The following is a 72089-nucleotide window of genomic DNA, read 5'->3' as shown; positions in this document are numbered from 1 at the left end:
TAAGACATGTGGCTTTCCTCCTGATCGCTGGGTCTGAAAGACAGAAAGGAAAAGAGAAAAATTAGTTTTTTAACTACATTTGCACTGCAGCATTTGCACTTTGTGTGTCACAGACAGAGCACTGTGTTTGTGTGTGTGATTTATTTTTCCAAACAAGGCCACAGAACAGATTTTTTCCATTTAATTTTTCCTTTTCATTTCATTTTCCTTTTTTTCTTCTCTGTCAGTTGCATCTCTCTGGATGAGACCAGACCAAATCAGTAGCTGATTACACTTTCAAATTATGAAGAGCACTTCTTCCACCTTAACTTGCAAAGGGGATGGCCATGACAGACAGCTGCTCTCTGAGAAAACATGTGCAACTCACATTATTTTAGTCACATTTGTCTTGTTGTTTGTTTGAAGACTAACACAGTGATGGACAGTCAACCCCACAGTGAAGTACAGGGAACCCATTCTCTAAAAAAAACACAGAATCCGTGTTGGAAAAGCCCTGAATCGAGAAACACCATCAAAACCACATGAAGTGGGCTGTTGATTTGTCTGCTCAAACTAATTATTAAATTTATTCAGCTAAGTGACTATAGATTTATGGGGAAAATGTGATGGAAGGCAGTTGGCTGCCCCACCATCCTTCTTGTTAAACTCAAACACTGCTGGCCTCATTAGCAGTGTAATGTGAGCATGCTAAAATGATTAGCTGTCACGTTGTAAGCAGTCCCTCCTGGGGGAGACTTGGTGCTTTTCTCAAATTGCTCGAGTGGTTGACAGAAACACTGTATAGTTAAATGTTATTGGTCAAAAAAAAAAAACAACAAAGTCAAAGTCAAAACAAATGCAGCCATCAGTTGTCTAGTCTAACACCATATGACAAATAAAATACTGATTTTTATACAGACAAATAAGCAACTATGTACCTAATATGAACAAGTTGGTAGATTGTGTTAGAATGGTAAAAAGGAGAATGACAAGCAATCGTAAATAACAAGACTACTCAGACGATAATATAAAAACTATAAAAACCCGAGTCCCAAAGCACAAATATACAGCCCAGCCTCACCCCAAATATACGGCCAAGGGAAGATGACTAGATTTACATTTGAGATACACTGAAATACCTCTGTGAGTAAGGTAGGAACATAGCTGATGGCAATTTGGATATTTTCATATGTACATATTAAATGTCTCACATACAAGTGAAAAAAAAAAAACACGGTATAAATTTAGAGTTTCTCATAACGACTCTGTTCACATGACAGAATATATTGTTTTGATTAACCAAAGGAAATGGTACTTGGGGGTATTGCTCCCTGTGGCTACAGTGCAACAAAAACTTCTCTATGCACTTATGTTTGCAGTAAAACTCCACAGCAAGAAGTGCAAGCACGATTTCATTCCAAAATGAATACAAAAATTTTATTATAAACACAACTTCATCTGTTGCTCTCGACCAACAAGTGGACTTGGATGTGACAAAAATCACACTGCGACTGTGTAAGCAACGCTTGCTTGGCCACATTCAGACCAACATTAGAGACATTTGCCCATTAAAACAATGCAAGGGTCTGTATTGGTGGGGGTGTGTTGTTTCATGTACCGGTGAAGCGGCCCACGATCTGTGATGCATTTAAGGTTTGTCATCTTCACAGATATGATTTTACAGCTCTGGAAAGTTACCACGTTGTAGATCACGTTGTAATGTGTTTTACAATGAGACAGTTTATCAGCTGTGGAAACTGGCCCCATTTAATAACCAGTTCATGACAGAGGAGATTATTAGACATTGTTCCCTATAATTGCCCACACACTTCTTACACCTTTCAATATGGCACTCACAGTGCTGGATAGTGGGGATGTTGCATCACGTCACGCCAGTGGTCCTTACACTTAAACTAGATCAATGAGGTTTGAACTGACTCAATAACCTTCTTTGAGATATGCACTCTTACTATCATGCCACCAGTTCTATTAAATGTTGGTCCAAGCGATTAAACCACTGCACAGCAACAAATGCAGGAACCGTACTGACAAACACATATGAAAGCACACTCTTATAGCTGCCTACACATTAATGTGAATCACAGGTTCATTTTAATCATACTTGAACTTCCACTGATGATTGAAGAAAAGACGCCTAATGCTATCGGACAAGGAGAAAATGACACTACTATGGTTTCAACACAAAAGCTTAGCAAAGATATACATCTCAGACATTGTTCTCAAGGGTCTATGGCTAAAATAAAGCCTTGTTTAGCATTGGTCTCTTTTTTCATTTAAAAGAACATTATTTAAAATGTAAATTAGTTATGCATTTAGCAGCTTGTCCGTACTACACTATTTATAATTGGAAAAAGGAATCCACTAGAAAATCTATTAGTGTCAAGTCTAATATTTAAATCAAAACATTCACAATGTTTTGGCAAAATAAACCAAGAAACCTTTATCTATAAACCCATCTAAACAAGACAAACAAGATGCCAAGCCCAACCTTTCTCTGCAACACAATACTGTGATAAATTGAGCATTTAGAAGCAACAAAAAAAAAAAAAAAAAAACAAAACCCACTGACTCCAGGGCTTTGTTCAGCCTGACATTTTAAAACAAAGCCTTGTTTCTCAATACTAAACCTCACTCTGTTACCCCAGACACCATTATTTCCGTAAAGCCTTGAATCCGCCAATAAACCAATCGAGAGCACTACAGAGCACATTATGTTTGTAACACCTAGAAGACTCCAATCTCCGAATTCAGCACTCTTGAATCTTACCATCATCTTATTCTCCCCCAATACAAATATACTGCATCAGCATTTTCAGTGTAAAGCTGCCAATGTAACAGCCGAAGGGGCCGGTCTGAAGCTAAAACCTTAAACCTGCACAAGATTTTAATCCACCAACAGTCCCATTTTCTCTCTTCTGCCTGCAGAAGAAAATAGGTTTCTGCTGGGAGACATGAATGGAAAGGTGCTAACTCCAAGCCCATCCAGTTGACAGTTGTGCAATTGCTTTCACTGCCATTGATTTAATGGATATTTCATTAACACTTTACATTATGTGTCAGTTGTAAGGCATTATGAGACATTAGGAGTAGGATGTAATAATGAGTCTAAAGTGACGAACGTGCAATAGCACACTGCACATTATTCAAATAGTGTGTGGAAATGCTTGGAATTAAATGTACATTTACTCACTCAACTCTCACTACTGTGTTTACTGGACTCCTGCTGGAAAGTACACTAAAGCACGGTGCAGTTACAACCTTGCATATTTTCATCCCTGAAATAGAATTTACAGATAGTACTGGGAAAACACAGCTGCATCCATTTATATGTAAATTGCTCAAGGTATTTTCTGTTTTGCTGTATCATTTTGTAACCTGCTGAATTGTGCTAACCCATTTGTTCCTTTTCTTCTTTTTTCTTCTTTCCATTTGTTTGCATCGTGTATCCTGAAGGTGCATCATGCATCAAATAGTTTCTGTTCTGTGCTGCTGATCAGTTGCAGGTTAACAGCAGAAAACTGAGAGAAGGACGGAGGGAGAGGGAGTTTATATATATATGCATATGAGTGTTGTATTTTAAATTAAGGCTAATTGGTAAATCTGCAGCTTCCAATTATAGCTTCATTTTCAGCAGCCGCTGCTGCACACAGAGACACACAAACACAACACTCCTCTGACTTGCAAGACAACTGACTTTTACAAGTCCGTGTATCACTAAATGTCAGCCAGTTTCGGCTGCTATCGTGGTTAATTTTTAACGTGGTTATAAATATAAACACAGCTGCCTCGTTTGCATCACATTCTCTCAGTGCCTCTTAATGATTATTCTCCTGAAGCAGTGTCAGGGCTGCTGTTTGCACGTGTCATGTGACAAATGTGCTGTAATCGCCAAAGTTAAACCACTGATATGTTCAGCACGGTTTCATTAATTAAGCATTATTCATTATTATCCTTATTGGGAGCAAATGTACTGAGATCAGCATTGGTGCACTTAAGAAATATTCCAAAATGGGAGTAATGAGAGATCAAAATCACAACTGTTCCTGTTTTTTCGCATTAAAATTCATATTCCAGAATCGCTGTGATTAAATAAGGGTAGTGGGCTGTGGACTTTTATTGAATACACAAATCGACAGCAGTGCTTTTAACCAGCTCAATGTGCTGTGCCACTAACCTTTGCTAACAGGCACTGAGACCAAATTTTGCATACAAAACACTGGCTTTTAAAATACTACAATCCAATCCTAAAATTAAATTTGCTGATCAATATTGCCGAACGCTGCTGCATTTTTGTCCCCCCCAAGACTGTTTTAGGGTAGATGAGTATGCACAGCTTTCCAAGTGCTTTTCCTGGGTGAGCGGCTGGCAGTAATGTCAACTTTTTAGCATGACCGACACGTGAATCCATCCACTAAATAGTGTTAAAAGAGAGACGCACCCATTCATGCTGAAGCATTAACGCGTTCTCAGTAAACTCACAAACATACATGTATAATTAGGAGGTCACAGGATGCTTCCATGATAATCTCTTTTACTCGCTGAATATGTGTCCGTGTGTTGACGTATTTGTTCAGCTGAGCGCATCATCTGCTTCACTGTTGAGATCTTTTTTTTTTCTTCCAACCATTTAAAGGGGGGAAGAGGAGTCACACAACAAACGCACAAAAATAAACATGCATTACGTGTGTGTGTGTGTGTGTGTGTGTGTGTGTTGTGTTATCTATTATTCATACTATCATGTTTTCTTTCTTAGGGACCAAAGACACCTCGCAGCACAATACAGCTGGAGCTCAATACACACTGAGCAATCCTTCACATATCCCACTCACTCTTCTCCTTCTCTTTTCCCCTCTGTTCCTTTTCTTCTACATCTCCACCTCCTTCTTTACTGTTGCCCATCATCTTCACATCTCTCCCCATTCTCTTCCTCCTCCATCTTCTTTTAATCCTTGTCTTTTTCCCTTTCTCGTCTACCTCCTCTTATTTATAAAGCTGCTTATCTTGTACACCCTCCCCCCTTTTGGCTCTTCTCTTTAACAGTTCAGTTCAAGAAGCCGTATTGGCATGATAAGATCATAGCCGGGGCATCTGTACATACCAGATGACCATGTCAGCTGAACAAGCTCATAAATGCAAATTTGGAATTATCTCACCGAGCCCTGTCCCTCCTCTCTTTCTTTGTCTCCCTTGTATAATCTATTTTTATCATTTATTCCCCATATTGTCACTTTATTCCTTTCCCCCGCCTCGTCGTACATTTGCATCTGAACCTCTCCCACCTATCCTTCTGCCTGTTTTCTCTCATTCTCCCTGCTTCCTGTCCTCCCTCTGCACTTCCTTTCGCACTTTTATCTTTTCTCCCCTCCATTTTCTCTCTTTCTCTTCTCCCTCTTACCGCAGGCATTGTTCACCTTGTCATGCACTTGTAGGACACTCATCTTACATCACCACAGGTCTGACAACACTAGGGTGCACACACACACACACACATTTATACAGTAGGGAGATGCGCTCTCTCTTTCCAGGCTCCACATGTGTTCTCTCCTTTTCTTCTTTTTGAATCTTCTCTCTCTCACACAGCTGGAGAGTCGTGTGTAATGAGTGCAGGATCCAGCTGTGATGTGTGGGAGAACTCGGGGTGTTTTTTATGACTTACACTTACACATTATTTATATGTAAGTGCACGAGTGCATGTGTGTATCTGGAATACATTCATAGAGACAGTTTTATACAAATGCAGTAATGTGTTCATGGCCATGTCTAGCTACATCACGACCACATCAGCCACCAGAAGTGACACGCAGCTTAAATTGAAGTCGCACCTTGGCCCATCAGCCCACATACAGAGAGCATACACTGCCTCTCCCCTACATTAAGGTGGTAATAAAAGCCACAGTCTATGCGTTCCTCGCTGTGCCGTTTTAGCCTCTGTAAATGAAATAAACCGAATGGTTGCTAGGAGGAGCTCATAAATGCTGCTGCAAAATGGCCACAGATGGAAGCTGTCACATCAAGTGGAACTAGACCATGCTACACTTCACATGCAGTATTTAACTGAAGAGACACGATGCAGTATAAAACTCGTGTCTGGTTCACATCATCCGTTTAATGATTACCAGATCATTCTTTATGCATTTTGGATACTCAAAGACTTTAAAATGTCACTTACGATTTTTTAATCTACAAATCTGCCTGTAGCCGAGCAATATTTAGTAAACATAATCAAAGGAATAGTTAGATATTATAGAGAAATATGCTTCTTAGAGTCGTCACTTTTTATTTGAAACTGGAATATTTGTTCCAATATGGGGAAAAAATTGAATATTTAGACTTTAAGGATGTGTAGGGCAGCACGGTGGTGAGCACTATGGGCTCCCTCCGGGTATTCCAGCTTCCTCCCACTGTCCTAAAACATGCAGAATAGATTATTGTGCATAGGTGCGAATGTGAGGCAAACCTGCCCCCCCATGATCCTTAAGAGGATAAGCGGTATAAAAAATGGATGGATGGGATTATTTTGAATTCAAAATTTACAGCCTATAAGCACAACAGACCGTTGGCAGTAGTTTACCTTATGGTTCGACAGATGGCGCTCTTAAAATCCACTGTCAGCTTGAACTATTGCTGTCCTATTGACCAATCAGTAAACTAAGGTGATAAATAAAAAATGAGCACTCATACTTTTCAGGATACTGACAGTTCTGGATGCAGTGCAGGGACATTAGGCTCTGTGGGTTGCATGAATTACTTGTTTGTTCAACTTTGTTTTAACTTGACTTTTCGAAAAAGTGATAGTCCTAGCTTATTCTCTTCCTCTCTTAAATGAGAAAAAAAATATGCCAGTCTCATATTTGCCAGTTAAATATATAATGCTACAGCCAGGAGCTGGATACTTTAGCTTAGCAAGACAGAGAACAGGGAAACACTTAGCTTGGCAGTGACTTCCTGTGTCTGGCCAAGAAAATAGACCAACACATAACCTCTAGAGAACTCCCAATTGTCGCTGTTAAATTTGTGTTTGAGTATGAATTAAACTAATGACATGTAATGTCTGTGCTGGTGGGATGTTTTGTTACCTTTGGACAGAGCCAGGCGAGCTCTCCCTACCCATATCCTGTTATATGGTACGTTAAGTTAACCAGCTGCTGGCTGTAGCTGCATTTCCCAAAAATGTCAAACTGTTCCTTTAAGTGTTTTCCCTCCAGAGCACATTTTAATTACTGTACATATCGCCTCCTCATGCTGCCATAATTGTAATGATGCAAGGTAGATATAACTCAGTCAAGATAATAAGCTCTTAACATACCTTGATGACCACTACACTTGACCACAGAAAGGGAGGAGGAAAAAGCAGTGAGCAGTGTCAGGGAGGAGTGAACAGCATGTATCATTCATTCATCATCATCATCATTAAGGTGTCTCCGGAGCATGTAGCAAGCTTCACTCACTTTTATGACTGAGAGAAAGACAGTGAAATAACACCAGGGTTTATTTCTGGAGATGACAGAGCAGACTTTACTGTTTTTCCTCAAAGGCATCTTGACGTGAACTTGAGGTATTTTCCCATGTAGCTACATATGATGCAAACAGGATAAATTGCTGTATTAGAGTAACCTGCTCTCATAAGTCAAGGTTTCAGAAGTTTTACGGTGCCAGATGAGTTTAACATTTTAAACTTTCTGAAAAGTTACAGTTAAATGAATGGATTTCTCCTTGACATGACAACCAGATTGACAGGCAGAAAGTAGAATTTTTTTCCCATGTGTTTTCCCACTGCCTCCTACGTCCTCCAACAAAATATATATAAATATCTGCATGGCAAAATCTATATGCACCAGGTAATGAGCTTGACAAATTAAATATGCCGTATATGATCCATCTAAATATTTTTATGCGAGTGAAAATAACAACTGCGCACCAGAGAATCTAATGACTAAGATAAAGATAGAAGATAGACTGGAATACTCCTCTGACTTTTGAGCACAGCAGAGGGCATTTTTGTGATACTGTGCACTTTATGCAGCTATTTTCATATGAGATCTATTTTTGTACCATGCTTTTAGTTTTTGTATTTGTCTTAAGTTGTCTCTCTTGCTCTCTCTGCTTTGTGTGTGTATGTGGGTGTTTGTCCTCTTAGGACACACATAAGTTATACAGTCATAGGTGTATAAAAAGAAATAACTATGATAAAAGTGCCCTTAACAACTGCTCTGGTCCTTGTGACCGTGTGCAGGACCAAGAAGGCTGACTGAGTGATACTTGGCTTTTATTACTGAAAGAACAACAAAAGTGTTTTGTGTAACTTTGTGTATTGAAATGCAAATTAAAACTGGAGACAGTTCTCATTACTGGTGTCACCTGCGACGCTGTGCAGCGATCTTGTAACCATCACTTACCGGGGAAAATAACATCTTTGGTGCACTGTCTAGTCAAAACACAATAGAAATCACGGTGTGTGTGTGTGTGTGTGTGTGTGTTTGTGTGAGGGGTGGGGGGTGTCAGACTGAATCAATTATCTGTGGCGAAACTGAAAGTAAATTAACTTTTTTCTTACAAAAATCGTAATGAGAATAGAAAACGAATCATCAATCAGATTTTGTGTTACAGAGAACCGCTATCGGAGTAAATGATCCATAAATGTGAGTAATGAATGATAATTGTATTTCATGGTAATTATACCAAGGCCTTAAAAGCATATTATACTTTTGTGAATACAGTTATTGCATTAAAATGAACTTTGTAGGAATCCATAATAAACAAGTCATGGAAACAATGCATCTGTTTAAGCTGAGCAGAGAGCACTGGAATTGTTATTTGATTAATTAATATCTGTTGAAACACCATATGTATCAGGGACAGAACATGGCAAGGGACCACTCAAAAGTTTAAATGGACTGCTGTTTGGGTAGAGAATCAGTTCTATTTGATGAGACAAACTTAGGTTTGTGACCATTCAAACCTCTGCAGTGCTGGTTTTTCATTTCCACCTGCTTCCATATAGTGTTTGGACTTACGGAATAGATTTCAGCTATTCTCCATCTGTAGGGAGCTTGGAGCTTGGACTGAAATTTGACTACTTAAAATGCTATTGATTATGTCTGATAAAAGTATAATTTCATTTTGATGGTGAAAGTCTCTTCAGCCTGGGGACTGGATGAGTTAAATTCTGCAGCCTCAGACATTAGTCTCTATCCATGACCAAGGAGATATTGCTGACCCCCCCTCCACCCAACCCCCCTTGTACAGACAGAGTCCATCCCTGAGGCTGTGGTGTTAGCTCATAACCATATCCTCTCCTAGCATATTATATTCTCCACCAGTATTCAATCACTGCCTCAGGCAGGCAGACAGGAAGGGGGAAAAAACAAAAAAAACAAGAGACATCTGATGGATAGAAATAAAAGGGAGTAGGAGAGAGTGAGTCTGGTGACTCAGACACTAAAAGAGCAAGAAACAAACAGGGGTGGGGGGTGTCGGTGCATTTCCTGTCACCCGTTGTGATATTGTCAGTGGAGGGTAGTAACGAAGCAGATCGTTTAGCCAGGGTGGCTCTCTAATTGTCTAGCTGACAGCAATTAGATGGCGCTCGTTAAAGTACTGTCCTCATTAGGTTACACACTACTCACGACAGGAGGAGACACTGCAGAGTGCAAGTGTGTCTTAAACTATGGGGCAGGACCCAAAATTGGTGGATGGCCAAGGTGACTGCCGGTGTGTTACCATATGTCACACTAATTAATGAGCCCGGGTCTTTGGGTGAGAGAACTTCTCATTTGGCTGCTTGTTTGGTTAGGTCAGCGGGCTAATCAGCAGATTACTCACCTGTTTAAGTGGGCCTGGAGAGATGGGAAAGAGGCTGGTAAAGGTCCTCACCGGTCCCATCTAGTGGAAAGCAGCGGATAATGGATCAGACCAGAAGAGTACACGGGTTAGACCAATAGGTAACAGACCTCTCAAGTCTAGTCCAAGTCTAGTGTGCACCAGACTATTACACAGTCTTAATCCATGGTCAGTGTACAACTCCAGGTCAGTCTCCACAGGGTCCAGAATTTTTTAGTTCTGTTCAGGTCAAACCAGTTCAGTTTAGTTCAGGTTTTCCAGAGGTTGTGCTTTTCAGAGTCTTCTGATTGAGAGATAACAGGGTCCAGTCAAGGTTAAGATCCAGCTCCAGTTGAGCCCAGCTAGGATCAGCTCAGCTTAGTTCAGTTTAGCAGAGCAGCAGTGTTCCACATGGATTAATAAAATGGAGCCACTTGGAGCCAGCCGTGTTGAGAGTCCTTAGGTTTAGTTGCAGAAACATTGAGCCATCATTGTATAACGTATGTTCGTATTTGAAACCAGACCCATCCAGACACTTTTCTGTATGATTTTATTCCCTTTCTGTTCGTGCAGTCTATGATATATCCAGGTTGAGCGTGATTATCTATGCATCCCATTTTTGCTGGTTAGCCACTAATTTTCTGTCTGTTTTTACAATCCACTCTGTATCTGTCCGTGCATGTTGAAGCTGCTCCAGGTTTTGAGAAGTCCATTCATATTTTCTGTGTATCTTTTTTTTAGTTGTTGTTGAGACATACCCATATGCCTCTTAATGATATCTTATCTTACTACTGTACTGTATCCATTTCCATGCTGATCCAGAAGTTTCATAGTGGAAAATTCAGCATTTAACAAGCGCAGGTCCATTAAAAGTGATTAAGATGATCACACCGACAGCTGGATCCTGTAGCAACTGGTCAGTCAGCAGCTGAGCAGACACGGTCGGTGGTCCAATCCAGACATGAGAACCAGGATAAGCAGTTTAAAGTAAACCAGACAGTAAGGGTCTATAACCCCATGATATTCATGGAAACAAAGTAATGGGTACGGTAAAAGGGAGATACGGAGAGAGGAGCTATAGGGCCTTTTTTTTTTCTTCAGAGTTTTCACCAGCTTTTCCCTGGTGGTGATGTTCATTCTCCACATCTGCCACTCAGAACAACATCATCAGGGCTCTAGAAAATAGGAAAGCAAGAATGCATGGGTTTGAAAACAGAACAGTAAAAATACTTTATTGGGCTAGAAGGAAAAGGACATTAAGGGCAAGCAAAGGCATTATCTGTGTTCTGAGAGGGAATACTTAAAACGGAAGGGTTAAAAAAAATTAAAAGATCAGGGATCTGGAATAGAACATCAGGTCTTGACAAAAGGATAGAAAAGGTCTAGAAGACACAATTTAGCACCTGTGAGAACTGTGGTACACCTGAGAAGACCGTATTAAGAATATCAGTGATTTAAACATGTTGGGAAGACATGATAAATCTTTAAGGGGCTTTAACTTGTTGTTTAGAACTAGACTTGATCCTACCCACAGGCCTGATTTTTAAAATTCTCTGAGGAGACCGTTTCATTTGTTTTCATAACTCCTGTCTTGACTTAGAAGTTTAAGAAAAACTAATATTCACAGAGAAAACTTTTGTATGTTTTTGTGACTATATTACCTCCTAAGGGAAAACAGAACAAAATTAAACAAGATGAAACTTTAGGAAGTAAAGGTTGAAATGTAATGTTTTTTTCCTCCTTACTTTGTGGTAACATCATACTTGTCTTGGAGCAAAACAAATGAAAGGGATGCAGCTCACAGTAAAGAATATTTCAACTTATTTAGTCAGTTTTTTCTTTTCTTTTTTTTAAAGTTTAAGATGCAATGAAAGGTGGCTGGCTTCATATACAAATGCCATTGAAAGCATTTATCTTTATACAGGATAGTTTTTACATAGCCAAATAGGTTTTCAAATGTCCTTTAGAAAAATTAAAATCCATCTCTTAAGTTTTTTTTTTAACTCTTAGAATTGTTTTTTTTCATTTGTGAGAGCTGTTTCAGAGTGTACCTGCCGAACAGTTGGATGATCCAACAAATGCCTGCATAAGCGAAGGTCTGCTGACAAGGGAAAGTGAAGACATGCAATAGCTCAAAGACAGATGAGGCTGTGCTGGCTGTGGCAGTATATTGTCGCAGCTGTTCTTTGCAACGTGCATGTTTGTCAGGGGGGCATTTCTTAACTGTATTTGTCAGAAGGAATATTTCTTAACTGCATTTATGTACAGCCAGTGCTCATTGTGTCAGTTTAAGAATGAAGCACAGTCTTCTTAATGCCTCGGTCTGTATTCATCCATCACAGCCACTGCACATCTCCACTGACTTCTCCTCCATCATCCTCCACTCCTCTCCCCTCATCTCCTCCATCACTCTTTGTACCATACAAATGGATGAAGAAGATGGGGTGGGGTGGGGAGGCTGGTGCAGAGATGAGAAGCTTGTTTGCAGTGTGAGTGGTGACAAGATGGATAGAAAGGACATAAGAAATAAAAAAACAAATGACAACTAGACAGACAAAGGTGTTGCAAATTGAAAACAGACAGGGGAAGGAGAGATAATACGGTATAGAAATGGTATATGCAAACGTAACATTAGAGAAGAAGGATGTGCCAGCAGTAAAGGAGACAAAGCGAGGGTAGGGAAGAGAGAGGGAAGAGAACGGATATTGAAAAGGAATAAAATTAGGAGAATCAAGAAAAAATGATAAAAAAGATGGGAGAGAACAAGTGAAGCAATATTAGAAGAAAAAGATAAAAAGCACAGGTGTTAAAAAAGAAAACAAGAGAATAACAGAAATAAAAAAAAGAAGGCGGCAGATGAAACTGAATGACTCAGAAATATAGTCAGTTGGGAATCAATGGAGAGAGAAAGAAAGTGACCAGGAGGAAAAAATAATAATAAATAAAAAATAAATAAATAAATAAATATATAATAATAATAATAGTTTCAAAGACAAATGAAACAGACTGCAAACGAGAAAGATCAGTTCATCCACCCACAAAAAAGTTGCTTCCTCTTGTGGTATCTACCATGTCCATAGTTCTGTCATGCAGTGGGCTTAATTGGCCAAGATTTTAACATACTCCTCCCCAAGATCCTTGCCTCGACCCCCAATAAAATAAAGGTGAATGGAATTGCTTGTGTTGCAAATAAAAAAGGGGAAATATCAACAATTTTTTCTTTTTTTTTTCAGAATCAGAAATCTGGATAAAATCTCTGGAGAAAACCTCAGCAGTTTTTTCAGTAGGCAGTAATTTGAGAGACTTGATCAGCGTTGCAACTATTATTGTCATTATCAGCCAATCAGCTGATCATTCAACATTTCTCAGAGCCAAAGGTGACAGAAAAGCAGCAAATCCTCTCATTTGAGATAATGTAACTGGGGATTTGTAGACATTCTTACTTCCAAAATGCCTTAAATGATTAATAATTGAATTGACTAATCAATTAATCAACTAATTGTTGCAGCTCTGGTAATTTTTCTATGCTATGAGCACCACAGATAAGGTTCTATTTTGCTTCATTGTATAAGGGTGGAGACAAGAATCTCAAGGATGGATATCTGGAAACATCAGAACAAAACAAAAAAAAACATTCAAAAACCCCAAAAGACAGGGTCAGATGGCAGCATGCTACACAGGAGTGAGACTGCAGACAGGAAAGACAGGTGACACAGGGTGAAAGAAAGGGAGAAACTGTAGGAGGACTATAGGGATAAAATCCGGGGAGTGCTTAAGTTTGTAGTGCCAGTCATTACTCTTTGTGTGTAGCACTGGCGCAGTCTCTTTGTGAGGCCAAGAGACCTTCAGATCTTAAAGTCTCTCCATTCGACACTACGAGGCCGCCTGTCGTCTGCTGCTGGAGGCGTCCAAGAGATGGATAGAAAGAGAAGAGGGAAATGGAGAAAGAGAGACGTAAAACAGAGCCAGACACAGCAAAAGGGTGAAACAGACATGGAGAGAAACTATAAGAAACAGAGGAAAAACCCTGACACTGATACAGCTGAAACAAGCAGAGAAAAAATGGGGCTGAGAGAGAGGAAGCAAAAGACGTCAGGACAGTCAGAAAGCGGGTAAAGAAGAAAGACGGGAGAAAGTGACAGTGAGAGTTTGAGAAACACAGCGGGAGAAACGAGAGAGGGAGATTCCGAGACACGAATTGAGAAAGGCAGACGGTGGTGAAGAATGAGGCCGGGCATATGGGATGACACTGAAAGGAGTGATGATAGATTAAAATACATGGGGGACAGACAGGCTACAGGGTCATAGATGGGCCATGGGGAGAACACACACTTGCACTTCACACACAACTTGGTGGTATCTCTGACTGTTTTTTTCTATCCTGCCTAACCTTGTGGGAAACATTTGCACTGGCTCAAGGCAGATAAACCTTGTACATAACAACACACAAATGCATGCACAGACCTGCAGGGATTTGCTACCTGACCCTGAGCTCACAGGTGCACACACAGCAATTGTTTTTATTGTTTTTGTCACTTGTGAGGACATTGTATTGTATTGTACATTTATTACCTGGAGGCTTACCCTAAAATTAAGTCTAAAATGTAATGCTTAACCTCTTCACATTCTCCTTGTGGCGACGTATTTTTTTCCCCCCAAAATGTGACTGAGTAGAGATTTTTGTCCCCACAATACAATTAATACGTTGCACAGTCAGTATTCGGCTGGCCTAAAAACAACTTGTTACAACCTTACTTTTGTTGTCAACCCTACTGATTTGAAATCCAACAATCCAATCACACCCTTGGATTCATTTTCACAATCGCACGTCACATACCAGCAAGCTAGCTTGGAAAATGGAAGCATTCCCATTACTCTGATTTTATTGAAAAGACCATCATTGTCAAATGTAAACTGTGTACAGGTACTAAACCTCAAACCTCCTGAAACACCTACTATGACAGCACAACAGTATGAAACTCTTGGAAATACAGCCCACCAAAGTTTTACTGTTGCCTTAACTCCTGTCTCATCACCAGCGATTACCCTGACATTCACACAGAGGTGCACATGAGAAGACCGAATCTGAGAAGAAAGGATGCAATTATTTATTTTGTGGAGTGTAATGGAAGAGTAATATAACTTATAGTGTGAAAAATTACTGCGGGCAGGGAGTAATAAATAAATAGCATGATTTCTCAAAAGAGTGAGTAATAAATTCAATTTTTTGAACAAAGATTCACAGTCTTCTTTCTGTGCAAAAAATGCTAATTTGGTAATATGAGGTTTCTGAAGTCTGAGTAAATCATATCAAGAATTTAGTGTTAAAAAAAAACTAACTTTTTGAAGATACCCACTTCAGATGTGCAATTTAAACATTCAAAAACTCATATGAATGCATTTTTGCAAAGTGAGAAATGTGGATTTTTCCTATTTCTTACATCGGACTAGATCACATTAGAACCAGTAAGTGTTTTAACATGAGCCTCTCGTGAGCATGTCAGTTCTATATTAAAATAGACTTGGTAAAACATATTAACCTATTCATGAATTGAACCAATACTCCAAAAAAAAGAAAACAGTTCAAACTAAAAATTTTTATCGTCGTTTGAACAAAATAAAAAAAATACAAAGTCCAAACTATGTGTCCAGTCAATCCCCACGAAATTTAAAAACACTCTATGAAAAGCAAGCAAACCAAAGGAAAACTATCACCTACAATTTGCCTATTTTTTTCATGTTGGGTCACATTTTTGACAACCGTAGACCTTTAATGGGGTCTCTCTGTGTATCTGTCAGTTGCTCTGTTCCTCAGGCGCTCTGACTCACTGCGGCTCTCTCTCTGATCAGATCAATGTTGCCTTTCTCTGCAATGCAGCAACCAGTGAAACACATCACAGACACAGCTACACCCTGAGAAGCCCCAACAGCCTTTGTGCAAACACACAAGTATTATCCTTCCTTGTAGGTTGCCCTCAAAGTGCCAGTGATCCTGGAATCAAAGTGAGGAAACAAAGAACACAAGGGGCAGCATTATTATTATTATTATTTTTTTTTTTTCGTGGGGAAGTGTTTTCCAGGGTAAAGTGTCAAAACTAAAACTAAGATAACTTCTTTGTTTGTCTGTCGTTTTGTGTTGTCTGGGATGCTCTTTGGAAGCTCCTTTGACTGACACACTTCAGTCAATTAAGGCTGAGATCAGGTTAGAGCTGTTAATTAGGCCTATAGGGGGGATGTTTGAGTTTGTGCATATGGTGACACCTCAGTGCTTCAACAAAGTAAAATTCAAGTAAGTTCTTCATTGTAGTTTGAAAAATTCTACCCTGTTACAGCCTTAATGAGCAATCCCCAGCCCCTCTCTTGTATAACTGCAGTTTGGCCATCAACCTCTCAGAGCACTTGCTGAACTACATCTGTACAAATTTCCCCTCATATAGCTTCAGAGATGAGAAAAACAACTAGAAAACACTTTTTTTTCCTTTTTTTTTTAAGAATGATGTCTTAAGCCAATTATTATGCAAGGTAGCCTGTTAGTTAGTGCAGCACTTGACACTATCAAAAAATCTTTGCAACTCCTCTTTCATACAATAATTAGAAACTGTGATATGCGCGATGTCCAGCGCATTTAATTGTGTTTCTAAATGTCAAACCGGCTACTGATCCTGCAGAGTTCACGAAGGTGAAAACTTTCCCTGAACTTGCTGGCTAAGCTGCTGCGCTCTGCAGAGATCTCCCGACTCCTCCCTGCTATCAACGTGAGGCTCAATGACACCTCATTTCAACCCATTCACAGAGGCCAATTGAATGATATATCAGCCCCTGATAAAGTATTTCGACTCAGCTGTTTAAGCCACTCATGTGAAATGGTGTCTCCATTTATTCGTTCTAATGAAACCCCCATTTCCTAAGTGGATTAGTGTTAAAGGGGAAGTGCACTGGAGTGGGCTTAGTACAGAGAAAATCTGTCCAAAAAGAAAATTCACGTGCTCTTGTGGATTCCTGTTATTATAGCACTATGGAGCACTGCAGGTGATCTTTGTGAGCATGCGCAAGTCACTTCAAAAGTTTGGATCAAGAGAACTGGGGCCTGATTACATAAAAAGCTACTTTCCATCAGTGTCTTGCATGATAAGTAAGAAGTATACTGTAATATTAAAACTGTGCCTTCGCCGTCATGCTTTTTGCACTACTGGAGTGACAGAGTAAATGCACTGTTACATTCCTAAATAAATTATTACAGTTTATTAGAGACAAAAATGGTCTCTCTCTGTTTCTTGCCAACTGTCCACCAGTTTTCCAACAGCCATTTTCTGTCAGTATGCCAGTAACCACCACTGTAGAAACTCAAAATACTTTATTCAAGCTGGCACAAGAGGTTGATCCATGAACAGACAAGAGAGGCAAGAGATCAAGAGACAGTGAATGGAAGCCTAAGGCTCAAGTAGCACTAATAGCTCTGAAGCTGGAAACTAACCAATTTCAGTACAGTAAATATGGTTTTGACTGTGCTCAGCATTAGCTTGTCATTTACACTGACTGGAACATCTTCAGACATGAGTCGTTAGTAAAGAGCACAGACTTGGATTTTCTAATATGTTTGGTGTCAGAGAGGCGAGTTTTCATCACAAGTGTTGGCTGCATGGTCTACTTTCTCACAGATGTTTTCCCGGCGTTCTTTTTCCCACATATTTTAAAGTTTTTAATCGTTCCGAAAGAACTTGCTTGAGCTCTGTTTTAATATTACTGCCTCTGGCTTTTGCTGAGTGCTTGTACTGCTTGCTGTCATTACCCCCAACACACTGCTTTTACTGGTCGTACTCATTTCTCCCTCCGCCACCACACTCTTACCTTCTTACGGATTCCTATACTGTAATGTATACATTAATAATTGTTGAGATTGCATCAGCTGTCTTGTGCATTATGTATAGTAAATGCCATCTAAATTATATGTGTCTATCAGATTCTGTTTTGTTACCCCTGGAGGGGTGCCATTACACTCTGAATCTAAAGCAAGCTGCTTGGATTTACATAGAGTGCACCCTAGGGGGCAAAATCTGGTCTGTGAGTGTATACAGCTGTATAAACATTCATACATATTCTGTAGTAAAGGTTTGAATTTATGAAGAGAGCGCCTGAACAGCTTACAGCAGTGTCAAAATGTGTTGTTGTTAACTTATTCTTATTTAAGTTAAGTGTTTTTTATGGACGCACATCAGAGCATTTAAGCTAATGTGTAATGCATGTTGCCTTTTAAACTGCTCCAGAGGCTTTACATGGTCTTTTACACCATCTAACAAATCTTTGTTGTATCAGGGAATTTTTTAACTTCCTTAAGATGCTGGACATGGGGATGAGGATCTTGGACTTATTTCAACCTGGTGTTGAATTTCAACCAACTTTCAGTAGCCTGTGTACTGAAGTAACTTTCCTTTTTCAACTTTCAAGTGCTCTGGTTGTGTCATACTTAATGGCAAACAAGCTTTCTCAGGGTGCTTAAAGTCTAGTTTTAGCACTCTAATGGGGGACACACAAGAAACGCTAACCTGAATAATGTTAGCTGTGGTGTGATGGGTGATCCCACCTGCATTACCAAATCCCTCTCTCCTCTAACACCAGCCCACAAAGATTTCTTTTTAGCGCTAACACAGACTAACTGTGCATCGGGAAAAGACACACAACGCGCAGTTTCTAGCAGCGAGCCACAGCATCATGCACTTGGGCAAACAAAAATAATCAGTAATTTCTTAAACTTTCTTTGAAACCTTTGAGTTCCATGTAGCATCTTTCATTTATCAGAAATGAAGACTGGTAATTGGCAAGAGCAGAGAACAAAAATCAATGTGCTTGGAGGATGTGAGGCTAGAGGTTAATTCCACTACACTGTAGGGAGGTTAAGATTTTTGTTGTTTCGTGTGAAAAAAACAAAAACAAAATAAGCTTTCTTGTACAGAGTGAAAAAAGCTATGATCCGATTTGCCAACAGTCGCAGAGAAGAGAGTTAACTATAACTTTAGATGCTACTTAAGCTCTACAGACAGAAAGTTGAACGCGTGTCTCGCCCTCTGTCTCTCTTACTATCTTACCAATCCATGAGGTTCGCATCTCTCTTATTCATTCTCTTGTTCACACTCGCTCAGTTTCTCACTGTTCCACTCTCTGTTATTATCTTCCTCAATTTCACACCCTAAATTGCACATTGTCTATTTCTCATCTTCCATCTCTTTCTGATTGACTGTACTTTTTTGTTCTCCCGCTCTCCCTTGCTCTTTCTCTGTCAACTTCGTTTTGTCTTTCTTTCCACCTCTCTGAAATGTTTCCTCCTTGCTGTGCTGCTGGCCTCTTCTATGTCTATCTCTTCCTCACTATCATCCTCTCTACTACCTGCCAGTTCCTTGGGGGAGGTGGGCTCTTTGGCGACAGATGGCGGTCTGCTTTTCATCTCAATGGCAACCCTGGAGGAGAAACGGGCCTTGGTGGGCGAGAGCAACTCCTCATTGGCCAAAGAGTCAGTCCTTGTCATTATGCTCCGTCCACTGCTCTCCTCCTCGACCAGTGCCACAGTGTCTCTCAGGGTGTTGCTAGGCGACATGGCCCTGGACGGCACTAGCGCTTGGTCGTCCTGACTGTCAGTCATTTTTGAGGCAGAGCGAGGGAGGACTTGGACCTGTCCACCACCTCCTTGTCCATTGCTCTGCGGTCTTGGCGCAGTGGCCGCAATGGCTGCTTTTCCATGGCCTGCCCCTTGGTGGCTGTAAACCTTGTACCGTATCATTAAGATGATGATAAAAACCAGCACAGAAGCAACAATAATTCCTCCAATGATGATGATCATCGTACCACCCAGGAAGTGGCTGTGCAGTGCTTGACACTGACTGAACTCTGTGTCTGTGGTGAAGGACAGACAGCCCAGAGGACGTGTTGCGGTCAGTGATGTGATAACGTCATCAAACACGGCCAGGACACAAAGATCATAGCTGCGTCCAGCGGCAAGGTCCCGAACCAGGAAGTCGTTACTGCTGGATGGAATCATCCTGCCAAAACAAAGACAAGAAGATATGAGTGTCAGAAAATGTAATATCTTTAACCTCAGTTAATGCACATCAAGCAGAACAAAGAAAAACACATTATTTTATGGGTCCTTTTGAAAAAGTTCCTCTTTTTTTGTAGAATGGTATAATTCAGTATTAATTACAGGGAAAATAGAGTCAATGTTCAACTGACACGCTTCCAGTTAATTAAATTAACTACCAGCATGGCCTAGTCTTTATGACAGTGCACCACATGTCAGCTGAACATGCAAAACTGTGAAAATTGTCAGGCAAGCATACAATTCAACATATGTTTGAAGAATAACGTTTTCAGTAAGAAATGACTCATGCATGCACAATTGCTTGGGTTTAAATGAAGCAATTTTTTCTCAGTAAGTTTAATAGACCTGACAAGACTGTAGAATGTGAATATTTCAGTTTACATTTCATCATGTCGAAAACGTCTGATATACATGGTGACAGTCCTATCACAGATCCCCTTCTTAATATGGATTATTTCCAGTGGCCTTTTCTTTTAGTATCCTCACTTTTATTTTTCTTTTGAGGGGTTTTGTTTTAGTGATTCTTCAATAAACTATGTTTAAATGAATAAACCATTTAATTGAGCTAAGAAATTACAAAAAAAAACAAAACAGGAGGTGTCTTTCTCGTGTATCAGTGACAGACAAATCATTAGTCAAAATTGTTAGTTGAAAATAATGTCACAATATCCTGCAGCAGTGCCCTCATTGACATTGCACCATGGTGTGCCCTCATCAAGTTAACAACTGCCATAGAGCCAAATCAGAAAGCCAAAATAGCTGCCAACACAAACCCCACTCTGTCCAGCTCTCCTGTCCATTCACCCCTACACTGTACCAGTCCAACAAGCTGTGCTTCCTTGTATTCTGTTGTGTGCTATTCTCTGAAAGCAGCACATGCTCTATCATTATATATTTCCATGCGTTGCCGCCTGTGGCAAAACAGCCACCTCATTGTCCTTATTTCCCCACAGACCTGGAATTCATAAGCCTGTGATCTGACAAACACTCACAAAGATCCATCCCCCACAGCTGCAGGAATCATCACTCTCTGATTAAACACATTCCTGATTCTTCCCACTGTCATCTTCTATCTCGGGCTTTCCCAAGATAAATACTGTAGCTCTAGTTTTCCCCAGTATACTTTCCTGGGGGAAATTCAAGGGGGAAGAAAATTACCCCAGTAAACAGGAGCGATGCTTTTTCTGTGCTTGCCTTAGTTCTGCCTTACCGCACTGCTTTCTCTAGGGGTCTTCAGTAAAACTTGTGGAATTGTCAAACATCCTAATGTCATTGCTACATTTTATCTAAATCATATCTCCCTCCTGCATCACTCACATTTCCCCCAGTGTACTGGAAGTTTTTCTGCCTCTGCCCATCCATCCTCCATAAATGTATTTCCATCTCTGCATGGAGACAGACAGGCCTTGCCTCATAGTCAGAGTGAAATAGAACTGACGGGAGGCTAGTTTGTGTGTTTCTGTGTGTGTGTGTTTGTGAGAGCCAGTGGGCAGCAGGGTATTGGCTGGCCCAGTCTCAGTGCCAAGCTCATCGATGGCATTGAACCTTCACCAGGAAGTATTTCTTGGCAGATAGCTCTGTGTGCGTGTGTATATGTGTGTGTGTGACCTTGTGTGGTTGTGAAGGCTGGTGTGAGAGGATCCCTGGACTGAGTTCTTAATAAGAATTTAAACAGGAAACTTTAACTGCTCTGATGTCTTGCCGAAGGGTAACAGCAAGATTTGAAAGCAGAGCTGGGCTGGGGTTCCCATAAGCAATTTCAAAAGGGAGTACCGAAAGGGGGGAAAAAAAAAAAAAAAATATATATATATATATATATATATATATATATATATATATATATATACACACACACACACACACATATACATCATCTTCACAGTGAGACAAACTAAATCACAGTTTATTAGCGGGAGAAACTTTGGGGAAATCAGTAGGAGTCCAGGGCTGGCAGTGTCCTTCAGTGAAATCCACAAAACACGTGGGTTTCTGATCCAATATCTGCAGTCTGACACACTGCTTTCCATTTTAACAAGTAACTTATTGCTTAGACTTGCTGTTTATGAAAACATGAGCTGTAATGCAAATTGAGGTGTGTAAAAGTGTCCTTAGGAGCTAAATAATCTGACTCAACGCATTATGTAAAAGTCGTGACTGATTATAATTAAATTGTCATGGAGACGGAGGGCGCAGGTTTTGATATGTGTGACTGTGTTGCCTCCGCTGCTAACTTTGCATCACTTTTCACAATATGCATACAGTTTGTTTTTTGTAATGAAATATTCTTTTTATGTAAATGTGAATGGTAAAAATCAGCTAGTAATGGTAAAACTTTCGTGTTTTTGTGTTATTCTTTAGAAATGAACTGTAAGCTCACTTCTTACTTCAAAAAGTCAGAATCCACCAAACAGGGTACTATGTGGGATTATTGTACCAATATTTAATAACCGAGAGAAACTAAAGAAGGAGCTGCAGTGTATAATGCACTAATTTTGTAGCCGGTCCTTGACATTTTCCACTTTGTTGTGATTTGCTGTCATTTGGTTTTGTTTCAGTGAGCTCTTTGTCATGTTGATTTGATTTGTTTTATTTCATTTCATAATGACTAGGCTGCACTGAGCAAAATATGACAGTCAAATTCTTTTGCGCGCACACAAACACACAAAGGGAACTCTGTGTGTGTGAGAGAGAGAGCTTATGTTACAAGGGAAACTGCAGTGAAATAATTTCTTACATGGTCTAAGGACACATGATTTAATGTGCATCTCTTATTAATCAATCTGCAAATGAATCCAAAGTGTAGTTACAAAACAGGAAATGCATTCAAAATAAATAAGACAAAGCACGAAAAGGTTATCTGGGGAAAGCCATAGCTAACAAGATGCGGGTAGTGAGGACTAAGCAGAGGGAGAGCACAGGGATGAGGGTTAACTGATATTTAATATTCATGTAATGTAAGACAGGTGTTTTTATTTTTTATTTTCAATGTGCACCTCATCTCCTCACCTTGGCTTTGAGTCTCTACTGTTGGCATAAATCTGTAACTCCCCCACACCACTGGACTTGATCAGGGCCAGTGCAGGTGTCAGGTCATAAATATCAATTATGTTATCACTGAAACCGCTCGGATCAGTCTCATCCAACCAGATTGGGTGAGGCAGAGTCTGTGAACCTCTTCACACTACCCAGATAATTTTTGCCAACCATCAGTGTTGCCCTCAAACAGTTTGTCAAGAAAGGCAAATGTGGCGGAAATCAGCTTGAACCCCCAACTCCCGGTGTGTCCCCCCTGCCTATAAATGCTCTGTTCTTAATAGGAATCAAACCGGGAAACTTCCACTGCCTGAGGCTTTGCTAAAAGGCATCTGCACACGAACAGAGCATGAGTGGGCGGGGTGAGGTGGAGGAAGAATCTTCCACTCATTTGTTGAGAAGAATATTCCCTAATTATTCTGAGCAGAATTAAACACTTTAATTCCAATTCCTACATCTGTCTACATGTCAATTTCCATTTTTTTTTCTAGAGATTTTGTTTTTCTTACTTGTTCCCCTGAGAATGACCTCAAAAAGGGTCAGTAACAGAAGAACCTTGAAGCAATGAAGGATTTAATGTCTTGGTTAAGGAGTTCTGCAAACACAGTCTGAGCCTGTGGTTTCCTCTTGAAGGGCTGCTTTCTTATCCACCGTGCTACGCTGTTGCCAGATGTGCAAAAATTATTGCAGCAACTTCAATTATCTCATGAAATCAGCATATGGCATGTGATTTTCTCATTGGCCGGCATCTGTTTGTGTTTTGTACATCCACAGTTATACAGATGTGCAAGGACTGAAGCGACAGTTTCAAGCAATCAATAATTAACTGTGGCTGGGAGTTTTGGGGTCTTGTGTAAGTGTGTCATGACTTTAAAAAGGACAAAGACTGCTGGGCCAAGCAGAAATGCTTCAGCAAGCCCATTTGACACCGCAATCATACTGGATGGTTTATTCACTTAATGGGTTCAACCACGGACACACATAGACACACACACTCAAGAGTTAAACAGCTTAATGGATTCCTTTCCTCCACTATTCACACACATACACACACATACACAAGGACACACGGAGCTACTGAGCAAAACTAATGGTTTGTACAACTCTGCCGCTCTCTCTCTCTCTCTCACACACACACACACACACACACCGCACAAACAGATCAACAGTCAGTTGTTTTCTCACTCTTCGGTTTATCCTCACACCCACAGGCACACGTGCACATGTGCAAACATGCATACACACGACTGTGCGCCCACACACAGCTAAAAGACTGAAAGACTCATTCAAATACACAAACAGATAAACTATCTCACTGTTTGAATTTAACAGATTAGCACACGCCATGTGATCTGGCTCTGTGTACACATGTACAAAAATACTGCCAGAGTGACAATGGTCTGATTAATGCGTTTAAATGATTGCATAAGCTGAGTCCTCAAAATGCCCCCCCCCCCTCCTTCTTTCAATTTATTGACGTATTTAACATGACTAAGGCTGTTAACACATGATAACTGGAAGCTTTGGTATGACCTATTGTTAATGTGGAAATAGCATTAACACCTAATCTTGAGACGATGCTACTTTGGGCATTGCACAGTGCTCAGATTTACACCTTGCAGTTGCAGTGCAAAGCGCAAATGATTTGAACACTGGACTCACAGTAATACACAAAATATAAGCTGTGTGCTACAGTTGTGGATACGTGGGGTTGATGAGAAAATTCTGAGTGTAACATACCATGTGTGAAAATCCATTTAAGTACCAGAAGTAAGGTTTAACAAAAAAAAATGCATAAGAACTTTGCAATACTTGATGAAATATTCATTGCGTAAGTGTAAACTGCAACTTAAAATTGCAAGTACACACAGTGGATGAGGCAAAATGCAAAACTGCACAAATACACAGATGGAAAAAGCAACTGTCCTGTTGCCTAAGGACAACTATAGGAATTCGATAAAATGTAAGGGAAGACCTTAGCTGCTGTGGATATTTGTAAGAGTAACAACTTAAATAGCACAGTACAGTCTGCAGTTCTTTTCTATCTCCTCACAAACACATTGAGCTGTAAAAAAAAAATCAGTAACTGCGTATAAATGTCATAATGGTTATTTCAAGTAATCTGATTTAAAGCAAAGTACTATAAGTCCCTCATGTTTAGCCCTATGAATGTGCTTGGGCTTTAACAGTTTTTACATTAGCCAGCTTCCTCCTCAGCTTTGCTGGTGCAGTCCTGCATGTCTTGACATGTTTCCATGATAAAAAGTTCATTTATATGAAAAGCCTGAAACCTTAAGAAGAAAGTTTATCTCATCACCAGCGCGCTCATGTGTAAATGTGCGTCCTCGTAAGTACAGCACCGGATACAGGAACCCACTTATCCCAAAGCTTTGCAGTACCACTAGTGGTCAGAAACTCTTCAGAGCACCTGTACTGTTACAAACATTACTTATTAAGAATCGCCTTACAGACATGCTAACAATTCGCCAATTTTCAGAGGTGTTTCCCAATTTTAATGTTTGAAGGTTTTTGAATTATTCTTCAGCCTCCTCTGATATTTCTCATTTTAACTTTCAGCGACTTTCAGTGACTTCTATGGACTTACAATTTCTTAAAGATTTCTGCCATTTTCTAAGTTGTCTTTTCTCCCTGTGCAATTTACTCTTTTGCCCCTGGTGTTAATAATGCCTATTAATACAAACTGCAGCCCAATCTCAACAGACTATTTATAACCTCTAATGAGAGACTGAGATTTCATAGTGACCAGTGGGAACTGGGGGGTGAGACATCCTCCCCTTGTACTGTGACAGAGAGCAATCTGTCACAGCACATGTATCATCCTGAATACTGAATAGTTATGGTAATGCTGCTATCTCTGCATAGTTTTTATTTTTATGTTTTGGTGTGATCTGGTTCAGAGAAAAGTGTTCAGAGCCTCCATTCTCCTGTCAGTGTGTTTTACAACCATCAGGCCTATTTTCTCACATATCTCTCCATTTTATCAGCAAATTTGTATTGACATGTTTCCCCCCCGTTCATCAGCTTTCCTTTCTTGGCTTTTCATCTCTAACTGCTTTCAACACCACAGCAATCGAAGACTGGTAATTACTGTAGATTGCTGTCATCTCCCCAGGTTATTCCTCGCTTGTGTGCTGTAAAGCACAACTTAACTGCACAATTCACCATCTAACTGCTTGATAACTGCAATGGAAAATCGCACAGAGAATTGAACAGAATATGCATACGTTTTTTTTTAAGTTTAGATCAGTCGAACCACAGTTTTTCCTAAATCAAGGTACAAGGGCACCAGAACTCCTATGTATCCATGTTGAGACAGACAAGTAGATAAATAGATAGCACACTTTGAAGATCCAGCAATAGAAATACTGGAAGATCTAATGTGAGAGTTTGTGTATGTGTGCTTCAGATTGATGTGCAAAATAGACTTTCTCTTTGGGCTTTACACACAGGCCGGCAGCTCAGACTTGCCACAGCATAAACTTAATTGTTCTATTGAAAATTAAATCAGTTAGCAACACAACCAAGCGTCACTTTTTCTAACATCATGTGTTGGTGGTAATTTTAACCCTCAGAGACGTATATGAGCAGTAAACCCAATAATAACTTTGATATCCAGCTTCAGAATCATCCTTCAGAAACTTATGGCTTTTGTTCTGTTTATTTATTTTTTTATTTTTCAATATTGCTTCACAAACCTGTCGGATGTTATTAATCAGCCCCCCCCCCCCCCCCCCCCCCCCCACACACACACACACAAAAAAAAGAACAAAAGGAATTTAGCTCAGTCGGTCACACTATTGTATCATAGGAATAAAAGGAAATCACTCACTGCATGTGGTATTCAACACACAATAGCGCAGGAACTGCCATTGTGTCTGTACGGCGATGGTGTAGTCAGTCAGATGCTGACGAAGGCCTCTGTGTCTGCGGTCACATATGGTATTAATAGATGCTAACAGACCTGTTATCATCAGCTCTACTTAGTTAACATGTCATTATTGTCTTTTGTCAGATGACAACAGTGTCATGTTTGTTAGAGGCACTTGTTACAACAGCAGACTGATGAAGAGTGCTCCACTGCTGAGTTCTGTGTCTGCACGGTTGTGAGTGAGTGCGCCCACTCTGAGTGTGGCTGACATTTCCATTCTCAGCGTGGATATGTTTACTCACGTGCACATCTGCGTCCGTGCATGAGCCTGACATTTTCATGCTGTCTGCATTCAGTTATGTTGATTGACAGGAGGACACTTTGTTTGTAAATACTGTCCATCAATCAGCCCTTGGGCACTCAAAATGCGTACATATACACGTCCAGTGCGCGCACACACACACACGAGTCATGTCATGAAGTCACATCCGGAGCCCTGGGTTCTGACTGTTGATCTAAGCAAAACGTCAAGTGAATATTTATGATAATGTGCCCTGACTGTTTTTAAATTATTTAATGTGCCAATTATTCCTCCAGTGCAGACAGTACTGAACAGAGGAGGGCAAAGGGTTGACAGCAAAGTCCCTGCAGCACACACACCCTGTCCGTCCTGCTAGACACACTACAAAAAATGCCACAAAATGTGTCATAGAACTGAACATGGATGCACTGGTGAATGAATATTCTCAAAACAAGCATGCACGTCTGTCGAAAAGTGGCATTATTTATTGAAATAATTCATTTTTTTGAAAATGTGAATGTAATCCCGGTTATTTTCCACAGCCACGGTTTATACATTCTATGAATGCATCACCTACAAGCTATCAGTAGGTGTAGTTTAAATGGCAGAACCCCCCGAACCCCCTATGGCTACCGCAGAACATGCAGCTCAGAGAGGAACAAAAGCTCAGTTAGGTCTGCAGAAAAGTATAATAACTTGTGGAGCTGGCAGTATCGCCAGAGGGAGGAAACTACAAAGCCGCCGAGTAGTTCTTGAGAGAGAAGTTATCAAGTGGAGGAATTCCATCAGGGGGTTCCTTCCAATTGCAGTCCTGGTCAAAATTATTGGCAACCCTAAATTTCAACTATGTAATTCAGAATATCTTCAGAATTAGATGAAAATTAACCAATTTTGTACAACCATAACATGTTAATAAAATATCCAAAGTTACCAAACGAAAGAAAAAAAAACTTCCACGATAATAAAATAATAAAAACATAAAATGTACCCCGAACATTTGGTTGCAGAACCTTTGGCAACAATGACAGCCTCTAAATGTTTCTTATAGCCATCTAGAAGCTTCTTGCACCTGTCTGCTGGTAGGTCCTGCCACTTGTCCTTTGCTATGCATTGGAGCTTTTTGAAATTTGCAGGAGTCTGCTTTGCAATAGCACAATTCCACTCTCTCCAAAGGTTTTTAATGGGATGTAGGTGAGGACTCACATCTGGTCAGTTGAAAACAGTCCATCTTTGCCTTTTCAACTATTCTTTTGTGCTTCTGGATGTGTGGTTTGGGTCATTGTCCTGCGGAAAGACTCTTTGCCTTAAACCTAATTTGGTAACCTTTGATACATTCAGTTTCTCTAGTACTAGAATATCTATGAAGATTCTCTGTCATCCAGATCATGGTTTTTCTAAGTTCTGTACTAGTGCAACTGAACTTGCTTGAGGTTCTTGAAGATGTTTTCCCCTCTCATCCAAAAGGGTTGTTCAGCTTTGGCTCACTAGTGGAGAGTCCCAGGTATTTAGCCTCTTGTAGAACTGTTAACAACTAGAGAGTCATTGAGGTCACATGTGAGTCGTTAGGGTCACGAGTCATGGTGTGAATGGTTGTTAAGCTGCCTGGGGAGGGATCTCAAGACTGCTTTGCAAGTGGCTGATAAGTGGTGTCGTAGATCACCACCTCTGTTTAGCGAAAGCCATTCCAGTTTGATAGGAGCCACCTACATCAAACTCACAGAGCAGTCTAACTCAAAAAATATATATATGAAGTGACTGACCAAAAGACTGATATTGTGAAGAAACCTAAGGGTAACTAATAATATTAAGGGAGCTTTCAGAGTGAAGAAACACCACTGAATAAACAGCCTCAAGGAACTTAAAAGGACTAATGTTAAAGAGGGAACATTGGTAAATGAAACACCTCAGAGGATACATTTATTATTTTGTATGGGCATTTATCTGGTTTCAGCTAATCTTACATAATTGCTTTGGTTGTATTCTAATTAAATTTAACTGAAAATTTAAGTTGTAAATTGGGTGAAATGGAAGTATTTTCATTCTAAAGAGGAGATAAAGTGAGTAAAAATAAATCGGCAGGCACTCAAACTGGACAGAACCCTTTTACAAATATATATACATATTTTTTCTACTATTTTCTTAGGTCAGTGGTCGTGTGTGTTTTGTGTGGGCTGCAGGTCTTATTGCTCTTTATAGAGTCTGCTACTGCCAGTCACCTTGCCGAACCTAGTGAATGCAGTGAACCAAGAGCATGGAGCCCACCTGTGAGATCCTGGGTTCAACATATTTTAGAACCCCAGATATCAATGCCTGAGATACAAAACCCATGATCAGCTAAATATATTTCCTAGGGTAAGATTATATGTTTCACAGATTTAATAAAGTGGTAGTAAGTAAGTAAGATCACTCTCAGAACTTATCATTTTGTGGCAGAACAGACTAGCTATAAAGCGTTTGGACAAAATTTGATGTTACAAACTTATAATTAAATATCAAAATGAATACCACATAACTGATAATTCTGTGTTGACTTTTCCTTTGGAACCTTGTGATCTGAGGACCCTGTCCTGTTGCTACTTCTTAGGACTTGAGCTGTCCTTCTGCAGCGTCCCCTGGGGAACTGAGTCAGTATTTCGAAGATTCCACTGCGTGGCTGAATCGGGTAGATTTTCAGTCCAGCAATGTTGTGACACAGCCCCTCTCTTTATTTTTCTCCTTTTTTATAGCCTCTCTCTCTCTCCCTCTGTCTCTTTATTTTTCTCCTTCTCCTTTTTTTTATAGCCTCTCTCTCTCTGTCCCAGCACCCTGCATATAATTTTCCTCCATCCATAGTCCCTCTTCATTCTATTTTCCCCTTTGTAAGCCTCCCAGTCTTGATGTCTTTCCATCTCTCTCAGCCTGCTCTCCTGCTTAATTTCTCCCATCATCTCCAATTTCTCTGCCTCTCTGTCTGTATAATTTCTTTTCATTTTCTCTCTCACGCCGGTGCTCAGACAGATCACATTTCAGAGTTGTGAGACAACCTTGCAAGAACATTTAAACTTAAATCACTTGCGCTTTTATAGCAGATGTAACTGGTGGTTAAATCATCAGATAATTTTCTTATTACCAGCGACAACTATCTAGCAGCCAACTGCATAAACTCGGGTGTTAAGTACAGCAGCCACAATGACAGGCTTGAATAACACAAGTCACGCTGCTATGAACTGCTGTGCCATTTGCTTTCTCAGTCACTATCACAAAACTATTTATTTTTTTGTGTACTGTAACTCTCAAAACATGCATTCCATTAACTTTTTCTCAGAAACGTTTTCTAAGACCTGAGAGCTCTTTAGCACATGTAGTCAGATGCATTGTATTGGACTACTGTATGTCTCCAAAAGAAAAGCTGCTCTTACATTTGATCCTCTATTCTATTAATTTATCTGTCAAAACTGCAACACATTTTCTAATTAATTTAATTACTTGTTTTAACCTTAAGAATTACCCAAACTACTGAATAAAGGGCCCATAATTTATAGTTTTCTTTTGTATCTTAGTGTGTGGTCAGTTTGGTTGGTTAATGAGTCGATTCAGTGCCGACTTATGCAACTTACAGTTTAGTAAGATAATTAGTAATTATTAATGTAGTTAGAAATTCTATCTGAAGCAGCAATGTTATAAAATCCCTACTTGGAAAAGTAATTTACTTGGACAGTGATTAGTTATGGTATAAATGAATGAATGAAGCATAGGTCAAGTTCAAAGTGTGTTAGAAGAAGTTTGTAGTGACGGACATCATGTCATTTGTTTCATTGGTGAAAGAAAAGCTGTGTGCTCTTGTCGCCATTCTTAGTGTACAGCTTCACAGCTGGCATCACACTACAGTGTGTGTGTTTTATAATGGTCTTACCCAACCATTCCCCTTCCAGATGGCCATCATTCACTAAATATACCAAATTGTACTGTAAGTAGGTGATCAGCCAGGGGTCATTAAGCAACCTGTTTGGTTGACAGCATGACTGCTTTTGAGAGTGAGAGTCTTGGTGTAATGTGATAAATAGTGCACATAAAAAACGTTTGACTCCACTTCCTTTTATTTAGCTTGGGAGTATCACCATGGGTATAAAATAAAACCCAAAATAGCTCATTCCTTGTCAAAATACAAGATGAAAAACTAATTCAATCAGCAATACTTTGGTCCAATGCCAACCCAATCAGAAAGAAAGATTGCTTGGCAATTGCAAAACTAGACATATAGCATTGCATCCTTGGAAAAGGAAACCAGAGGTACTTAGTATTATTGCTTCATTTGGCTGAGAAATATAATCAATCTGCTTTAGAATAAAAGGAGACCGAATCTGTTGTCATGCCGACTGGCTTCATGGCTGGACCCTGTGTGTTTCATACACAGTGTCTTTAAGTTGGTAGTTATCTAAGAATTTCTGTGCTGTGGACTGGGAAAAAAAATAGAGACGGGAATCTAAACGGTTGTTGTCATGCAAAAGAAAGCATTGTAGAATATAACAAGCACCTCAAAGCCTTCCTTTGCAAGACAGGTGTGTCTGTAATGGTCAGTAGTTCATCATAATTGAGCCTCATTTTCTTTGACAGAGAAGAAAAAAAAGTGAGTGTTGAAAGATTGTTGTAGATATCCAACAACAGTGCTTGGCCAGTCCGCTGGCCACTTGTCTGGTCATATGGGCGCTAATATTTCTTTCTGAAGCAACTGAAACATTGAATACATTTGCTGCATTGACTTCTATCGTAGCAGATTTATTAAGAGGACAGAAGTATCTTTGGTGATTCTGAGTGGGTGGTTATATTGTAGGTTATTGTAACCCGATTACCCGAATAGATTCATTAAAGGAGGGTGAAAACTTAATAGTGTCGCACAGAATTGGTCTTGTTTTTCTGCTTTGTTGCTCTTCATCTGTTTTCTGCCTCAGTGTTTACCTCTTCCTCCTTACTCTCTTCCTTCTATTTCTTTTCTTTTTAAAAAAAATACCTTTTAACTATTCTCCTTTACCTCCTTCTGCTTCTACTTGGGTTCCCTCTGTCCTCTGTCCTACATGGACAAAACTGCAAGTTAATACTTCAGCATGTTTTCACAAGGCCATAAATCTCTTATATGAGTGTCCCAGTGTGGATTTCTATTGGGGAAACCAAATTTTCACAAGGACGTATATAAAGAGAGAGCAAGCTGGCCTCAAGGGTCCAAGGATGTCTTTTTCTTCCTTTTCTTTCTTTTCTGTGATATTATTAGTTTTGAGAAAATCAGTGATTAGAAACGTGAGCCAACATAATTCTGTAATTATGCACAAAATTCCAGAAAGTGCTACCATTTTACCATTATTTTACCATTATTTTACCATTAATGTACCATTATTGTACCATATCATCATTACTGTACTGCTTTTAATAAGCAGGACATATATTTACATCAGCACGACAACAAAATAAGCAAGTCTCTTCTTCATACCATGCCACCAGTTATCCAGAACTATGGTACAAAAGGCATGACAGCTAATAATGTTTGATAAAACCAGACTTATACTGTAGCTTTGCAGGGGCACAGGGGCAAGGACCAAACAAAAGAATCAGATGAGTACATTGCAGCCATAATTGAAGAGGCTGCATTGATGAGAGTGAACTCCAGCTGTCCCTTGCACTGAACCTATAGAGTGCGAGCCAATACAGAGCTGGATCAATTATGAATAGCACAGAATGGTGAAAACAAAATTCTTACAGTGGAAGAGGCTTGCCTATTTGTTTTGTGCTCCACATGCTCTTTTCAAATCAATTTAGCATTTTCTTTATGTCTTTAGAAGAGGAGTATTATTATCGATTAAGTCACAGTTGATGGAAAATAACAAAATTATTAACAGAATCCTTCTTTAGCAAATGACTTTGCGTCGAGTGTGGATTTCACATTATAGAATATGTTACAGCTTATGTGATTTCATTATCGAGGCTTAGTGTTAAAAACTATTTCAATGAATCTTGGTAGGTGCCAAGAGTTTTGTCTGCAGACATTTGAATGTTCCACGGAAATCTCTAGTTTTGCTTTTTTCTATGTAATTACCACACACTTGTTATTGTATGGACAAAGGAAAATATGATACTCTGTACTTGCAGTGTATGAATCTCTCCTCAACAAGCTAACATCTCTGTGATTGGCCGATTTCCCATTTGAAAGACAAGCAAAAAGCAGACTGTCAATCACACGACTCGAGAGCAAGTGTTAAGATCCAATTAGAGTCCTCTGCTGACTTCAGCACTCCGATTGTGATGGACAGAAATCTGTGTCACACACTGACTAACAAGGACAATAAGAGGACAGCAGTCATAGAATAATAGTGTAAAAACCTCAACATGCAATCAAGCTAACCGGAGGCAGCTCACAGGGGTTTATGAAGGAAACAGAGTGAAGAATACTGTAACTGCACTCACTCTGGAGAACTAGAATTGTTTTGACTAACTATTCCTTATCCTTTATTTATCCTTGTTATATTCCCTTGTCCCAATTCTTCTCCCACTGCCCTAAACAAACTTGTATAATCCACTTCTCTCTAAACTAAAAGGGAATCCCCTAACCAAGCATCTCCATATCTCACCTCAGCTGTGAACTTTAAACTTGGATAAGATTTTGAACCTTGAATTCATCAGTCTATGCAATCAGCAGCTCCAGACACTCAAAGAGGAAAAGTGACAGAGAACTATATAGGGCACGGATTCAATTTGCAACTTCATTATTGTGACTTTGCTTCATAGTGACATCAGTTTTAAAAAGGAAAAGTTGACACAGAATTCATTAAAAACAGTATTTCCCCAGCAGTAACGGATGGGGATAATGGAAATTCTGGCACCACAACTGTGCCTGTTATAGTGCTGTTTAATTATAGTTTAGGTTGTGCACCTCGTGATCAGTGTGGTTTAGGGGAAGGTAGCGCTAAGTCACAAGTCTTCTGACATTTGCACATGCTAAATGTGTAAAAGAGAACTTTTCCCTCACACGAATACCAGGAATAAATACCAACAATGTCTGTCATCCAACAATCTCCTACTTTATCAGATCATATTTATGTAGACGTTTCGGGATGAAGGCTTTCTCTTTCTATAAATATGATTTTTATGATTGATAACACAGAAACAGGACACTCTAACAGCCCCATCACATTTGGGATAGTAGTGCAGATGTAGTTGTGCTTTTTAAAGTGAAGTGCCATGGGATAATCCCCATTATCAAACTCTTACGTTCACTGATTCTGTTTAAGAAGCTTAGATGCTTTGTCCGCTACACAAGAGGTGACACGGTGACATTTTATCATATATAACTGGGAGTCACATGAGGAGCAATAGAAAAGATTACATCCTTGATTTCATACTGTTTAAAGATGATTTCCAAACACATACTGTTAATCTGATTAATTTGCTCTTCTCTTGTCCTTTTTAAAACCCATTAGAATTGGGATTTGTTAATACAGTATAGTCACTTTTCTTTTTTAACTTACTACAAATACGCAGAACACTAATGTACAATGACTTTTTTGGAGACTATAATGTAATGATTTTTTATCTTGCTGGCTGCCGAAAGAGTTGATGCGATTATAGCCTGCTAGAGTCTTCCAAGATGTGTTGGGAGTAAGTGGTATTGCAGACTTTGTGATGAGACATTTGGTCTTTATACCCTCTTTCACAGTGTGCGCCTGACATGGCTTGGAAATCAAAGCCGAGCTGAAGCCTGAGAGTGTCCAGCACTGTGACATTATGATGGCATTTCTGTTCACAAATGATGTCCTCCCTTTGCTTAACAGATTTCGTTTGTGCAGTGGAGCGTTTTGCTGCTAAATTTTAGACGGTATCGGAGTCAAGCTCCATTTCTCTCCCAGAAAAGGGTCATAGAATGATCTGCTGGGTAGATGAAGCGGCTGAATTTTATGCAGCCGCTTTGTTGGACCATGGCGGCAGAGAGTTCAGCTATAACGCATGAATCTTTATTTACCCGTTTGTTTTTAGTTTGACCTTTCCCCTATGGTCAAGAGCTTTGGGTAGCGACCAGAGGAATACAATTGTGGATTCAAGCAGCCGAAATGAGGTTTATTCACACACTGACTGAGCTCGGTATCCGTGACACAGTGATGAGCCAGGCGGTCCATAGGGCCTCAGAGTTAAGCTCCTGCTTCTCTGCATTCAGAGGAGCCAGCTGAGGTTGTTGGGCACCTGGTAGGGATGCCAACCCCTCATGTGCGTCCCTTTGAATGTATACCGGCCACGGCTGACTGAGAGGACAGCCTGGGGCAGGCACGGGACGTGCTGGAGAGGCATGCTGGAGGGGGTTCCAGCTGGCAGGAGAGCTCACCAGGATCCCCCAAAAGGAGCAGCTGCTGTGTACATTGCTTTGCTTGTCCTGTTGGCACCTCAAACATGCAGTGAAGACAGAAGAGACAGGTGTAAAATAATCTACTCCCCATATTATCGTATATGCGTTTAGCCACATTTGCCTAATTTGCAAATAAAATCTGACCATGTAGTTTTCATGGTATGTTTCATACTGACTGACCACAGGGGGGTTTCTTTTTATCTGAACATTAAATCTATCAATAACAAGTTTCCTTTCCATAGACACTGCTCTCCAGCCATTGAATTTGAGTGAAATTAAAGAGGGGAAAAAATCTGCTGTATGACTAAGTCAGGCAGGCAGTAAACATGCTTTCTAATGGTAAAAAAAAAAGTGTCTGGCATGACACCAACATTTAACATGACCACAAAGTATTCCCAAGAAAAGTTGATTTCTGCTTTTTATTCATTTTATTTTTTTTCGATGCTGTTCAGTGTTTGAATAATTGATAGACTGTGGTTGATGCTTCCAGGTAACTCCCCTGCCAAAAGTAGATGCCTAGCAGAAATTTTAACAACACTGTCACAGCAATAAGCATTGTGCCAGGTTTACTGGCGAGAGCATTTGAAGTGTTTTTTTTTTCTTTCTTTTTTTTTAATGTGTAGGTTCTGCTAAAAGAAGCATTTGCTTTTGTTAATGTGTACTTTCTGACTATTAATACAGTAGTCTCTGTCATTCTACAACACCTGGATTCTGTTCGAACTGTTGATGTGAATGTAAATGCCACTATTCTGCACTATTTTCACCTGAAAGGTCACAGTGGCCTTGTTTTGCTGCTGAACAAACTGCACAATGAAAAAAATACCAGAATAATGTACACCCATCAGAAGTGGTGGCTGGTTTGAATGTTGTGGCTGACTGGTGTACAGAGTTCTTTGGGGAGGGGGCAAGCATATTAAAGTAGTTTTGGTATAGTAGTTTTGTTAATGGCACTAAGCCTCATCATCATATACAGTTAATAGCAGACTTTGCGATTGGCAAAGACTAACAGGTTTTTGTAATTCCCTCCTCCCTGGGTGAATATGACTTCAGATACAGTATGTCTTGAATATGTTATGCATGCAGCATGGAAATAACATCCCTCTGTGGTAGACAGAGGTTGAACATGACATCTTCCTACTCAATATGGAACAGACCTTAGGGGGCAGGTTGTTAGTGGGATGCACAATGCAAAGTGAATGAGAGATGGAAGGTAAGTGGTTGCATAAGAGTGGACCAGAACTGTCTTTCTTGTGGCTGATGTACATTTCATATGCCCAGTGGAAGCACAGGCACAGGGATGGGCTCTACAAATGGCACTTGTGAGTGGTGTTATAAGTAGGTCAGTTGATTTAATGGTGCTTTACACCTGAAGTTACATTTAATCCCCAAAAGCTGCCTGCATTGTGCTCCAATATACAACTTCAGTCCTGTCACTGTGTTTTCCGATTGAACAAAGTTAACCTTCACTATTAACACTGTGCCCTAAAAGATAACAATACATCAATATTACTCTCTGGCAGACATATGATTAATTGTTAGAAGATGTGTGACCTTCATTCTCATTGAGTCAGAGGGCAATATGAGATAAAGTCAACACTAATCCCCAGTGTTACCGTTGTCTATAACAACAAGTCAAGACTTAACACTCAGCTTAAACACTTTATATATTGCAGTCTGCTAACCGTAGCCTTTTGTGTTCAGATGTTCTATACGAGATAAATATAGAAGTAATCTGTTGAACTAATTCAGGTATATAGGATTTACCTATGGCTTAATACTGTGATTGAGGAGTAATACCATGACACATTAGATCGAGATGAATACACACACTGGATGAATGTGATGAAAAACCATTTTCTTTAATCCATCTTAACAGAAAATTGCCCTTTAAGGCAGAAGTTTTTCTAACATTTGATAAAGAGATCCTTTGATTTTTCAATTCACCTCTGCTTTGAGATTATTCAGATTTTCTCTCATTGTGCTGTGGATACTGAATTTCATTAATCTGTGTTTTTAAGTGTGTTTCACCATACTGATTTACAGTATAATCACTCATACATTCCGTATAATGGTTTCATATATATAGCACAGTCTGCCCACGCTCTTCTTTAAAACTAAGCCATACAGTACAGTAGCTCCTCTACAGCTTATAATAGAGAGATATTTTTTTTATCTCTGTAGGGACATTGCCTCTCCACATGTCTTCCCACCATACAGAGATCAGAGGTCATGGTCAGCTGTAGGCCTGGTTGGATGTGTCTTAATAAAGGAAACCCCAGCAGGAATTGACTGTAAATACCACGATCTGGCAGTGGTCTCTTTATCCATGCTACTTCTCCTGAATATATAGAAAAAAAGAAATTTAAATATGGGCCAGTATTTGTTCAAGGACTGTAGCTCACAGGGAAAAGAGTGGAATACATCCTAACCCTTTTGTTTGAAGAGAGAATATAATGTCCCATGCGATGGCTGCCAGTAATCTCCTCTGCTGCTGCCGCTCTGCAGTAATGATCTTTGACTTAATCCTGTGACCTTACCTCTGCATTTGAGGACAGTGGGTGACCTTTATGGGATAAATACATGACATCATGTCATCTTTTATATTAATACTGTATTTTAGGAACGGCCTGTGTTGTAACAACACACTCTTACTCAACATGTTTACCTTGAGCCTGTTTTGATCCTGACTCCCGAGAACAGTGCAAGATAACTACAGTGGTAGTGTGTGTTTAAAACACACATTAGCATTTGTTTGACTGATGCTAACCATTTTATGGTTTTATGGTTTCTAACAGAAGTGGATCTCTGGGTATTGACCTTATGCCAATGTACCTCTACGGAAGACAAAACTTGATTTATATGAAAATAAATGAATTTATGAAATGAGTGACAAATTGCTTGAATATAAGTAATAAACTTGTTCAAAATGAATGTATTAATTTAGAAATAAGGATTTCAAAAGGATTAGTTTTTCCTTCAGCACATTGTTTTTCTCTTGAGAATTATTATGTATATAAAACAGCATTTTCCTCAGGTGAGACCTAAATTATTTTACACTCAATATGGAAATTGAGATTGATTGGACATTGATAGAGAAATTAGCTCAGCCAATCGCAAATCTGGAAAGATCCATAAGTGTTTTAATTGCATCCCCATGGTTTGCATATTAAAGGTAAAATAAATGAGGCCACTGCCCGGGAGAAAATCCTGACATGGGGGAAGTACATGTAATTACTTTGGAATTAATTTACAGTTTAGAAATGCCTTTCTCTGCTTCATGAATTATGATCATCCTGAACATTTTATCTTATTTATTCAGTTTTTTAAATTCAATTTAAAACAAGTCTGCTTTGTTTATGGATATGCCCTGTTAATGCCTGGTACATACAGTTAAAAAAAAAAAAAAAAAAAAAAAAAAAAACTACATTAAAATCACCAAGTACATCCAAGTTCATGTACATTAAAAGATTTGTAGTCCAAATGCTCAGTAGAAACACTGAGGTACAAGCTTAACAACGCCAACCACCTCTGCGTGACAGCACTCAGCCTTAATCTACTCTCCAAGCAGCTTGTTGATGTAATATTTATAACACTACTTTTCAACAGTGTTTATTATCTAAAATAGTTGTGGAAGCAATGGCTCTGCACCAACTCTACTCCAGTATACTCACACTGCTGTTAAATACAATGAGTCAGTAAATGCAGCATAGCCATGATAACACTTTCTCTAATAATGGCCTGCACTGCTCTTTCTAAAACTGTCAGTCTGACACAGCACAATAAACCAATCTGAGCTTGTCTTTATCAAAGTTAAATACCCATAAAACTCTTGAAGCTGCTGTCGTTTCATAAGATGTGTCTGAATGAACTAGAGAAGTTACTGACCCCCATAACTCTAATCTCTCTCTCTTCCTCTCTCCCTCTGTACCGCCGCCCATTCCATCACCCCAGCAAACAGGACGAGATAATCTGAGCAGAGATTATTCTGAGATTAGTTGTGTCTACTCTGTGTTGTGTGTATGCGCTCTGGTGGAAGAGCTAGATTCACAGGTGACACATGTTCAGATGATGAATGGAGGGATGCAGGGATGGATTGAGGGAAGATAAAGAGACAGGTGGGCAGATCCACAGTCAAACACAGAGAGATAGAAAGCGTGACAGCAGGGAGGAAAGAAAAAAAACTATAGACAGGAAATCACAAGACAGACACTGACATGTGGCCCTGCCTGAATAAACTTGAGAGGTTGTCAAGTTGGCTGGGTACCATTTATGGTAGAAAGCACCCTAGCTGGTTATTCTTAATGTGCTATATGACCTGTACGGTTACCTTGTCCTGCTTTTAAAGTCACTCACTAACCTTGAAGTGGCAATGCAAGAAGCGCACTGACCCTATATCTTGCTATTTCCCCTATAAGTATCTTTAGAGAAAGCACAAACCATACAGTAAATATGTTACATATTTTATAAAGCTTATGTTTTACTGTTCCGTACATCAGTGAGCCAGTGTCAGCTGTCCTGAAATAGCACCATCAACACAACAATTGACTATAAAAAGCACAGTAAAGGTCAAAACAGCTGAAATAGGAGTGGTGCTTCAAAACACTATCGATGCCAATATTGGCCTTATTAAGTGGAATGGGTATCAGCCATGATGGGACTAATCCACATTAAGTACAGTTCACTGTTTTTGCTATGATTTACATTCATTCAGTCATGGTGAGCTGCCAACTTGGTGCCAGAACAACCTCCGGCCTCATGTTTGCTTACATAAAAATGACCCCACTGAGTTCCACAGTGTGAGGTTTACAAATTTTATATTTTGGAGAAAGGGGTGCTGGTATTGGAACAGTACTGTGTTTTGGTGTCAGAAATGGTATTGGGAAACAAAAAGTTGGATCTGTTCCTTCCTTGTCCAAAAGTGATGTGCATTCTGATTTTTCTCTGTCTTTGATGTATCGGGACAGATTGACTTGCCCCAGTGAGAAATAATTCTGGTCTTTGGTTGTTGAGAACTCGATCGTTTTAAAGTTACCATCTTGACTTCAAGCGAAGAAAAGTCTCGAACATGACAGTACTGATGGAATTCATGGTTTGTGTTCCTGTGTGACAGAGAAACCTGGCAAAATTTCCCTCAACAAAATTCCCCTCCTTTTGCACTAACTGTCAAACTGACATTTCTAGGTTGCATATTGGTCAAAACCGTGTGTTTACTGTATGTGTGTGTGTGTGTGTGTGTGTGTGCAGACAGGTATGTGTGTTTTCTCCACTGACAGTCTCATATTGTTTGAAAGGGCAGCAAAGAGGGCCTGGAGTGTCCGGACTGAAGTGAATGCAATACATCAACTGCTGACGTGTAATGAAATAAAAATGATGTAGGAGCTGTTGACACACTGATAAAATGTTCCCCTCGCCATAATGATAGACAACCAGACAAAGTTAGCCATGGAGGGAAAAGGGCATATTTTTTAGAGCAAGACTAGAATTTGAAGAAACTGTGTCAGAAGACTTTTTCATTGATATCTTTGACCTGTCATCTTTTTTATCATTGTGAATTTGTGATGGAAACTACAAAGGAAATTTCCAAGCTGTCATGCATGAAATGGCTTCACTAAGACATATAGATGACATATAGATGATTAGTTGACAATTACACCATTTAAATTGCTAATCTGGCTAAAACCTGCTTAAATGTTCATCACACAAACTACTTAACTACTCCACCTTTCCCCAAATACAGTATTCATAGCTGGGCATGAACTGTAACAACCTGCCTCCTCCTTCCACTTTAATACCTCAAAATACACTTTTAAGGTGGTCAGGAAATACACCTTCAAATACATCTCATATATTGGTATTACTCATCTAAGCATGAACACCTATGGCTGCATGCACACACACACACACACACACACACACACACACACACACACACACACACACACACACACACACACACACACACACACACACACACACACACACACACACACACACATTTGGTCAACTGGAATGTCCTATCTTTCTAAATTAATAATGTGCTTAAAACACACCGATAGACACACACATAGGTTCCTGTAGCTGTAAGTAAATAATGCGCAAGGCCAAGCAAACACACTCACACACAGTCACTCACACTGTGGCAGTCATAACCACGCAGGGGAAAATGTCAGTCTCTTTGTCAAGCAGAAGAGCCTGACAGAATCAATTAGCAGGCAGGGAGAATGGAGAATACTGGATTCAATTAAACTGACAGCTTTCCCCATAGGCACACCACTCACTGGGCCATTATTCAGCCAAACTGTGTGTTTGCGTATGTGTGTGTGGAAGAGAGAGAGGGAAAGAGAGAGAGAGAGAGAGAGACAGACAGACTCAGAGGAAGTGTGTGTGTGTGTTTGTGTACTTCCTTCTGTGCCTGTTAGAGAGAGTGTCTGTGTGTGTTTATCTTGAGGATGAACTCATTTCTCTCCATCCGCCCTGAGGTCAGCTAGCTCTGTTAGGGATTTGGACCCACACAAACACAGTCAAAACCTAATCCCTTCTTCAGCCGTCCCTACCAAGCCACACACACGGAGTCCATAGTTCAAAGAGCTGCTTTGGTATCAACACAGTGGATTCATAGGCTACATTAGCATTAGTAGGAAAATGGCTTTCCGACACTGGCTTTGAAGAGAGCTCCAGCAAGGGCAGATATTTCTATCAGTTCTGATTATCACCAAACTTACAGTCACTGGCAGGGATGTTGTTAGGGCTTTAGAGCATTCATAGCTCAGCCCAGAGGCAGTTATAGAGTCCAGGGGCATTCACCCTGGGAAAAAAAAAAGTAACATTTCAAAATCAATCAGGTGAATGTAGCTGCGAATATACATAATTTATGTACAAATGTACAAATATATGGAACAGAAGGCAACACAAATCAACCACCTTCCAGTTCACTTTTCCAGTAAATTAGCTGGAAGACTTTTTTTTCTCTCTTTAACAAGATTCATATTGATTTTGATCATAAAGGACAAAATCCATCAGTAGAACCTACTGATTAGATGTGAAGATGAGGAACTTAACGGTGAACTCCTAATCACATCAGTGGTGAAATTATTGCTCTGGAAAAACAAGCCCTCATTCACAACTATTATGTTACCAGAATATATAAAATCAACATATCTGTTATTTGTCCACCTTGACCCCTTATTAACACTGTAAGCTAAAGCTACTGTAAGTTCTCTACTTGTCTCAGAACACAAACGTTAGTGTTTAAGAATATGTAATTGCATTATCAAGAGCCCTTACTATGCAGTCTCAAAATATCCTTTGGTGCTTGTGAAATGTACATTTAATAGCCTGTTTCTCAACCATTAGTGTTTCTTTTAATGTAAAATCCACACTTGTGGGGTTGTATATTCTGTACAAATTATATATATATACTCTATGTTCTGTTCAATACCACAGATTGATTGAGACTGATGTAGAGGCTTACTTTAAAAGCTGTCCTGCTGTGCTTCCCTTTGGCCTTCCAGTGAGTCATCACTTACATTTATGTTACATTGCCCCCAATGGTGGACTTTAATAGAAAAACAGTCATTGAAACAGTCAATGTACATTTTCACTCGCAGATTTTCCATGTTGCTAAGCTTGAGCTTTTAGTTGTCTTATCAAATCATATATAGTATAATTTGTAAAAAAAAAAAAAAAAGAAGAAATAAAAAAGTATATACTTTTCAAAAATAGCTGCTAAATGCAGAGTGCTGATGTCCAGATGTGTTTAAAATTACTTGTGAAAGAGCAAATTGCAGCGAATATTCTGACCCAGTTTCCATGCAGCTTAAGCCGGACAAAGTCAACATGCTTGTTTTTTTTTTTTTTTTTGTCTTTGGCCATAGGATCTATAACTTGGCCATTTTATGTGTTTATTTTGGGTCCATGTACTAAAAATACTGGGCCAGAAGCTCATTGTATTTGTTTTGAATCGTCCTCACTAATTCCGTCTCAAATCTTAAAGAGAGCAAACTCTCCCATCCGTATTACCATGGGATGTTGGCTGTCTTGTTCCATGCAAGCTTACTTTGGCTGTTTAGATAAACTGACATGCAACTAAGGTGAATTGCTTTCAATGCGTTCTTATTGTGTGTGAATTTGGCGAATACAGGAGACTGAAAACGAGACAAAACTTTGAAAATCCTGATAAAATATGGAAATAATACCCTGTCATGTGATATAACAGATATACTGCAACCACATGAAATGCCATAATTGGAACTAACATTGAGTCAATGGTCTGTGTTTTCTCCGTCTACCTTTTGTCTGGCTGTCTCTCTGTCTCCCTCTGCATGTCCAATTCACTTTGCGGGCTCTTTTTTCACAGACTGTCACGAGCAGTGGTGCGCCATGTTGTTATTTTTGCGACCTTGAAATGCTCAAGATTGAACAACAAAATGGGAGTTGCATGCAGATAAGGCAGAATGTGGCAAGGTGCAGGTATTTTTTTGTGAAATAATTGCTAGGACCACGTCTCTCATCTTTTATAATTTGGTGATTTTGCCTGCTAGCGTGAAAGGAATGCACACTAGAAACACTAGAAACTGTGCAACAGTGACACAATAATGTTAAATAATGCGAGTAAACAACAGTAATAACAGTAATCTGAATAAAGGATAATCAAAAAGCCTCTCTGCACTGCTGGGCAGTGACCACAGGGCTTTGGTAGACACTGTGAATATACTGCGTCTCACAGCAGCTCACAGCTAAACAACCAAACAATATTGCCTGTCTTTCTGCTCCTCTTCCTGTCTGTCTGTGTCTGTCTATAAGTAATTTTGACACATATACACACGCACACAATGACAGACACACACATTTAACCAGTTAGCTCCTAAACCAGCTATAATAGGTTAGATTCTCAAGAGCCACTGCCACATTTCCTCCCATTTCTCAAAACTATCGATCCACAAACCGCCCATGGCCCATCAACCACAGAGAGAGAGAGAGAGAGGTGGGGAAAAGAGAGAAACAGATACAAAGGCAGTGAGACAGAGAGCGAGGAGATTAAATTCATTTAAAGTGCAGTGTTGACAGTGGGGGCCAGGCACTAGATTTAGCACATCTATCATAGATGAAATACAGAAAGGAAGAGACAGAATGAGAAAAAGAAAAGACAGGAAGTGAACATTTGAGATTTAGGAGGGAGAAAAAGGGAACAAATGTAGAAGAGAGTGAGAGGGAGAGATGAAATATTATGGAATGAGCGGTGTTGACACTGGGGAGCATGTATTTAGTTCAGCTGGCGGATTAAAGCCTAATTTTACATCCATCTAAGTGGGCCATAGGGGGAGAGAGTGTGGGGCTGAGGCTGATGCTTGTTAATGGCTTAAGAGTCTTGTAAGGGCTGGGGTAGGCTTTGAGTTCAATGACAAGTTGTACTTGATACACGCTTGGAGGTTTTAGGGGCTCCGAAAAAAAAAAAAAAAAAAAAAAACATGTTTTCACTTCAGTACTGTCAAGCATAAGATCCAGGCCTGCTAAATGCTTCAGTTTTACTGTAGCGGTGGTGCTAAATGAAAACTGCATAACTCTGTGAGTTTTGATAATGTTTTGTTTTCACAGTTAAATTGAATGAACTCTCCCTCATGTGCTGAGTAAGGTCCCTGACCTGAGGCCCTGGAAAGCCCACTCAAAAGACAATACACAATCTAGTCTGCAAAACCTAAAGCCACAATGATACAGCAGTATGTATAGCTGCGGCTTGCAAGAGTGCGCACACACTTTTTTTTTTTTAAGTTTCTGGGACATGGGGACTGACAGTGACTTGAATTAGCTGCTTTGCTGTGACTGTGTATAAAAATGTTCTAGTAGAACCCCATACTGGGAAAATATGAAGTTCTCATTAGAGTTTTTTTATGGATTATCCACTCTTGCCCTGATTTGTAATGCATGCATTAAAACATAATGTATTCTAAAGCGTTAACTTCCTGAAAGTGTGCATAAGAGAGAGAGAGAGAGAGAGAGAGAGAGAGAGAGAGAGAGAGAGAGAGAGAGAGAACATGCAAGTAAAACAGGAAAGACAGAACAGAACAGAGAAACTGCAAAATGTAGAGGAGGTGAGCTGCGCAGAGAAAGAACAGGCAAACAGACACTTATAGAGCATAAACAAAGAGTGTAACATAAAAATGAAGGAGACAGGGAGACTCGGTTTTATGGCTGGCTGAACATTTCAAGCAGGAAAAAACATATTAGTAGTGATGTTCTGCACTGACAGGAGTGGCTTGGTTACATGTTTACACCCTCACACACACAATCTTTGCAAATGATCTGCTTGGCTTATGCAAATGCAGTGTCAGCAAACGCAATAACACTATTAAATCAACATGTATCTACACAGACGACACCAAAGACCCTCACACACACACACACACACGTTCGAAACAGCATGCACTCGCATGCAGAAACCAGCCTTTACATAATTAATAATTAATATTACATCCATCATTATGTGCACACTCGCACGCAAACAGGCACTCGTGCACACACATAAACAGACTTTGAGCTAGATCAGCCATTATTGGGCTACATAGTGTTCTGTACGTACAGTACACGCTGACACAGAGATGTGCTTGAACACGCGCATTCACACATGAAAATTATGAGCACAGGCAGTGAAGCGAGGAGTTAGCAGGTTGTGATTATTCTCCTCTGCAGACATTAATGCCTCTTTCCATCTAGCCCACTCTCACCTCTTCTGTGTCCTTGCTCTCTCCATTGCCTTGTTTATGAACCTCATAATAAGCACTCACACCTTTCCATGTGTGCCTCCGTGACAGTGTGTGCAAGTTGAGGTCTTGGTCGTATAACTGTGTGAGCGTGGTGTATGGTGATTATTTAAGAATTGGTCATTACTGTAGCTTCCCACTGAGTAAAAGCGAAGAGGCAGGGACACAAGACAGAGATGAGAGAGGAGGTAGAGAATTATAGGCAAAGTAGAAGAGAGAGTGTGTGACAAAGGAAGAAAGAAGACGAAGAAATAGACAGAGAGAGGGGGCTGGAGCATGATGGGAATAATTATTACTAGCCTAAATGACAGATCCCATATATAAACATGCATCAGTGCATACGTGCACGCGTATATAGCACACAACTCAGCAAAGTATAACAAACTGAAATGAGCCAATTAAAAGCTACTGAGACATTGGCCCATTAACAGTGACAGGATTCTGTTTTCAACAGTTAACAGTGACTGCTCAGTACCTATGTGAAGCTATTAGCTTTGAGATGACACAATCAAAATCAGCTTGCCTCTGACATGAAGATTGTCCAACCTCTTAATGCAAACCCATCTCAGGAGCATTACCAAAAAAATCTACCTACACAGAGGCTACAGATAGTAACCACCTTTATTTATGAACAGCTGCTAAACACAATGATATGGTAAAAGACACTGGCTTTAAACAAATAGAAGCTGAAACATTTATGGGGGCAACCTCTTATGCTAAATTTGTAGCTTATAAATTATACAATGCACTTATTTGTTCTTGTTCTCAGGTGTTAATTGCTCGAGCAAGTTCAACTGGTTGCGCAAAGCATGGCAGAACATCACAACAGGTAAAAGTTCTCACCTGCTGTGGTATTTTTAGAGGTGGTGAGGATGTTCCCAAAGAAACTGATGACATCTTGTAACAGCATTTATTAGAAGCACTCAGTAGGCTTCATATTTAATGCTGATTTCCAAAATAGAGAGTAATGTGCTGTGTGTGGTTTAAACAAAGGAATGTGCTGTGTTTCCCCACCACAGTACTAAAGTGTGGTTTCATAATTTCATAATAAGGCACCAAATCGAATCAAATTAGTGGAAATGAAAAAGGGGGAAAAAAATACCATGAAAGACATGTGCTACCAAGTATAGTAATGAGATGTTGTAAAGAGACAAAGTCTGTTTGAGGTCATTCCATATTTTAAGCCAATAATAGTGTTTATTATTGTCAACCTGATGACAAAGACCCTTTAACCTTTACAAAATAGTAATTTTCACCAACACTATAATCTTTCCTTAAACATAACTAAGTTGGTTTTGTGCCTAAACCTCAATCACAGCATTGTCACATAATAAAACTTTTTTTTCTCTTTAAACCAAATTTCTAGAGATCACAGACGAACAACATATTTTGTTGTTTAATTTGGAAGAATTGTTGGTTGTAGTTAGTTGTATCGGTGTCTGTCACTCCGCTATCCTCAGCTGAGCCTTCCAATGAGACGGAATGATTCGGAAATAAAAATGTGTACTTACATTCTTTTTCTAAAATCCCATTTACATTATGCTCAGCTGTCTCACAGTCATTTATCCATCTTTGGGATAGCTAGCTCTAACCCTGACTTGGCATCAACTTCTCTTAAGTTATTTATTCTGATCCAAAAAACAAAAACGAAAAAAAAAAAAAATGTTTTCATGCTGTTATCTCCAAAGAAACACAAGACAAACCCAACATATTTCAGGCACAAAGAAGTTGTTATAGCCCCAGACAGCCCATCGTCTGGGCATTTTTCCAAACACAGCAAGCCAGTTCTCTGATAGTGCTGGTCACACAGAAGTGCATCGTAGCCCCTCTGTTTATAAACATTCAGACTTCTTCTTCTTTTTTTTTTTTTTTGCTGACACTAATCGTAGACAAAGTCATATATCACCACATATCCATCCTGCAGGAAGACAAGACAGTGATACACAGATGCAACTGAGATACACTTAAATCCTAGAGCTGGGGAGAGAAGTGAAAATTCAGCAGCCTGTCATTGTTTCACTTTTGATTCTCACCGGCAGCACTCTGTCCTGGTATTTGTCTTCACAATTTCAATATAACTCAGGTGTGTGTGTGTGTGTGTGTGTGTGTGTACAAGTGTGCCTATGTGCAGACTTTTGTTTTCTCATAATTTATTCATCAGAGTTTGTTACACCTTCCCCTCTGAATCTATGGTGGTTGTGTCTTCAGGAGCTTGGCGACTCAGTTTGCTTTAAGTGTATTCAGTCGGACCCCCTGACATCAGGTCTTCTGTGTGGAGCTGAGCCAGGGTCCTTTCTGCTAATGAGGCACTGTTGCCTCCTTTCACCGTCCCTCTTTTATTTCATCTTTTCTTTTCTTTCATTCTCCTTCCACCTTTTTTATCCCCCTTGCCCGTTTGCCCATCCTCTCTCCTCCTCTTTTTATCTTGCTCCTTGCCCTTCCACACTCCTTCACTGTTTTTTTGTTTTCCCAGTCTCTTCTCTTCTCTTTCATCTGTCCTCAACGCTAACCCATAACTCCTCCCCTGTTTCTTGCATCTCGCTCCCCATACTTTCCTCCGTACTTCTCTCTCTTCCCTTTGCCCTATTTCCCTCCTCTCTGCCTTGCATCTCAATAACATGAAAATTAATGAATAAAAGTGAAATGAAAATGAATGTATGAACCTCTTTGAAGTTATTGTAAGTCACTCTAGATAAGCATAAGCCAAATGTTTAAAAAATGTTTAAGGATCAAAGAACACCACACTGAAAGCTATTAATAAATAAATTATATATACACACGTATATCTAAACATATGCACACACACACACATATATATTGTTCACTATCAATTAAAAAAATCTGACATGCATCAGCGAGTTGAAGAAGATATTGCAGCTCTTTTTCTTTGAGGTAGAGCGTGGTTTGCTAAGCAGTTTTAATGACTTCATTTTATGGGAAGAAAATTAAAGTACATTTTGATAACAATGACTGATGTCTGTGAAGGGCAGAGTAAATCTTATGAATATCACAGCGCATTTAACAAGTTAACATGGTCATGATTCAACTTTGTATCAGTGCGAGAGCCCAAAAAAGGGTAAATTTTAGGATCTGAATGCGTTAATAATTAAAAAGCGAAGTTTCAACAAAATTGCTCAGTGGAGATGTTTTAACACTTTTACACTTTAACACGCTGACGTATGACTGAGCAGCTGAACACAGGTGACAAAGAATGTGTAGGTTTGTGTTGAAGACACGATGCAGAATCTCCTCAGCAACACTACCCTTCACTTAAATGTATTAATACATCAGTGTACAGGCTGCTATTGGTAGAAACAATTCATTGTCTAAGGCAACCTTAATCTCCATGTACTCATGGCTTACGCAGATGTTATAAATAACTGATTAACGCTCTGTAATATTGCACAGTAATTATGCTGAGATACTGATAGAATATTCATATCAAGGTTGCTAGGTGTTCTTTAGTTAAGAAGCTGCTAAAACAATTCTCATAATTTACTATTATGAACCATGTATGGGACTCAATCATTCTTCATTAGATTTGATTCAAAAGTTTAAAGGACAATACCACTATAAAACACTTATTCTGTGAGGAAAAAAGGGGACGTGCCTGCGTGAGTTACCTATTTTTGTTGATGCAGTTTATCAAATTCTCATGGATGTTACTAAACAGATATGAGACGATGATGTTGTGACTTAGTTTGCTACAGAAACTGTCTAGTTAACAGAACTTCCTGGGTTTGAATCCCAGCAGTGCAGCACAATTCTGCTCTCGGTCTAAAAAACACATGTATACTTTCCTACAGCACTGTACTGACCACTATTGTGGACCAGTATTTGCAACCCACTCCACCTGCAACACTGTGGTACTTGTGTGGAACATGGACCTGAGTGTTTCGACACTTTTTTTTTGGAAAGCTTTTGTTGATCCACTGTGGTTTGGACTGTCCCTCATTTGTATGTGACTTTGGATAAAAACGGCTGCAAAATAAATAAATAGAAATGTAGTGACCTTGATCTGAGATACAATATTGATAGTGCAGATTATTCTCACTGTATGCTCTCCCACTATACACATGCTTCATGAAAATTCAGCTTTCATTTAGAAATTTAGATTCACCACTTTAAAATACATGGCAATCATTCAAAATAAAGCAGTATTATGAAGATTTAAATAAACTGATTTCTCTGCAATGAGATCCCAAATAAGCCCCCAGTATCTCTAGGTCAGACTATTTATTGTCCACAGCTAATTCTATTGTGCTTTAACACTGTGAGGTAAAACACACAGCAATTATCCAAATCAAACTCTTTAGTATACATATGTAATGCAGCTTAACCTCTAAGGGGTCCAGCATTACAACAATGGAATCTTAATGGGGTCAAATGGATTAAAAAGCAATAGACAGAGGTGAGATAGAGAGAGACATTTGAGGAGGAAAGGCTCAATGCAGACAATAGCTGCTAACAGCCAATACTGCAGATCGATGTAACAGGGTGCACCATTTGAAAAATAGAAATGTATGACCCAATACAAGATAATACCGGATCACCGTATGTGTGGAGGCATGTGTCTGTTTATTTATAGAGGGAATCTTGGATTAGAGGATACAAAAGGCAACAAAAGAAGCCACCGGAGAATAATGCAGTGATCAGTGAATGACAGGGAGAGAGGAAAAAAGCAAGACTGAAAGGGAGAGAGGCAATCAGAGTGTTACATTTCAAGTCTATACCAACAGGAAAAGAATGGATCTTTCCATGATATCCAACACATCCACAGAGCATAACATCAATACCTCTGTTGTTATCATGTTTCACATGACCTGCAAACAGACATGTTTCTCATTATGGGTTCATATGTCATATGTTCTTGTTCTATGTGAAACACAAGCAATCATGCATGCACACACATGAAAAGACCAGCTCACTTATAGCAGGGTTGTTTCTATTCCTAACAAGTGAATGCATCTTCACGACAGTGAAATGCTTGTCAAGACCACTTTTATGCACTAATTTAGCAGGAGAAAGGCAGATTTATCAGACAGGCGGTGTTACAGGGAGGAACCCTTCAAGGTTGGAATGATTACGTACATGATGTGGTAGCGACATAAAATATACATATTTTAAGACAATGAAATAAAACTGAATCTTAATATAGAAAATACAAGAAATTTATTAATTTTGTTTCTGAATTTATTCATGAGTAACTATTAAGGTATGCAAAGAGGGTGAACAAGGTTAAAAAGGGTTTTCATGTTGTTGTGACTTCTGATATTCTTCATTTTCTATTTTCTTTAATATTTAAAGGGTTTTTCTTTTAGTTTGCAGCAGAATAGTTAAAGGCAAAGGATATTTGTCGCTACAACTTTTGATCCTTCTTAATCTAAAAATATATGCAAGTTACAAAAGCATCCACACTTTCCCTAGCTACACTGTAATTTCTCTTTTTTCCCCTCACACCATGAATATTCATTATCAATCTGGTGTGTGGGTTGGTGCTGGCGGTTTCGGGTGCAAGTTCTCCGCCTTTATAACTGACTGTACAATTTTGATTTCAAGTTCACTTTCAAATGGTTCGATTGGGTTTTATTAAGGATGAGGAAATATAAAGACAGTATTTCAGAATTTACTTTTAAATCCTTAGTGTCCATGTATATCACACTAATGTGGAGAAATGCTGTGTGGAGGCTCCCTTTCTTTTACATAACCTCAGCTGTTTATTGTTGTTCTTTCTGCCTATTTTTTCTTGTTTTAGAAAACACCATGTTAAGCCTCATATTTTTATTTCATTTCTTGAACAAATACCAACACTAGTAGCAAGTAGTGGCATCTCTTCACTACTCAGCTTTTATTAAATTTTTGACGGCACTGGATTGGTTTTTCACTAATTCCCTAGATACTGTCCCTAATCCTAAACATAACCACTAATAACCCTTAACCTTAAGCCTCACCCCCACACCAGTGGATGAGGAATAATAGGATAAGACTTTCATCAGGATAGGAAGTGAAAAGTAACATCAATAACATAACACCCCAAGAGAAAAGAAAACCTCAATAATAATAATAATGCTGCAGTTTCACTTCTGTATATGTACGTTTCACACACACAAGCATTACCCAAAGTTGATTGCAAAGCAGTTACAAATAGGACAAGGACAAAAAAGGTTAATACTTTGTTAATCTCATCCTGGCTTACTGCTGAGCAAAACTGGACTGCAATACATTCAATATATTGGATTGGGTTTCACTGATTGGAATTAGTTAGACTTGTCTTGTTTACTATTGATCCTTGTCTTGATACTCTCAGGCTGTATTTTGTTTTCTAATCTGAGTAGCAAAGCACAGTTAAGAAAAATAAAATCCATTCATTCCTTTTTTCCCCCATTATTTCCTTTTCATCTTTTCATTCCTTTTCTACATAAAAAGAGTTCCTGGTGCCTAGTCAGCCATGCAGGGAGCGAAAAGAAGGGAAACACCCTCGTCCTATCACAAACAAAATCCCACATCTACAATTTAGTAAATTAACAGTATCCAAACAGCATTTCCAGTTTAGCTGACCTGCATGTGCATGTTTGGACTGTGGGAGGAAACTAAGTGGGGAGCTCCACACAGACATAATGAGCGAATTAAATATTTTGCCGGGTCGTTTTCTAAGTCACTACAACAACGTGCACTTAGTTTTTAAATGCCAACATAGTTTTGCTCACTCCATTCATGCGATGCCTTCACCTCCCATCTCCCTCAGAGCACTGAGAACACACCACTGAGTTTCTGTTAAGGCCTGTGTGATTCATTTCTGTTGATCTGAATTATAATTTATGATGGCCTGAAAATTCCCTTCGAATAAGGAAATGATGTGGAGGAGTCCTAATGATCAAAAAGAAAAAAAAATTAACAGAATTTTGATGTGCTGCATTATGAACTTTGTCAAGATGTCATAGCTGCTCAAAGGCTGCTGGTCTGAGTTCAACACTGCTAGGCAGCTTAAAACATAGATAAACCATGCTTGAATATTAAGCTTGTGCAGAACATGATGGAAACTCAATCATTAATACAGAGTTTGTTTACTCATATTTCACTGAGTGTTGTGGAATGCAATCCATCCAACAGCTCTCGTCTCTTATCCCTACTTACCATCCAAATCCCCTCTTCTTCTTTCCCCTCATCCTCTCCAGTTTCTCTTTTGCTCTGCTCCTCCCCCTCCTGCCCCACAGTCTCCTCCTCTATCCTACTGCCTCTTTCCTTTCATCCTCTCCCCTTTTCCTTTGGGCCGTCTTCTCCTCTCAATTACTACTTTTCTTCCCCCCCTCCCATTCCCTCACTCTCTCTATCTCTCACTGTGCGTCATGTGTCTTTTTTAATTACTCTTCCCTCCATCCATGAAGGTCTGAAGGCTGGGCTGGAAAGGGAAGGAGGGAGGGTAGTGGATGGATGATGAGGGGAAGAGCAGGGAACTGAAGCGGTGGGGGGGGTTAGTGGGGGCGGCGGTGTGTCGCAGGATAATTAAACATCGATTTGGGACGATGATGAAAACGGCAACAAGACGCCAAACAAGGGGATTATGGGTCAGACAGCCGATGGCTTTCTGCTGAGCTCTGCAAATATCCGGGAAAAGAGAGGAAATGGAGAAGGAGCAAGAAAGAGATGGAGGGAGGGAAAAAAACGCAAGTAAAAGAATTCAGAGAGGAGCGAGAATGGAAACAAGGAAATATAAGGAAAAGAAGGACGGAAAAGCAAAGGGACATAAAAAGAGAGCTGAGATGAAAGAGAGAATTCCAACTGAAAAAGGGTTGGAATGAGACAGAAAAAAACAGGGAGAAGAGAGAAGGCAAATTGTGATATAAGAAAGTGATACAGATTTAAGGGGAGGAAAACTGTGCATAAAAAAGGGGAACGTAGTAAAAAAGTAACAAAATATAAAATGCAGGGCGAGAAATAGACTTGGAAGAAGCTATGTGAAGAAAGACGGAAGAGAATGAGGCTACAGACGTGCAAGAGAGAAAGGAGGAGAGATGACTAAATAGACCATGTCTTCAGTGTCTTTGAACTTAACCCCTCTGATCTGACTCATTAGTTCTGCATTTAATTGGCACAAATACAGCAGGTACCAGCGATGCAAGTGTGGGTGTGCGTGTAATGTGCACACGCGTGCGTATGTGGACAGTCATTTGTCATTAGGCCCTTTAAGCTCATTAGTACATATACAGTGAATCATTCAATTAAACGACAATGACATATAACAAACTGACTGCTCATTGCCACCAGTGGATGTGGGGATGTGCACACACAAGTGTGCATGAATGTGTGCTTGTGTATTATGATTGGGCAGACATATCATATTTAATGTGAATTTAATGGTTGCTAATGGCAAGGCCTTAACTTGAATTGACTTTCAATATCCCACATTAAGTCCACAAGTGGTAGTAGTATTGAAGTAGTGTAGTAGCCTTTCTGTTGATTTCTCTGTCCATCCTCTATTCTTTGTCTCTCTGTCTCTGTATTCACCTACTGTCCCTTTATTTATTTTATTTTTGTGTTTCACTTTGGATTGAATTATGAAAATGTGTCTCAAACAGAAACATAAGCAAAATGTTTTATATTATATAATATATGCTTATAATTATATAATAATTGTATGCATATATCATTATGCATACAGTTATTCTATAATATACAACTATGACACTATAATTGTTGGCAGTACCTGATATTCTTCTCTCATCTCTCTCACCTTCTCTATATTTTTCCCCTCAGTCTCCTTATCTTATCTCTTCCCTTCCCAAAGCTGAGCTTTGACTGATGCAGTGTTTTTATTTTTGTCTCTGTCAGTGGGGAAAGTAAACACAGGGTCAATTGATATTTATATGCAAATGTTACCGGCCTCCGCTAGTATAATTTTGCAATGGAAATAAAAATACCTAATTTTAACGCACATTTCAACCCTTTACACAAACTGAATTGAAAGAAAAGCATTTTAACTTTTGTTGAAAGTTCATCAGTCTTACATTGGATGGATGGAATTAATGTTAGCTAGCTAGCTGGCTAGTTAATTGTTGTATCATGATGGACAGCCACTGTTCAATGTGGTGCAACTGCATCTGTGCTATGAGTCAGATGATGTCTGGGGATGAATGGCATTGAACCGTAAGCGGTCCAATAGTAAAATTCTCTAGTTACCTGCATCATGCTTTGGCAGGTTCAGCTGCCTGATGAGTAAACAGTTTGTACAACAACAAAATCATACACCCACCCACACACAAGCAATGACGCTGGTGATCGGATGAGAAAGTATAACAAAGTATATCAACAGCTGATTTAACAGTTAAATTGGAGTAATTTCAAATGACAAATGGTGCCTCTGAACTTGAAAATAAGTCAATTTGGCCATAATGCCTCACGGACACAGAAAATGTATAAATAAAATAATACATTGTGATGTTGGTATAGCGGTTACCTGCTAAACTGTGAAAGAACCAGCAGTGCAGTTTTTTCCAGTGAAGCTTCTTTTTGATCACAAGGACACATTTTCAGGTGAAGTAAAAGTTTATGCGAGGTATATGCGAGGTATATTTTGGTCTACCAAATTGTGACATTGTGAAATTCACTCACAATGCGCACATAAGATAATCAGTATATAAACCACTTGGCCTCTGCATGTATGTGTTTATTTATTTTTAACAAAACTTGTGAACTGAAACCCCCAGCTACGTATGAATATTAGACATGGTTCAAAAATGGACAGGCGTACATCACACGTGAACAAGCTTGTGTGTGCTTCATGTATTGTACATGTCAAAAAGTATATATAAGCTGCATGTACACACACTTACACACTCTCTCTCTCCCTCTTTCCCCCTCTGTCCCCCATCCAACTCTACACACACCCACCCACATGTAGGCACAAATCAGCCCACCCAGCTTTGCTCCAGATGCTCCCACCACCTGCTCCAATGCTGCTAACCCCCCACACCCTATTACCACCCACCGACACACGTATACACACTCACAGAAATGCTGCTTGTGCACTGACTTCAGTTCATTCATATTTCAGTTTAATGATTCTCGACAATTCACTATTTATAACGCACCAAGTACTCTAATGGGTTTTAGAATTCAATACCGAATGTACAATGTCTGTTATAGTCCTTCAAGAGAGAATGGATGGTATTTCATAGGATTAAAAATAGAAAATACTGTGGGGGGAAAATACCCCTGCCTATTAGAGCCACAATAGGTCTGATGATTGAGACTGACAAGTAATAAGAAAAGAGTGTCAGAGCTTGTCATCATCCATATAATGATAAGTTACAAAGAGTGCATTTACATTTGCTGATGTCACATGATGTGCGCACCATCTAAGTAAAAAATTGCTAAACAGGCATGAAAGTAGACCTAGTTGTTATTAATGTATGTTTCCAGTCACTGTATCCTGTGTCTGCTGGTCTGCTCAGATTTTATGTGTCCGTGAGTCCATGAACCAAAGAACCACTAACCACGGTGCAGAAAAGCTAGAGAGACAGTGTGAGTGTTGTGGCACACTGAGTTGGGCTCATGTCTGGGTTGGTGTCTGAATTTTGCATGTTTTTGTGGGTGTATGTGTATACGTGTCTCTGTGTGATTGAAAAAGGTTCACATTGACCTCTTGCTGCCCTTGCGTGGTGAGGAAAATGTGAGCCGAATAAAATCCTTTAAATCATACACACGGAAGCAAACAAACACACACATGCACTCACTCAAACATCTTATCCCACATACACTCAACAATGTACTCACACATACCTGATCCGGACTGAAAAAGTGGTGTCAATTTAGAGAAGAATCAAAGGTATAAGCTTAAAAGTACGGCTTGGAAAGATATCTCTTCATAGGAAGTGTTTATGTGTGTGAGTGTGTGCTTGTGCTGATATGATTGTGCTTTGCATTGATGGCAGAGGGTTAATGTACTGTAAATGCACCTTCAAAGACGGTCATGCTCCCACACCAGAATTAAAGTGTGTGCTGTATGGAGTGGGGCACCTACTTCTGAAGGCTGACATAACACACTGTAAAAAAAATATCTAACTAATCGGCCTTGTTCTTTCTTGTTACAAGAATGGATGCAGATTTCAGTGGCATTCTTGAACCTGCATAAACTGTATGAGGCAGCTGTCACTCTACTGGCAGACTCCATTTAAGAATACAAGTCAGTTTTTGCAGTGCAGAAATCAGCCCTGTGCTCCAGCTCTGATTTTGACACATATTGGTTGCAAAAAATTACATAATTAGTGGAAAAGGGCTACTCATTAAACCATAGTACAGGTGACCACAGAGACACAGGTAAAGTTTCCCCTGCAAATTTAATCCCCTAACAGGACGTCCTTATTGGCAGATCTCAACACTGCAAAGTCAAATTCTGCTCACAGTGCGAATTGTTGAGCTGACCTCAGTCATTAGATGGTCAGGTCTCTGATGCAGACCTTGGATGTCCATCCAAGTCGCAGCACACAAAAGCTAAGTAATCACCTGCTGCATTCACACAGGATTTGCACTACAGCAAGTTTTTTTTTGTTTTAATTTCCTTTTCTCCCTGAAGATTTGCCAGAAATTGTGTGTGGAACAAGAGACGCGCCTAGAATTTTACTTAAAGCTAATAATCAAGAACTAAAGCAAGTCATACAAAACAAGTCTGTTAGTGTCACATTTTTGTTTAAGTTGGTCATGTGAGCAGAGAACATTTTCTAAAGCTGCGGAAGGTGCCATCTTCAGTCTCTTTACTAAGCATCTCTGCCGCTACAGGCGTTACTCAGTGCAAGAGCAAGACTGGCGACTAACACTGACTCCATTTACCTGTTTATATGCGCAGTGCTCGTCATTCTGTCTCGTGTGAAATGAACAACACATAGAGAGAGTCGCTCTCAGTAGGAAATGCAGCTGTCATTTCCAAACACTGACAGAATGAATGCTGTCAAAGATAGGCAGCGAGGGAAAATGTAAATCAGATGTATTGAAAAAGTGTGTGGGGGTGAATAAGATCACATAATGGCCAAATGTGAACACCCAGCGATACATCACCTCAGGTCTTTCAGACAGAACATATAAATCATACTGAAATGAGAAGTGTAGTTTTGTGTAGCAAATAAAGCTCTGTATTGGGCTTATACCCTGTTGAGCTACAGAGTGCGAGCCAGGCTAATGCCACTGTGTTTGGCTGGATAATGTGCTGTCCCTGGTTATGCCTGCGGCAGAATCTAGTCTATTGATACTGCTTAACCTCTGACTGATCACAGATTAGTATGTTTAATGCTGAATTATTGCTTGTCCTGAAATTTCAACCAGTGGCACAAATCAATGTGCATATAAAGTACACACACACGGACACACAAACACACCTTTTAACTGACGTGAAAAAGCAACCTACTGAATATAACGAATTAAATACCACTGGGAGAAATGAACTCTCTCTGTCTGCTTCACATGAAGGCAAAAGCATTAATGAAATAAATTGGTCTCTGTATTTGTCTGTCACTCTTGGCTCCCTGTTCGACAGCTCTTCTTTATACAGTGTAGCCTTAGGGGGAAATTAAAAAAAAGAAAAAAGAAAAAACAAATCCACTGCAATCAGGTAATTATTATGTTCCTTCTATAAATCTGTCAGCAGAGTTATATAAAAAAAAATAAATAAAATAAAAGGCACAGGTAGTGCCTCTCCTGAAATGTACATTAAATAGCAATGACACATCTTTAAAAATCCACACAGAAGAGGAAAGTACAAGATAACAGAGAGGGGGAAAATGAAATAATCAAGGCAGGAAATGTGAGTTGGAAACAGATAAAAAAGGAGGCTTCACTGAAAGGCATCCAGATGAGACGAGACCCGTCTGTGCGTAGATTTATCTTATTCATCCAGGTAGTAAAATGTTGTGTCAAAATCAAACTATCAAGTACACTGCTGTAGGATTAAAAATGTTTTGCTGCTTGTTATTCAATAGGCTTTATCAGTTCCACTGTCTGATGTTGGAGTCCAACAGTAGGTAAATCTGCAGGGACATTACTTCTCAGAGAGCAACTCACAACTGGTGACTTCTGAAGAGGAATCCAAAATCCTTTATGTGGTTTCGTACCAATTCACACCTTAACTCATGAGGCTAATTATTCTTACATGACTGCCATGTGACCTTCATGACATCAAAGTGTGAATGATCAAAGGGGGCTGAAGATGCTTAGGACTCCCCACCAGCCACTAGAGCTAAGAAGTGGGAATTTTAATTTCATTTTGGCATTTCAAAGAAAAATAAACAAAAGCTTGGAGAGAACATGCCACTACTAATGTAAATAGATGTCATTTAATTTGTACATTATCCTCAAAAGGCAGTGGTACAGTGCTGTGAGTACAGAAGAGCACATACTTTTATAGGACACATGGTGTCAATTAAAAACTAAACTAAACTAAATTAAAACAAGAATCTTTTGTGTAGAAACGTGTTTATTTACTCTTAATTCATTTTCCTAATTACATTTTGCTGCCAAGATTATGTTTGATGGGAATATTTTTTTGAGGGTCACATTGTGTGTGGTTAGGTTTAGGCAACAAAAGAATTTGTTTAACTGTTACTGCAGTCAGCACATTGTGTTGGAGGAAAAAAAAACTCACCTGAATTTAGTGATACATGAGCTCTTGCAGACTTACTTTAAATAACACACACAGACACACAGACACACAAACATACAGACATTGACACTTGAAGAAGCCTCCTACAGAGGTCTGATGCCATTGATGGCACTGAAACTGCCATTGAGATTTTTGCCAATACACAACTGCCAGCTCCTTTAGCGTGCACACACATAAACAAACATCACATGTGCACATGTGCAGACAAACACACAGTCAAATAGACATTGATTACATTAGTCAGGGGCCTTTGAAGAGCATGTCTCAGATGCATGGTTAACTAATACACTGCCGACCAGTGATTTCCAAGTGCGTACACACAAAAGCACACATATACACACTGACACAGACTTGGTGCTATAATGGCTTTTATTGTAAGTAGTCAGGGGGTTTTGAGACCACGTCAGAGAGCCCTCTTTATGCCATGAACTCCTTAGAAAATCTCTACTATTGGTGGTCTTTTTAAAGTGGAAATGGTTCTCAATTGAGCCCCCTTGTTTAATAAAAGTTTAATAAATGGACACCAGTGGCAGTGTATAGATTACAAGATGCTGTGATCTGGATGCTCTGGCTGTAGTAATTTACTCATGGGGGAAAGAAAATTGAAAATTGTATGAATTGTTATGCAGTAAATGTTGAATGCTTTTTCTCCAGTACCAGAAAAATCAGTATTTTTTTTTCTATTGTGGTTAAAATACTCTGACAAAACACAGATATCTTTTGTTTTTCATGTGTGTTCAAAATTACAATCAAGCAAAGCACCCTGGAGCTAAGTCATATGTCAGATAAATTCACTTGTCAAAGTGCTGCATCAGCACACAGGTCTAAAGTAGTAGTGAAAAGATGATGCATTAGTAAGCAGAAAAAACCTCCTCAGTCCCACATCCGTCTTTCAGTCCTCATCCAGTGGAACTGCAGCAACTACTCTACTAATGTGGAAGAACGTCATCAGTGCTCACTGGTGAAGCTTCAGAAAGTGTGACATGCATCCGTTTTAAATAGATGCTGTTTGACAAAACAAATGTAACAGAAATCAACAATACAGAGCAAAATTAATTTGTTAAGCTCAAATGACCTCTTGTTGCGGCACCACTGTTGTTTTCTCTTTCCCTGTTTCCTGTCTTCTCTGCTCCTCAGCACTTTGTACACACCCCTCTCCCCCCTCCTCTTTGTGGCATTGTGCCTCACCCCTCCTAATGGACATTGACCAAAGAAAGACAAATGAGAGAGGCGCTGTACACACATGCACAGACAGGGCTTTTTTTTTTTGTTTCTTCAGAACAGAACTGGTGCAATGACAATGCCTTCTAATAGATAATCTCTCAATGCCATGTTATCCAAACTATGGTATTAGAGTCATGATTTGTCATGATAATCTTATGTGAACATAAAGAACTAATGTATTGGTTTTCATGGTGCAAATAATAATACCTGCCTACCTGCAATATCTATGAACCAACTTACTGTCACAGCATGTAAACTGCAACATGGATTTAGTAGCATGATGAATCAGACAGTCACATGGTGACACAGGCAAGACATTTAAGATTAAGATACAGTCTGTCTCATGCATCTTTGAGTTCTTTTGCCTCACAATGGAAATTTCTCACATTTTTAACTGCACCACATTACAGTGTATCTGTATTCTCCCCGCTGTTTGTCGGTGGCTGCAGAACTAGTCATATTTAAAGTCTTGTGCTGATTTTTGTTTTTCAAACCTTTTCAGAAGAAGCAAAAGTAGAAATTTACATGTGAATTGCTGCACTGCACATTGTAAAGCAAGCAAACAGTAAACAGGTAGGCTGATGGCAATTTGAAAAAATTGCACTGGATTATCTTCATCCTGATTCATTCATTGTTTGAAAATGTTGTGGGCCTTAGGTAGAAGTCCATCTCAGGTCTGAGATACACAGTTTAATTTGTATTGTAAACATCCAGACAATCTGTTTGACAGCGAGAAGTTCAAAGTAAGACTCACAGTTACCAACACTACCAACCCCCAGACACACACACACATACACACACACACACAAACACACATACACACCACACACACACATCAACACACACGTACACCTTTGTAAGGACTGTATTTTGTACCTGCAGAGCCACTGTGCCCACTAACTGCTTCCAACCCTGAATGGGCAGGTGCAGATGGACGGTTGCTATGCAGAAGAACGGTTGCCATGCCTAGAATTGTAAGAAGCTGCTTGTCTCCCACAGTTAGTTGAACTGTCTGAATAAACAAGTGTCCTCTCAAGCTTAGAAATAACATCATAATCACTTTTCAGTAAAGATCCTCATTTCCATATCACACAAGTGCTGAATTTTCACAAATTAAGAGGAACTGTCTCATTTTCCTGTCTGCCGGATGTGTTTGACATATGCTATCAAAAGTTCTCCTTCTCAAGCATTATTTTTCCCCAAGAGCCGTTTTCAACTGTTGATCAGGAGTAAAAAGTCCAAGAGGAGCTAAATTGGTTGTGAGGACATTCTGTAGGGCAGTGAATACATTTTTGATTTACTTTTGTAATCACACAAGACAGAGTGATATATTTGTCCACTTCATTTGCACCTCTGGAAAAATGAAATAAATGAATAGTTCACAGTGCTCATCTGTGATAGTATTAAAGCCACCTGTCACTCATAACAAGATCTAGGAAATTTGTCCCACCCCGTTGCCATGAGAACTCCACAACAAATGAAAACTCCTCAGAACTGAAAATACACAGGGCTTTCCCAGGTTTTCTGAGATTTAGGCCTTGTCCACACTATGTAGATATTTTGCAAAATGAAAATTTTCCTCTATATTTTTGCCTCTCATACAAATGGTGTTTTTGGTCATTCAAATGGAGATTTTTTTTCAATCGTCCTCTAAAGTTCAGATTTCTAAAAACTCACACATGCCCATTTTTGCTTTGTGTAATTCGCATGCACCTGAAAACACCAACAATGGTGGATATATAGCAGTTTTGTTTTTTTTTTTTAATGTTTGATTAGCACTGGCAATTACAAGTTTGTAACTCACATTAAAGCCTCTGCATGTTCTGTGCTCAATATTCCTTGGTCCACCCACTGGTCTGGCATGCTTGCGCGTTTGTAGTCGTTTTTGCATTCTTGTGTGTACGGATATATTTTGTGCAATGAAGGATGTGTGGACAGAATTTTTTAAGGGGGATAATTTCAGTTGAGAAAAATATCTGTATTAATGCAGACAAGGCCTTAGGCAATGATGTTGCCAGTTCTTTGGGTTTTCCACGGAGAGAAAATGTGGAAGATTCCCCAAGAGCTCAATGATTTAGCAGGGAACTTAACTGGAACACATACAAGTGCTCTGTGGTAGTTATACCATGCTTTTTCTCTCACAACTCCACCAAGGCGCACATTAGCCGTAACAGTCATAAGAAGAAGCAGTGGAGTGGGTGAGAAAAACTGCAGAGAGAAATCTCCCCCACTGATATGTACTTAAACATCCTATATTCAAGAGAAACCTGGCCACCAACACAGCAAACAGCATTTCCTACTTTAATACTTAACCAACAGCAGTGGGAAACAGCCTGGCTCCAATCCAAATGTGGTTGTGTCCATGTGAACTCTGATGACTTCAACTGATTCAGATCAATAAAGGTGTGCTTTACCTACCCAGTTATAATTTTAGATAAAGAAGGGACAAAAGATCTATTAGACTGTAACCCATATCAAGTGCATCTTCCCTTTCTGTCATATCACTCCATCTTATATACACGGGCCTAACCAACATAGTCAATTGCTTGGTAATACTGTTTCTATTTAGTGCGCTAGGTCTTCTAGATAGGCCTTCTCCGGCCAGATGACTGCAATCATCCTTTATTAAATATTTTGCTTCTGTTGCTATTGAAATGACACATTAGCATTATGCTGACACATGACACAAGGAAACTGATGTGTCAATATTTGCCAAAAATTGGGCCATTCAAGTTTTCAGAGTCTCATGACCAGGTTCACAAAAGTCTGACATGCCTTAACTGTAAATGACAACATTCCCAAAGTTCTATGATTAACGTGATTTGCCTTAAAGTGACCTTTCTACCTATTCAAATTCTGCACATCAAACGGAGCTCATTTCAATAATAACATTATTAGAATTCTATGGCTGCAATCACACCACTATCAAAAAGAATTACCATAATACCTTGAACTGCTCTTTCTATCCATTGAAATTCTGTGAGAGTTCATTCACATTTTATTTGGACTTGGGGTGACAGTTTGCCCCTATGTGCGGTAGCATGTTCTGCACACAAATCAGAAAACCTAACTGTTTGTTTGAGGAAGTTTGTTAAAATCCTCCTTTTCAAATTAAAACTTTTAACACTAAAGGTTGTAGTGGTTTGATAGTCAAGAGTAGTCAAAGGAGTGCCAGTCGAATCTGACAATATAATGAGTGTCAACATAGGTCGTGCATACATGGAAATGTATCACAATTCTAAAGCTATAATGCAATTAACAGCAGTGAAACCACACAGCATAATCATCAGCACACACAAGCAGTAAAACTTCTGCGAACCCAACAATGGCTCTGCTCCACTACAGATGTCTTTATCATTTCCGCTGATTAGACTTTTACGACTGGATGACTGGCTAATCTCCACTTGCATCATCTATCATCTGCTCTCATCCTCGTAGCAGGAGATGATGATATGTGCTTATTAACTTACACACAAATACACACACACTCGCAAACACATACACAAAGGCTTCTTGCCAATCAGCCTTAAAATGTTCATAGAAGTCACCGTACTATAGACTGAAAATTAAAACACACAGACAGACGGATCATAAATTGATAATGTAGACAGACAGACCTGTAAACGAGTGTGTCATCCCCAGAGCTGTTGTACTGGACCTGGAACATCCTGACTCCAGATGTAGGAGTCTGGCTACTCCATCTAATGAGGGCAGAGTTTCCTGTCAGTTCCACCAATGAGACCCTTCGGTCTGCTCCCCTTGTCTCATTGTTAGGCAGCGCAACCTTAGAGGAGGTTAGAATATCAGATGGGGCAGGTTCAGAGGACGGATCTCGGCTGCGGCTTGTGCTGTTTGCGAGATGGGGCATCGCCGTGACAACTAGCTCCACCCTTCCTGTTGATTCACCTGCTGCATTGGAGGCAATGCAAGTGAAGTTTCCTGAATCCTTCAGGGATGTTACATTGATCTCCAGGCTTCCGTTAGGGAAAACTAAAGTTCTGAAACAAATAAAAAAAAAAAACAATGAAAAATTGAGATATATCACAAAGTTCATAAATTAATGTTGCTATGTTAAGCAGCAAACATTTAGGGAAGCTTTACCAAAATTTAAGATTTCTTTCATTCCAAATTAATTTCCATCTGATCCCTCATTTTTATTTTTTTTCTTCCCTTAAATCACATCCGCTTGCTCGTAGCCATTCAGATTTCCAATTGTAATTCTCACAAATGTAGACTGTGGAGTTAGGTTTGCAGAGTCCTAATTTCACATTAAAATGGGCCAGGCCATGGTGTCCTACTGTTGTTGTGCCATTGCACCACTCCCCATTCATTTCACTGAATAAGGGAGCAAGGCACATTCAGTTCCAGTTGAAAAATGATCCACCATTGTAGAATTTCAGAGGCAGCTCCCTTCTGGTTCTCACCACCCAGCCACAGAAACTCTCCTCCTTTATCACCCATACAGGAGCCAACTGCTAATCAGTGTTCTCCCTATCAACTCACTTACTCACACCTCCACTTTGCTGCCTGCAGCACTTGATGCCCATTCCAACTTCCACTGCCAGCATCCATCCAGACTCAATCCAGAATCAATGCAGTGACTGCCAGACTGAGGGGTTATGTTTGCTGGCTTTACCCCCATAAGTTCAGGCATTAACCCACATGGTACTTGCCAAAAAAAATCCAACAATGCTTTATATTCATAAACTAGGCTTTTCTGATAAAAATTCTAAAGATGCGAACAGAAACGTCAAATCAAAACGCACCTAAGGAAAGAAAGGGTTGTGACATTATTTAACAAATCTTATCAATGACTTTATAACCAATGTTGTATATGCAAAACCAGAACTAGAAACCCACATATCTGACAAGTGTGCCAACTAGGTTACCAGAAATGTGAGATAGGTCTTATGGGTGAGGAGATTCAAATTCTGACCTTAAGAACTACCTTCTAATCCTGTTTCAGAGTTGGCCCACATGAGTCATGTGCCTACACCCTACTACTACAGCCAAGACATAAATTATGTGAGAAGCACAGTCTTTCTGACTTTGGTACACACTGGCTCATATCACTGAGCTGGAACAGTTCAGGAGGAGGAGGATGTAAACAACCCCTTTATTGTACCTGCCAACTGGATTGCCAGGTTTCCGATATTAATGGATGTCGACCAGTGTTCTAAGTGGACAAGAGACATCCCCTAAATTAACACCTTGCTTTTAATTTTGAAAGATTCAACAACCTATTTTCCTAGAGAGAAAAATAGCAAACTGTAGATCAAACTTGACCAAAGGACAATGTTAATACCTGGAGCCATTAGATATAAGTCGCCCTTCAGGGCTGATCCAGTGGACTTCAGGCTCTGGGTCACCATTTGCTTTGCACTTCAGGCTGGCAGGCTGGCCTTCCATAGCCACAGTATGAGGTGACTTACGGGTCAGAACTGGTGGGTCACAAATAAACTCCTAAAAGGAGAAACAGAATAGGTAATTTTTTCAAATCTGCATTTTCTGAACTGTATTATTTACTTTATTAAAGTTTTGTCTCATATCTAGGGTTATGAGACATCTTGTCAAAACATCACCTCTTCTGGTATTGTCCAGAAGTACTTGGCACTGAGGTCTGGGGGAGAGGCGCATGTCTCTAGGTCATCTTCTCTGGTTAGCCTCCTCAACCACAGAAGTTCACAGTTACAGTGAAGGGGGTTACCACCAAAACTCAGCACCAGGGAGGAGAGAGGGGAGCCTTTGGACTTGGCATAAACTGGGATTCTCAGGAACAATGGGTCTGGGGGAATTTTCTTCAGCTTGTTGGACGTCATATCTAGCCTGTGTTAGGACAGAACATTCGAAAAGAGGGAAAATAGAGATTGATCTTAGATTAATAGAAATTCATTCAGTGCATCAGTAAACCAGCCAGCAGATAATTAGCAGAGGAGTGAGTTTATCATTTAGCAAATTATTACCATTTGAATATATTACATTTGATTATTAAGATCATTTGATATTCTCTAACGCTGCACACAGCTTCCGTTCATTCCTCTGTACTTTAGTCTATAGATCCTTTTACCTTGCCAGCTTGTGCAGGTTGGTGAATACCCCTTGGGGAACATTTTCTATGAGGTTATGATCCATGTTTAGGGTATTGACATTGGTGAGGCGTCCGATCGTGTCCCAGGGCACCTGGGCAAGGTTGTTGTAACTGAGGTCTAGATCCTCCAGTGTGGACAGGAAGTCATCAAAGGCATGGGGTGAGATGGAGTGGAGCTGGTTGTTGGCCAAGATCAGGTGGCGAAGGTTGGTTAGGCCTTTGAAATGGTCATCCTAGTTGGTAAAAAAGTTAATATGCAGTTAGAAGGTGTGAGTATGATGTCAAAAGCTCTATTGCTCAATTGTGAGTATCCATCCATCTGAACGTTAACTTTGGTTGTGTGGCTCCGTTTCTGTTTATCAACTCACTGGTCCATCTGATTATTCATTCCCATTCACCATCATTAATCCATCCAGTCATCCAGCCATTAATCTTACCTTGATCACAGTTAATCTATTAGAGTCTAGGTGGAGTGCTCTCAGTCGCCGCAGGTCACTGAAAGCTGAAGGGAGGATCTGACTGATGGTGTTTCTGGACAGGGTCAGATGTAGCAGACTGGTCATGTTGGCAAAGTCCTTTCTTCGGACAGCTGGTAAAGTATTAAGATTAAAATAGAAGTCAGGAGATGCACACCCACTAAAAAAGTTTCAAAACAAAATGTTTGCCTGACCACAGAAAGAGATGCTTTCACGAAAGTGGATGACTCAGATTTGTATGGTTCTGGTGCTTTTTATAAAATCTTTTTCTGAGATGGAAAGGGAGAGGTAGTAAACAAGAAAAAGATAAATATAATGAAATGATGTCTGCTTTTACTTGGTGTTTCTGAGGACACTGGTATGGCCACACTTGCCAAGCAAACTATTTAACTTCTGACACGAAAACCTTAGTGTTTTATTTTTAGATTGACAAGTACATGCCTAATTAGCCTCTGGCATTCAGAGCGTGAGCCCTATGATACCAAGTATGCTTTTATTAATTCCTGTAAAATTAACTTTTTCGGCAATACGCTCTCATGAGCCACAGCTGAGAGAATCTGATATTGCCCAAAATGAGATACAGAATCTCTTAGTTTTGAGTAGCGCTACAAACTAAAATTGATTTGGATGTGAACAATTTAACTTAAATAACTACGGCTGTGTGAGATTGTTAATGGCACATCCAAATATCTTTCTGGGTCCTGTGAAAACAGTTTTTTCTTTTTTTTTTGCTTGTGTGCCATTTGTTTTAACAAACTGTGGAATTGCATTCCTTTTAAGTCAAGCCTGGGAAGATTAGGTGACTGCCTTGGTGGGAGCTAATGGGAATTCAGATTAAAATAAAAGGATAAAGCAACACTTCAGTTCTTAAAAATAAGTATGTTGCAAAGTATAAAAGAGAAGTCTTTGATATAAGGAGCAGATGAATCATGAATGTGATTTGCTGAACCACAAAACAAAAAAGTAGGAAAGTTAAAAGGAAATACCCAGGCTCATGAGAAAACTGACAGGAGACCAACAAATAAAGAATTGTGACTTCAGCCAATATTTGTGTTCAGTGTTAACAAACACTGTTCAGTTGCAAGCAGTTGTTCTGAGATAAATGTGCTGCCAATTATCAATCAGCCATTGGGTTTGTTTCCATGTAAACAGCCAATCCAAGCATACCCGTGAAGTGACAGATAGTGGCAAAAGAGGGTGAAATAAGTACTCCAATGTGCCATTTGAATTCAGCAGTATATGGCAGGTACGTTACCTGTGATGAAGTTCTCTTGAAGCCGTAGCTCCACGGTGCGTCGATCAATGGCAGCAGGAACAAACAGCAAACCTGTCTTGGAGCAGAGGATAGCGAGCGATGGAGAAAGGCTCTGGCACATACAACGTTTAGGACACGGCTGTCCCCTGCATGCTGCTGCCAGCAACAGCAAAGAGAACCACAGCCGTTCCATTATCCTCCACTGGGAACAGGGCAACTGGAAGACAGATAGAAAGAAGCAATGAATTCAAGTGGATACAAAGATGGTGTACTTAAGAAAAGGCAACTGTTAGAAAGTGGGAAGTGCAGAGACACTTAATTTGTGGGGTTAATGCCCATGTTTCTTTCTGCAGAAAAAAAATAGACCAATACATTGAGCTGAATATTTTTTATAGGTACAGTAGTTACTGGATAATTCGGCTTACACAGTTGACCTAAACATGTATTGAATGGTAAATAGTAGTTTTGGAGTCAGTGTTGCTTTATGGCTCCAGCACCATCCAGCTTGTATGCTGAATGAAGGTTCTCCCATTTCAGCCAACATCATACTGCAAGTATGTGCTCTACCTGCAGTCTCAAATCTGAGTGATGCATTTTGTCGATCCAGTTATGCACAGCAGACTCACTGTGATTACCTTGGTTAAATTTTCCCTAATCAGCATTCACCTCTTGTAAAGCATAAGCACACATGTCTGCTCTTATCCACATCAAGCTGTATTTTTTTTTTTTTTTACTTAGCATAATTTAAACTTCCCCTTCCTCCTTCATTTCTACCTTTTTCCAACAGGTTTCACATTTCACATGTATAATTGCAGTATAGGTTGACATGTGTCTGCAACTGCAGAGATGTGGTAGAACAGGATTGTGACTGCTCATGATGAAATAATTTGTGGATCATTTATCCAAATAATATTGGTTCATAATGAACTGTTTATGCCTCTTTACTCTTCACTGCTGATTAACAGTTTGGAAGATAAAAACATAGAAAGTCTCTGAACATCTAATGTTGAACAACTGTCATAGGTGTGTGTTTGTAAGAAAGTAGCACCAATGTCATTGAGCATCAAATGCTACCTGTCATAGTACAATTAAGCAGCTAAATATGGTACAGTTTCCACTTTCAAACACTACAGTCACAACTCAAAACTCATGGGGTGATATGTATGTCTACCACTGGGCAGTGGTATATTAGCCTGCTCTGTTTGTCTACCAGGCTAATCAATAGCATTGAACTTCTGTTCAGTGGGGAGCCCTATATGCTACCTCTTCATCCTGTATCTCCATTGATACTCTTCAAACCCTTGTCTCTGTACTTTTCCTTCTAGATTGTAGTGCTGCATTTGACACCATCAGTCACAAGATTTTGTTACAGAGACTGGAACATGTCATTAGGATTAAAGGAGCCATGCTAAAGTGCTTTTATTTATCACATAGATTTTCATGTTAACAATGACTCTTTCATGCACACAAAAGTTAGTCATGATGTTTCAAAGTTCTGTGCTAGGACCAATGCTTTTCACCCCACATATGATCCCTGTAGGCAACATTATGAGGATGCGCCACATAAGCTTCTGTTCCTACGCAGATGACACCCAGCTGTATTTATCTCTATGTCTCTATGAAGCCCGATGAAACTAATAAGTTAGTCAAACTTCTAGCATGTCTTAAAGACATAAAGGCCTGGATGACCTGTACATTTTTTACTTCTAAATTCAAATGAAACGTCTTTATACTTGGCCGTAAATACTTAAGAAAAACATTATCTAATCATATAGTTATTTTGGATGGCATTACCTTGGCCTCCATTTCTATTGTAAGGAACCATGGGGCCCTTTTTGAACAGGACATGTCTTTTGCCTGATACATGAAATAGGTCTCTAGGACAGCCTTAGAATTAGAAACATTCTGTTTCAAAAACTAGTTCATGCATTTGTTACCTCTAGAGTGGACTACTGTAATTCCTTATTATCACAATGTCCCAATAACCCTGTGAAAAGTCGCCAGCTGAGCCAGAATGCTGCAGTGCGAGTAAGCACTTGTAAAAATTACATACAAAACCCTTAATGACCAGGCTTCATCATATCTTTGCTTAGTTTTGCTTATATAGCTTATCTATATAAATAACATTGAATTGAATAGGAAAGCCCTCAACAGAATTTTTTATGAAGGGATGATAATATCTCCAGATTAGAAATATTCAGTGTTGCTAAGTTGCTGTTTTTCTTAGATTTCCCTGTGTATTATCCAGCACAGCGAGTCTGACAAACATATACAAACAAACAAACAAATGACAGTGCATGCAATCTCATGAGCCTGCTAAAAATAGATCCGCTGTAATTTGATACTGTACTTCATGTTCTCCATCCTCCCACATTGTAAAACGCAGAGGAGAAACAATGATTAGCTATAACGTACATATCCACAGACACTTCAGTTTTTCTATCAGCCTTTCCATTTTACTCCCTGCCAGTGTTTTTCTAAGTCATTCAATATATTTCTCCCCATTACTCTTGATTATTCCCTCTGCCATACCTCCCCATCCTATTCCCCTCATGCAGCTCTCTATTCACCTGTTGTTTTCTCAGCCATCCTCATTCCAGTATTCTCTCCTCATGCTTTACTCGCTCCATAATTCCTGCTCTTAAATGCACATGCTTTGCAAATAATGTAATGTAATTTTCTGTCAATTTCTCAGTCTTCTCATTATTTATATAACTTGCCCCTGGTCGCTCTCCCCCTGCCCTCATCATCCTTAGCTCTAATGCATTTCATCACCCCAACTCATTTTGCTTCTCCATTTCTATCATACATCGTACCTGCCTCTCAGCTCTTCGTCCTCTCTTCCCTCTCTTTATTTATAAAGCATGTTTCCCAAAGAGGACATAATTCTCATTCCTAATCACGCCCTCCAACTCGCATTTCATTTTCTTGTTTTTCTCATGATCATCTGTCTCACAGGGCCCCTTCCTCAATCGTTCACTTTTCTCAGGCTCTCCATGCTCGCTCCATATTTCCGCCACATCATCCATCCCTCACCCTGTCTCTCTCGGTTTTACGATGCTTTTATTATTATGTATCTTTAATTCGTTTATGTAGCAGGAATTGATACCATCTGTTATTTTAAAACCACATGTCCTTCACTTGGTT

The 72089-nt window shown here is 39.6% G+C and overlaps 1 protein-coding gene across 1 annotated transcript; it reads right to left on the bottom strand.

Annotated features, from left to right (window-relative positions):
- Nucleotides 1–13664: 13664 nt before the first annotated feature.
- zgc:172282 (leucine-rich repeat and fibronectin type III domain-containing protein 1-like protein) lies at nt 13665–69135 on the bottom strand. Its single transcript, XM_041046352.1, has 8 exons — nt 68943–69135; nt 67649–67800; nt 67191–67444; nt 66706–66949; nt 66429–66586; nt 64741–65121; nt 19201–19850; nt 13665–13717 (listed from the first exon to the last, which is right to left on the bottom strand). The coding sequence occupies exons 1-8, from the start codon at nt 69133–69135 to the stop codon at nt 13665–13667; spliced, it is 2085 nt and encodes a 694-aa protein (XP_040902286.1).
- Nucleotides 69136–72089: the final 2954 nt, after the last annotated feature.

Source organism: Toxotes jaculatrix, chromosome 9 (genome assembly GCF_017976425.1).
Source record: "Toxotes jaculatrix isolate fToxJac2 chromosome 9, fToxJac2.pri, whole genome shotgun sequence".
Taxonomy (NCBI): Eukaryota; Metazoa; Chordata; class Actinopteri; family Toxotidae; genus Toxotes; species Toxotes jaculatrix.
This window is presented reverse-complemented; position numbering and strand designations above follow the sequence as displayed.

What these genes read in the sequence shown, in the direction of transcription:
- zgc:172282 (XM_041046352.1), bottom strand. Translation starts at nt 69,135, where the DNA reads ATGGAACGGCTGTGGTTCTCTTTGCTGTTGCTGGCAGCAGCATGCAGG. An exon ending in TCAAGAGAACTTCATCACAG is followed by an intron (nt 67,801 to 68,942) that starts GTAACGTACCTG and finishes ATACTTTACCAG; the next exon opens with CTGTCCGAAGAAAGGACTTT. An exon ending in CTTATATCTAATGGCTCCAG is followed by an intron (nt 65,122 to 66,428) that starts GTATTAACATTG and finishes TATTTGTTTCAG; the next exon opens with AACTTTAGTTTTCCCTAACG.